A 72,089-nucleotide genomic window follows, 5' to 3' on the forward strand; every position below is an offset into this window, starting at 1 on the left:
TCTTCATTCATTTGGGAAAATTCCAGTCACCAAAAGACGTTTATTCTAATGAGTTGTCATGAAGTGTTAAGCGATATAGAGATCTGTGCATTGCCAAAATTTGCCTTTCTTCATCCATGACTCTCCCTCCTTCCAGAGCTGGTCCTGATGGGGATAAGAGCTCTTCCTTCTAGTGCAATTGTTCTTCATCTTGTTTTGGTGAGTATAAAAACAAACCAAAATTTGCCCTTCTTCCTCCATGACTCTCCCTCCTTCCAGAGCTGGTGCTGATGGGGATAAGAGCTCTTTCTTCTAGTGCTGTTGTTCTTCATCTTGTTTTGGTGAGTATAAAAACAAACTAAACAAAAAATACACTCCCCCAAGAAAAAAATGTGCATGTCAAAAAATCTATACCTTGGCCATAAAAATCTCAAATTTCCACTCTAAAGTTCTTTTGCATAAAATTTACTTCTACCTTTCCTTTCATGCTCTGAAAAATAAATTGTATGACCAACCATCTCCATTGCCCATGTGAAAAATTAGACTTTCGATTAAGATCCCGGTGAAAGTGAACTATATTCCTTGTGATTAATTCCTGGAATTGGCTTGAATTTTACCCATATCATTCTCACCCTTGGTTCTTTAAACTCACTCAACAATATTTATAAAAATCCTAGGATGTATAAAGCACTGGGAAGAGGCAGGGAACGCCTGTTGTGGGGTGGGGGGAGGGGGGAGGGATAGCATTAGGAGATATACCTAATGGTAAATGACGAGTTAATGGGTGCAGCACACCAACATGGCACATGTATACATATGTAACTAACCTGCATGTTGTGCACATGTACTCTAAAACTTAAAGAATAATAAAAAAAAAGAGAGAAAGGCGAATCTTGCAGACAACTATTGAGATAAATCCAAGAGCACAAAAGAAACACTTACCTGGGATGAAGTTGCCTCCACACTCCTCCCTCTCCTTAACCCTCACAGCACCTCCACCACTCTATGCCTTGGACCAACTAGACTAGTCTAATTGTTTGCTTGTACCTCCTCATCCCGGTCATCACATGAGACCCATGACTCCAAGATCATTCCTCTTCCCCTGGATATTAACCTTCATATGTCTCCAGAGGCTGCCTTGTCTGATCCCATCCCAAACCCCCCATCTCCTGACATCTTTTCTTTCACCTAGATGAAACTCTAGGCAAATTATCAACCCTAACCCTTAGACTCAGCATCTTCTCTGAAAGTCTCCATCACCTTCTAAACTTCACTGAAACCTGGCTCTCCCTGAGTACAGGGATTCCCTTCCAGACCTCTTGAGCAGTGGCTGTTTAGTCCTCCACTCCCTGTGTGCTATGGGGTCTGGGGCTGGAATGAGTGACTCTCCTGTTTACCATTTCTAGAACACTTTTCCTCTCTTCCCCATCAAAAATCCCAGCATTGAATCATCCTGTGCTTTGCCTATTTGGCCTTCTTGCTGTGGTCACCTCCCGTGCCTCTCCCAGAAGAGTTCAGCTGCTGACTACTGACACTCTTTCCCAATACTTTCCTATTCTGCCACACTTCCCATCCTTCCAACAATCTGGCCTCTCCATTCTTTCTTCAAAAGATCTTCCCCTTAGCCCCACCTTGGCCACTTATTCCCATGGTCATACATTATTTTTATCTGAATTTCAATAATCCCACACATCATCACTATCTTTTAACTTTTCAACCCACACTGCCTATAAACACAAATCTTGGGTTATGGACTGAATGTTTGAAAATTTATGTCATTTTCTTCAATTTTTATTTTAAGTTCAGGGGTACACTGCATGATGTGCAGTTTTGTCACATAGATAAATGTGTGACATGGTGGTTTGCTGCACAGATCATTCCATCACCTGCGTATTAAGCCCAGAGGCCATTAGCTTTTCTTCCTGATGCTCTCCTTCCCCCTACACCCACTCTGACTAGCGCCAGTGTGTGTTGTTCCCCCTCATGTGTCCATGTCTTCTCATGATTTAACTCCCACTTACAAAGGAGAACGTGCGGTGTTTGGTTTTCTGTTCCTGCTTTTGTTTGCTGCGGAGAATGGCTTCCAATCCCATCCATGTTCCTGCAAACATGATCTTGTTCTGCTTTATGGTGGCATAGTATCCCATGGTGTATATGTAGCACACCAAAATTCATATCTTGAAGCCCTAACCCCTAATGTGAGGATGTTTGGAGGTGTTGCCTTTGGGAAGTGATTAGGTTTAGATGAGGTTATGAGGGTGGGGCCCCATGGTGGGGCTAGTGTCCTGAAAAGAAGAGAAATAAAGGGCAGAGCATGCTCTCTCTCTCTCTCTCTCTCTCTCTCTCTATCCACCCCCATCCCTCTCTCTTTCTGCCATATGAGGACACAGCAAGAAAGTGACCAGGAAGAGGGCTTTCACCAGGAACTCAATCTTCTAGCACCCTGATTTTAGACTTCCCAACTTCCAGAACCATGAGAAGTATATTAGTCAGGACTCTCTAAAGGGACAGAACTAATAGGATAGATGTATATATGAAGGGGAGTTTATTAGGAGAATTGACTCACACAATCACAAGGTGAAATCTCACAATAGGCTGTCTGCAAGCTGAGGAGCAAGGAAGCCAGTTCCAGTCCCAAAACCTCAAAAGTAGGGAAGCCGACAGTGTAGCCTTCCATTTGTGGCTGAAGTCCCGAGAGGCCCTGGCAAATCACTGGTGTAAATCCAAGAGTCCAAAAGCATAAGAACTCAGTGTCTGATGTTCAAGGGTAGGAAGCATCCAACACAGGAGAAAGATAAAAACTGGAAGATCCAGCAAGTCTGCTCATTCCACTTTCTTCTGCCTTCTTTATTCTAGGCACCCTGGCAGCTGCTCAGATGGTGCCCAATCAGATTCAGGGTGGGTCTGCCTCTCCCAATCCACTGACTCAAATGTTAATCTCCTTTGACAATACCCTCACCAGCACATCCAGGAACAATACTTTGCATCCTTCAATCCAATCAAGTTGACACTCCATATTAACCATCACAAGAGGTAAACTTCTGTTGTTTAAGCCTCCTAGTTAATGGCATTTTGTTATAGCAGCCCAAGCCAACTGAGAAACTGAACAATTCTTTAAACCCACCCAGACCTACAATCTATTGATCAACCACCTTTTTAACTTTTGCTCGTCCAAAACATCTTCTTCTTCCCTTATCCAGCTCACATCAAACATTCAATTACCATAATTACTCATCTGCATGCAACTTCATCTCCCTCACTTGTCTCTTGCTCGTTTCACCAATTTCCTCCTTCCATTCTTTCTTGGACCCATTTCCATCATGTTTTTGCCTCCACAACTTTATAGAAACTGTCTTTCTTCAGGTCACCATTCATCATCATCATCACCATCATCATCATCATCATCATCATCACCATCATCATCTTAAATCTAATGGTCATTACCTGCCATGACTTATCAGCAGATTTCACAGGACTGATCCTCGCTTTTTCCTCCAAACACTTTGTTCTCTCGGCTTCCAGGATGCCTAATCTGCTTTGTTGTCCTCATATCTCTCTCAGTCTCCTTTGCTGGCTTTTCCAATATCCAGTCTCAAAGATTGGAGCTCCCCAGAGCTTATTTGTTGGATTTCTTCTATTTTCATTCTACACTCACTCCCTAGTTGATCTCATTTGCCCTCATAGTTTTAAGTGCCCTCTATCTGCTGAGTGTTCTCCAGCTCTCTCTTTATATCTCCAGCTCCAACTTTTCCCCATGCCCACATCTCCAATTAGCTTCTTGATTTTTCCCAGGACACTTAGTAGACATATCAAAACGTACTTGCTCAAAATGAGCTTCTAATATTTTGCCAAAATCAGCTCCTCCTTCAGCCTTCCCCCAATCTGTTAGTAGCTCCATTCTTCCAGTACACAAGTCAAAAACAGGTAGCTGTATTAGACAGCTTTTTTTCCTTCACATCCCCTGTCCAATCTGTCTGAAACTCGTTTTTGTTCTACCTTCAACTTATATCCAGAGTTTGACCATTAATCATATCTTGCCACGTACCTAGTTCATGCCACCATAATTTCTAGCCTGGTTTACTTCAGTAGCCTCCTATTTGATCTGATTTCATCCACCCTTTCTCCAAGGAAATCGATTTTCAGTACAGTATCAAGAGTAGTCTTATTAAAGCTGCAGCAGACCAGGTCTTCCATTTACTCAGAACCCTCAAATGTCTTCACATCTAATCAGAGTAACAACAAAATTCTTATCACCCACAAATTCATACCTTGTCTGGCTCCCTATTACCTCTCTCACTTTTTCTTCAACTCTTCTCTTCCTTACTTGCTCACTTCAGCTATGAGGGCCCCTGGATGTTCCTTAGACATACTTGGCACTGTCCTATCTCAAGGACTTTGTGCTTGCTTTTCCACCTGCTAGAAAGCCTCTTATCCTAAGTATCTTCCTGGACAGTTCCCTCACTTCCTTTCTTCAAAGTCACATCTCAGGGAGGTCTTTCCTGGCCATCTTCTGGAAGTTTCAATGATGCTCCATATTTGCCTGTGTGCCACCCCAGATTGGGGCACTTGCCTTGCTTTGCATTGGAGCAACCCTGATAATAGCTAGGCCATTACCACAGCCATGGATCCAGGTTACCATCATTGCCATAGATTGAGGAACCCCCTGTAGCTCCCAGTCGCTCCTGTTGCTCGTGGTTACTGAGCATCAATGTCTTGCCTCTTGCCTTCCCCATGTATCTCTCCCTGAGACTTTCTTGCAGCCACTAAGTCAGAGACCAAAGGACCTAGCCAGTATCCCTGCAGACACAACCTGAAGCCATCAGTTCACCTCCTCTGCTCTCCATCTCCTCCCTAACACTCTGCTCAGTGACACAGCTGCTTTACATCCCTCTCAGAAGAGGTCCATCCACAAACCAACCAACAGTGGTGACTTTGATAAAATGCCTTCTTATCTTTGCTTCCCTTTAGTATCAATATTATATTCCAAAAGTACCACTCTTAATATGTCGCTCTCCTGGTTTAAAACCCTCCCACAGTTCCCCTTTGCCTGCAGAATAAACCAGCATGTCCTTAAAGTGCCATTGAAATTTGGCAATAATCTCCAGTCTTTTCTTTTACTTGCCCTATATTCCAGCCAAAATAAACCAGTCACTATTCCTACACCATATCCATAAGTTTTCTAGCAGTGTTTCTTGTTTCATAATTTTATATCTTCCAGAAGAATCCTAAGACCCTCATTTCTTCTGATAAAATATTTCTATACTTTTCTGATCCAGATCAAATGCTCCTTCTTTTATGAAGACTTCCTTGATTCTCATTTCCCTGTGTGATAACTTGTAATGTGTTTCCCAGTATTATCAGTTACCCACTCATTTAAATGTCTCTCTTAAATTCTAAGCTCCTTGAGGGTAAAGGCAGTATGATCTATCTCTACCACCTTTGCAGTACAAAGTTAAATTAGATGAACACATTATATTTGCTCAGAAATGTTAGCTCTAATCAAACAGCAGAGCAAGCTATCTGGTAACACAACACTCAGAGAGGCTGCGGTGTTCTACAGTTTGTGAGGCTCACGAATACTGCACAGAATCAGAAAAGAGCAAGAGGCCTGGGGTCAGGTTGATTGAGTTCTGATGCTGCTATTTAACACCTCTGTGGTTTGCAGCAAATATTTTTTCCACAAGTCTCTGGTCCTTCCTAGGTTCTGCATAAAAATAACAGTGTCTACCACAAATGATTGTGTTGAGAATTGTGTACCATTTAAAATATCTGGCCCAGGACCCAAAACCTCATGTCCTGAGTTTGCATTCTAAACCTCCAAGGCCCGGGCCTCCCTGTGTTATTTCTGATGCAGCAGCCTTAGGTCTCACAGTCACAAGGACTATGACACTTGTAAGCTATTGGAAATGAAGTGTACCCTGCTGGTGAGACTATGGGCTGTGTCTCTTCTCCACGTCCTTAAGAGCCTCAGGCCAAAGGACTTACCAGCTATATCAAATGATGGCTTGGGCATGAAAAGCCCTTCTCATCTCTCCTCATTTAGTTCTACATAGAAATGTTATGGCCTAATATACTTGAAGCCGGAAAGAGAAGATGTGCCTTTTTAAACAATCAACTTAGCAGAGAGTGTGGAAAACAAAACCTCAAAGGAACTTCACAGTGTTTTTCATATTTATTTCCCTCACAATGGCTAAACAGTATTACAGAATTGTGCAGAATTTCTGAGACACAAAAAGAAACAGAATAATCCTAGCTCAGAGCATGAAGTAGGATGAAAAGGGGAAGGAATTATTTCCTTGTCTATAAAAAAAATCACATTAGAACTTCTTGTGCTTCCAGTAATAATGTTAACATGCCGATATAAATGCATCCTGTCTTCAAGCTTGAGATTTTGTGTCATAGTAATAGAGGTTTAAACTGTGTTTATAATTATATGAAATTGCATGGCTGGTAGTGGAAAAGAACTCAGGCAGACTTCATCAACAACACAGAAGAGGTGAAAACTCAGAAACAATGTATTAGAAATAAATACAATCCCTTGTAAAATATAGCATTTCACACATAGAATCATAAACCCAGCCCACTGATAACATTAGCTATTAATGCCATGGCAAAGGAATTAATTTCGTTTTGAGTAAAAACATCACTTCTGTGACTAAACTTCAAAGATGTCATTTTAAATGAAGAGAACACTGTATTGAAGTAACTCAAGCTGACACTAAAATTTATTTCTCAAAACAAACATTTTACTGGAAGCCCATACATTTCCAAAATTACTTTGCTTTGTAAGAAAAGCGGCTGACCTTGAGATTATGCTACATTCACTCAAAAAACCTGAAGTCGTTGCCCGTGAATAATGTTTAAGTAGAGAGGGAAACCTAAACACGTCTTTTTATTATATTACACTTACACATACACATATATATGTACTTGCATATACAAATATATTTTTACATAGGTGTATGTGTAGGTATATTTACACCTAAGACTCCCTCAACCATTGACTGATACCACACAATTTATGTTCTATTTATCTTAGAACATCAGCATTTGGTTCAGTACCTTGAATGTAGTAAGTGACCCATAAATTTGTTCTGTTGACCTGCAATCTTTACAGGTTGAGTTGCCTCTAGGGATTTAACAGATTCCAATATGTCAAATGTCTTAATGAAATAAGGTCAGAAATTTAGAAAGCTGACCATACCAAGTAGACAAGTATTCTATTATTACATTTCTCAAAAGAACAAAATCTTATCAGAGAGGTGGGTAAAAAGAGATTCTTTTTTTTTATTTATTATTATTATACTTTAAGTTTTAGGGTACATGTGCACAATGTGCAGGTTAGTTACATATGTATACATGTGCCATTCTGGTGCGCTGCACCCACTAACTCGTCATCTAGCATTAGGTATATCTCCCAATGCTATCCCTCCCCCCTCCCCCCACCCCACAACAGTCCCCAGCATAAGCATGGTTCTCATCTACCAATTCTTCATCGAATGAAGACCAGCAACCAGAAAGTATGATTTTTGTTCTCTGAAGATAATCTAGATTAATTGTTGAGGAAACAAAGAGACAGAAGCCACATACTGAGGCCTTTGGTCAGTGTGCTGAGACCTGGAACAGGGAATCCAGGGGGACAGCAACAGCAGTGATCCCTCCACTGACTGGCAGAAGAGGACTCCCAGGTGTAGTCACATTAGTGAATGGTTATGCAAGCAAAATATTAATTCATGGTTCCATTTTTGCATATCTACTATGTTCCCTATGGAATGTATTTGTAAACAAAATAGGCAAAAATCTGATATTAGACTCTCTTGGGGAGAGATAGACAATGACATGTAAACAATAAATAATTATATAGTGAGTTTGGAGGTGGTGGTTTCTATGGCAAATAGAGCTGGGAAAGTAGAACCAGAAGGGCAGAGGGTGATTGCAAATGTCAATAGTGTGGCCAAGTCAATCTGCAGAAGGCAACCCATGGGACAAGCACATAAAAGTTCTAGGGATGAACACATCTAGAGATGAACTTAAGCCCTAAAGGAAAACTATTAACTAGAAGAGAGATGACCATTTGTATCTAGACATACAAGTATAGGTGGAGGAAATAAACAGGAATAGAAGAAATAGAGAAGAAAATAGAGAGTACTGTAATAGTGAGGCTCAGAGCTGGGTCTTCCTAAACAAAGAGCTTTCTTGGGTTGAACGTCATAAAGCGGGTGGTTAAATAGTTTTGTATTTCCCCTAATCAAGCTCCCAAGACAGAGGACAAGGCACTGCAGGGGCCACCTGGAACTTTCCTTTGTCTTATACTTGTACTATTAATTGAACGCTTTGAAAAGTATTGCTGGGCTGACTAATGAATATTTCAGGAAGCCCAGATATATCTGTGCATTACAGTAATTAAAAGAGGAGGAATAAAACACATATTCATCAGAAAATTAATATTGCTGAAGGCTGATTCTTCTGAAGAAATGCCAGGTGACCTTGGGGCCTAAGAGTTTCAGGCCCCTGGGCTTCAGTGGATTTTTTATACATTTTCATCTGTGTCCTTGGGAGCAAGCAGGAGTACACCACCTCATTCAGCCCTGCCTCGGTCAGCGTTCTCCAGCACTGCTCTATCAGCATTCTCCAGCACTGCTCTATCAGCATTCAGACTTTCATTCTGTGCCGAACGTTGTAACATTCAATGACAGTGCATGGTGATCCCTAGCAGTTACTGTTTTTAACTGTCAGTGTTGTCACCACAGAGAAGGCAAGAAGATGAAGACAGCGTCTGAGAGGACCTGGAATCTAAATCTTGTTTGTGAGGCTCACTTAAGACTACCTACAAAATCACAAGGGCTGACAGATAAAATGAAGGAAGGGTATATGCTGAGGTTGCTCTTAATTTTTGACTAGCCACTTTCAGGAGCTAAGGGACAGATATGCAAATAGTATCAGACAGCTGACTCACATATAATGCATTTGAGGAAGGAATGAATTTTCAGAGCTCATCTCTAAGTGGAAAGTTAAGACACAGATCCATTCTTGATGTATCACAGTCCAATGAGAGAGTTAAGAGTTGACATGCACATATGAGTACAAAAATGATTATAAAGCTACGAAGAACACAACACGATGTGTACAGAGAACATCTTCAGATCATAAATGGAGAAAGCTGTAACCTGATGAAGGACAAGGGAGATAAAATAATCCCGATTCAGAAGATGGTCTTTACAGGGCTTCAAGAATAACTAGTTCAGAAGATGGTCTTTAAAGGGCTTGAAGAATAACTAGTTCACAAGGCAAATAGAGGAGAAAATTCCAGACGTGTGTGTGTGTGTTTGTGTGCACGTGTGCGCGTGTGTGTTTAGAATGAAGTGGGAAGGTTGCAAGCACAAAGACCAGAAAATATATGACTAGAGAAAAGTTAAAGGGTTTGGTAAAATCATTTTCTATGCTTAATCTTGTTTCATATGTATTATATAAAGGGTTTTGCATATATAGGTGTTTACAATTTATTTTTAAACCATTAAAATATTTTCATGAATGTTTAAAGACATTTCATTCAAGTGTTAATAACATGTTTCTCCAAAGTGAGTAAACTTGCAGAATTTGGGACAATGTTTAGCACTGAAGATTTCTATCTCAGAGAGCCCTAGCTAGTTATAGAATGAACTCTGCTCCAGTCTATCTTGTCTCCCACTTAGTCTGGTTGATAAAGGCAAGACATCAATCAGGAAAGAGCATAACTATCTAGCGCTTTAGGGAGAAATATGGACACTTTAGCAAGAACATGAAACTGTTATGGAATAATTTGAGTTTAGATGAACATAGATCAAAAACATAACTTCTTGAAAAATGTCATTGTCATAGAAATCAGACCTTACACTGGAGGGATGTAGTTTCCTTAAAAGTTTCGAACTTGATTCCTTTTAACAAACACTAAAATGTTAAACGTACCCTTAAAAGCCATGATATTTAAATGCACAAAATCTAAATGTTCAATAAAAACAAATTTTAGTTACATAAATACATGCGTGACATATCCAACTGCTCTGTCAACATTCTCTTTCTCTGTAAATGGTACCAACATTCATCCCGTTAATCAAGGTGACCTCCAACAGTGCTGAATCCTAGCTCTTCCTCCTATAACCCTCTTTCCTCCAGCAAAAATCTTTCCTCCTTTCCATTCCTTTTCATAGCTCATCCCCAAATAAGCAAAGTATGTGGCTGATATGGAAGACAGGTGGCTAAAAGCTGTGTTTCTGGATAGTGTAGATGTGGACTTCAATCTTGGTCTGCTACTCACCTGCCATACGACCTTGAAAATGACTAATTCACCCTTCTGAGTCTTTTTTTTTTTTTTTCTTGAAATGCGGTTTCACTCTGTCACCCAGGCTGGAGTGCAGTGGCACAATCTCAGCTCACTGCAACCTTGCCTCCCAGGTTCAAGTGATCCTCCCACCTCAGCCTCCCAAGTATCTGGGATTACAGGCATGCACCACCACACCTGGCTAATTTTTGTATTTGTAGTAGAAACCAGGTTTCATCATGTTGGCCAGGCTGATCTCGAACTCCTGACCTCAAGTAATATGCCCGCCTTGGCCTCCCAATGTTCTGGCATTTCAGGTGTGAGCCACAACGCTGGGCCACCCTTCTGAGTCTAAATGTGCTCATCTGAACTGGAGATAAAAATAAAACTTACTTCATACTTTTGTGATAATTAACTAAAATAACATACATAATGCATTTGGCAACGAAGTATTCAATAAAATTTAAATATTATTATTGAACTTATTATTACTACTAGATAATGGGCTAGCAGGGAGTCACAAACAGCACATGTGAACTCATGTGAAAAAAATATTAAATAGGCTGCTCCATAATTGCATTGTAATATCTAAAAGCTACAGCAAAAATACATATTTATGTTTTCCTGCCTTCTGTATGAATCAAATGTTTTGACACCTAAAAACAATTGACTTTTTAGGTTTGGGCAAGCAATTGAACACTACGTGACTGTCCAGACAATGCATGCCACTTTGCTTCATGTTTCACTGAACTTTCATTGACATTTGTTTTAACACGGACCAAAGATGTATGAAGAAGGATAGAAGCAGACCCAGTTGGGAAGGCTGGGCATGAGTTCATAATGTGATATTTGCATGACACGGCATTACTTGTCCCTCACTTCTTGTCTGGAAAAAAAAAAAACACCACAAAATGTAAACTACCAATGCATTCTTCTACTCCCAAAAAACCTATGCCTCCATCAGAGTTATCTCTCTAAAATGCAGAAAGAAATTTAATCCCCAATTGCAGATACATTCCCTGCCTCTGTAGAATTTAGCACAGCAACCAAGGCCATTCACCAGCCAATACTATGCCAGGCTAATCTACTGCTGTTTCTAATCGCAAATCCAAGACTCCAACCACCCCTTACTAATCAGAGCTCCCAATCGAGTGTGTCATACAATCTCATATCATGGCTTATGCTTCTCAATCTATTGAAAATACCCAAAAAGACTGTTTCTTGACCTAGGAAAATCCACACCATCTTTCTCCTCCTCTGTACCATATCAAGTTGTATTGGATTTTGTCACCTCTCTATGGGTCTGGCTAACAGAGTATTAGGGTGAAAAGTAGAAGCAAAATATTTCTTGCTTCCAGGCTTTGTGGTGCAGACCAAAGGGAAAATACCAAAATGTGGTGCCTGAGAATGAGAATGAAATTTAAATTTGGGGAGTCCAATCTGCTTTTTCCTATACCAATAGTTATAAATTACCAAATACAACTACATAAATAAGATACAGAAGGGAAAAGATGAGGGGAGGTACTGGTGGGAGTCACAGAGCTAAAAATACAAAACAGATACAGGCAATAGGAGGCCGTCTGATTGTCCTGGGATAGTATTGAGATAGAAATGGGGATGTGCCCCCCAGATTCCCCTTCAAGGAAGAATCTTTGTCTACCTATCAGCAGATAGGTAGCTTCTGACTACCAGCTCCTTCAGTCTTCCTCTCAGCCGCAAAGAGCTTCCTTGTCTAAGGGACTTTGGAATCATCTTTGACTCCTATCTATTGTAGTCCACACTCAATTGGCTGGCAAATACAGTTGGCTCTGCCTTTAAGCTTCTCATCATCACCTCTACCATTGCGATCTTAGTCTCAGTCAGTGGCTGTCACTGGGAATGGTTTTGCCTCCTAAGGGATATTTGGCAATGTCTGAAGATACTTTTTTCTTTTCATAAGTGCTGCAATGCTATTGGCATCTATTTGGCTCTCTACTCATTGATGAAGCCAATGATGCTGCTAAACATTCTACCATAAACAGGATGGCCTCCTACAAGAAAAATGATCTGGGATCAAAACTCAACAGTGCTGAGACTGAGAAATGCTAATCTGAGCCACCATCGCCTCTTACCTGGGTGACGTCAGTACCTTCCTCTAGACTCCTCTGTTACCTTTTTCAGCCAGGGTTATCTTTCAAAAATATTAACTGGTTCACAGCACCCTACTCTCAATTCTTTAAGGTTCCTCATCACATTAAGAATAAAATTTAGAACTCTTGCCTTGCCCCCAAGGCCTGTTTGAGTTGGCCTCTGACTACTGCTCTGACCCATCTTTCTACTTCTCCTTCTATTCTCCCTGGATCACTATTTCCACGTCTCATTGGCCTTTGGGCGTTCCTCCAAAATGGTAGGCCCTCCTGGCTCAAGATGTGCATTCTCCCTTCATGTTTTTTCTGGGCCACTTTCTTCAGCTGTATGTTCAAGTGGCCCCTTTTCAGAGAGGCCTGCCATGACCACTGTATCTAAATTGCATCCTTCCCTTCATTGCCCATCACCCTTGTCCTGCTGTACTTTTCTTCACAGCACATATCATAATTCTAGATTGTATTTGTTTATCATTTATCTGCCACACTAGAGAGCAAAGAACCTGGTCTTCTTTGGTCTCCACTATATCCCCAACACCTCAAACAATTCTGGCACATAATAGGTCCTGAATAAATATTTGTTAAATGAATGAATGTATGAAGCTACTCACAACAGCTTTCTAAACATTTGTGTGGGTGAGTGGCTTAGTTTCAAGAGTAGCAGGGAGGGCATGGTGGACTGTTAGAATATAAGTTTCCCCCATAGACTCCTAGATCATTTCCGATATGGCATTAAACTATTTGTTCATTTATATTTCTTTCTACCATTAAATAATATAACATATTACCCACAACTGGGAACAATTCTGTATTTTCCTATTAGTTCTTATATTCCAGGTAATGAACTTGAGCTTATTTCCTGATCAGAATTATGGTTAAAGCATGACTGCCAGGCATCTCCTAGTGTTGTGAATATATAATGCCATGTTCTCCATCTGTAATCTCCTTAAAGCTTCTTCAGCCTTTGCTGTCATTCCTAAATCTTTCTATCACCATGAACTTTGTTGCTTCAATTCCAGAACATGTAGAGTTTCAAACAAAAAACTCACACCAGAAAAAAGTTAAATGAGCAAGGAAAATTTTATTCAAGCTACTGCAATAGAGGAGATAAACTAACTGAACTCAACTTTACTGAAACACTAGGCAGGAGTGGTTTTAAGTACTGGGGCGAGCAAGTGGAAAAGTACTAGAGGACATTAGGGGTGAGATTAATTGATGGACATGTTGAGGACATTGAGTTATTTCTGAATTTACAAATGTCTTTTTCTTTGTGATTAAACCATCTGCATTTGTTAATTGACTTCCATCAAAATTAGACTCCTATCCTCCCACAAAGAATGGAGATGGCACAGGGCACCATCTTCTTTGATGTTTACACTTCAGAGATGGTTTCCAGGCCCTTAAGAAAGATATTTTCTTGGCTATAAAACTGGCAAAAGTCTGGAAATCGATTTACATATCAAAAGGACAGAGAAAGTATTTATAATTGTATTTTTTCTAAAATTAATGCTCTAAGAAAAAGGGAAATCAGGGCCTATGGTCAAGAAGAAACCTGTCTAAAGTTTAGCCAACCCGAAAGGAACATTAAGTCTGCAGGGGTCAAGATTGCATTATTAGAACCGCTGCAGATGCATTCATTTTAGTCATTACAGTTGTTGACTAGAAGTCTCCATTATTGAATTCCTATCCCCATTTCCATGAAATCAATCATCTATTATAACATGTGTGTGCTTATGTGTTGTGTGTGTCTTTATAAAGGACCTTTGGGGACTTAGAAAGGGTTCTTGTTGTTTTCCCTGCTTACAATAAACTCAATGTTTGTGTCCTTGCAAAATTAATATGTTGAAACATTAATCACAATGTGATGTTATTAGAGATAGGGCCTTTGGACAGTACTTAGATTGTGAGAATGGAGTCATCATTAATGGTTATCAGTATCCTTAGAATAAGAGGCCAGAAATCTAGGTAGCTCTCTTTCAGCCATATGGGGATACAATGAGAAGTCAGCAAGCTTGCAACCTGGAAGGAGGCCCTCACCAGAAAATGACCATGCTGGCACCTTGATCTTGGGCTTCCCAAACTACAGAACTGTGAGAATTAAGTGTTTGTTGTTTATGCCATTTAGTGTATGATATTTTGTTATGACAGCCTGAGCTGGCTAAGACATTGCTATGGGCTCTATTTATAAGCAAGATTATCTCCCACATTAACTTCAATATAATCATTGATATTATCCTTAATTTTTTCAACAAGTGAGGTTCTATAGAGGACTTCCAGACCTGGCCTGGCAATTGCCAAAAGCAGAAATTTCAAGGACAGCAAGAAACCCTCACTAGATTCCCTCATCTTTGTGGCCTCCCTAGAAAATGTGCTGGGGCTATGTCTGAGCATGTTGATTGTAAATTCTCAATGGAATTTCAGAAAATTACCCTGGAGCTTCATAGGTCTTGCAGCTCATAAGACTACATTCAAACAGCTTTCTCAAATTAAAAAGTCACTATCAATTCTGTGATTCAAGTAATTGAGTGCCTGAGGAAAGAAAGCCGCTGCAATGGAGAAGGAATCAGACCTTCAAGCTGCTGTCTTGCTTTGGCTCAGCGGATGCTCCAAAGTTGAGATAATAGTGATGTATGCCCCCATGCTTCTCCAGAGCACTGAGCAAGAGTATGATCCTTGAGTTTGAGAATAGAGCCTTGAGTTTGAGAATAGAGCCTCTTGGGTTCACAGGGCACAGAACTGAGTCAGCTAAGACTTCCATTGTTGACCTCATTTTCTACCCGCTCAGCAGAAAAAGTAATATATTCTGTTCTTCCAAATTAATCTTCTAAGTCACTTAAAAAAATAAATCTCATGCAAGTGGATCTTCCATGTAATAACAAAATTAATTGGATAAGGTTGTTGGAGAGGGAGGCCTTCAAGATCATGAGAAAGAAATGAAAGGCAGTATGAAAGAAGCAGAAAAATATGTATATATTAAAATATATATATATATATATAACCTCAGCTCATATTCAATGGTGATTAACACAGAGAAAGAGAGCACTTTGTACACATTAGCTTATTAATTTTCACTATAATGTTTTTTTCATTACCACTGTAGTAGATTGGAATATTACCCCAATTCTTCACTATCTGATTATAAATTACAGAGACAACCACCGCCCCCCGCCAACAATTTCCACCTGCCCACATGTAAATAAAGCTCGGTGTTCAAAACACGTTCTTAAAATGTTGAGAGCTGGAAACTGAATTAAACATTTATGTTTCTGCCTGCTTATGGAAAATTCGTATTTCCATTTTACGATGTTTTCTGGAATTGGACTTTCTCAAAGCTTTCTTTTACAAAATGGAGAAAAATGCACACAATCTGAGATGATCTCATGCCACTAAGAAATGAGCTGTTTAACAATAATGTGAAGGATTTCACTGAATATAGAATTCCAATAAGACTTATATTTATATTTCTCCTCTTTATGAAAATAGTAACAAGCCAGTAGCTTGTCAATAAAATTAAGTATACAAATGCTCTATTTTCTTGCTAGTTCTCTTCCCCAATAGTAACAGTATAGCACTTACACATCAATTGTCCCATAACCTTAAATGAAGCAATAGCTATAGTCAGCAAGGTCAGAACTGACATACATCAGGTGGAGCTTTGAGGGTAAAGATTTCACCTCACCTAAAAACTATTACTTCAGATAATATGTACTGACTATTGTAAAGTACCAGCTATTATACTAAGCATGGAGCATTATGTAATTTATGCAAAGCTATATAAGTCTGCCTGGGCTACTTAAGTTAGTTTCTATTCTAAGTCATAAACTTTACATTAAATGGTATATACCTTTTAAAGAAAGAGTACATTTATATGATTCAAAAATTAAAACTTATATATATATATATATATATACACACAGACATATAGTGTCCTTCCAACCCTTGTCCAAATCCACCCAATTTTCACCACCATCTTGTATCATGACAGATGATTAAAATTTGTCATCTTTTGTGTATCATACCAAAGTTCTTTTTGCATATCTCTATTTATTTTAGTTTAATAAATAATTCTCAGCCTAAAAAGCTTGTGTAAAAGAGAATAAAGCAATATTTCAATAAAAGCAAAAACTAGTTTGATGATAAAATACTTTTTACTGAAATGTATACATTTTTCTATATCATCTTTTCTTAATACAGCTGAAGTTTTATAATTCTCATATTTCACTACTTCATTTTTAGCTAGGGGTTCAATCAAGAAACGTGCCCATTTGTCTCAAACAGGTTTGGCAAATAATTGTGAATTAAACCTAAAGGGGAATCTGATTTCTAAATAGCAAGCATAAATAGAAATGAATTTGCAATGTTATTCTCAAATTTAGTGTTGATGTTTCACAAGTATGCTAATTAATTAGAGGATCAGACCTTATCAGACCTGAAAGGCCCTTTGAGAATTCATGTCAAAATAGAGTTCTAACTTTCTCTGTTACATTAGTAACTGAGATTGCCACTGCAAAGGAAGGAAAGAGATTACTGGTAATTATTATCCAAACTGAAATAAGAAGCAGAATTGCCAAAAATGAAAGTAGGACAAGTTCATACCTTACTGTCAGGAAAATTTTATTGGACCTTGATTTGATGTCCTATATTTGTTTTAACTTCATCTTTCAAATAATATTATCTCTGACTTCCAAAGAGTGACAATGTAGATAAATGCTTGAAAGGCTAAAATTAGTAAAAAAGTCTCATAACAACTTGTCAAGATTAAAATATGTGTCATAAGAACATTGTTGTGTTTCTTAATTAGTGATCATTTTAGTTGAATGTTGCTGTAATAACCTTGTATAACAAAGCACACCCAAATCCAGTGGCTTGTAACAACAAACTTTCATTTTTCTCCCTCATACTTTTGCAGGTTGGTTATGATGGCTCAACTGAGGCTATGGGTCAGCTGGACTTGGCTCTAGGCTACATATGGACTTCAAATCTGTGTCATTCATCTCTACCTTGTCATTGAGCAAACCCAGAGCATGTTCTTCTCACAGGGAATGGCAAAAGCACAAGAAAGCAAGGCAAAATAACATCAGTATATTTAAGCCTGCAGTTTGTGTCTCACCTCACGCAATGATAAAACTCACATGGCCACACCCAATATGGAGCATATGCTGTGCCTACAGTGGGAGGGTACTTCAAATCTCTGTGGAAAAAGTGAATAATTTATACAAGATAGTGAAGAATTGGGGCAATATTCCAATCTACTACAATGGTAAAGAAAATAAGCATGATAGTTTCAGAGGTTAGAGTCTTTGGCAAAACTTTGGCATATCTTGACTGACTAGCTGTAGAAAAATACCAAGAATTGTGTATAGAAAGCCAAAGCCAGATAATAGGTTAAATGCTAGCTTTAGTCTGCAGTTATATTTATACATTTATTCAGGCATTGGTTCTTCTAAAAAATATCAAATGGTTCCTGATTGCTCTTCCAAAAACTACCAAATGCTGTGTAATTTTCAAACGCATTATCTAAATGTGACAATGGAGACACATTTGTGAGAAACAATGAGGCCGTGTCCCAATAGATGTCACACCTAGTAGTGAAAGACACTTAGAATGTGTAAGTAAAAATGCTTTGAATGTTAGAAAACAGAATTATCTATTGTTATGCAAGCATTAAATACAAGACCTTAATGTAGTCTATACAGTGTCATCACCAGATTTGATGTTTGTAAATATCACTCCGTCTTGTGTTGTAGTGAATAAATTAAAGGTAGTCACAGATCAGGAATGGATAGGGTAGACAAATTAAGAAATCACAGGAGTAGCTTAAGAGAATAATATTAATAGCTTGGACTAGGATGGTTGCAGGCAAGAAAAAGAATGAAAAGTTTAGGAAATAGATCCAACATATTTGATATTGGATTAATGAATGTGGAGGTGAGAGAGTCAGGGAAGTCAAAGGTAGCGCCAAGGCTCTCACTTAGGTATTGAAACAGATGACATGCTTTGCTTGGATGTGAACAGTGGAGGAAAAATAGATAAGGAAGATTATAAGTATTGTGTAAGACGTAAATGTGAAGTGTACATTTGGGATATACAATTGAAGGTATAGAGTACACATTTGAAAATGTGGTCTGAAGTTCAGAAGAGATCTCCGGTCTAGAGACGTAAATGTAAAAGTTATATGCATAAAAATGGTAATTGAAGACATAGGAGTAATGAGATTGCCTAAATATGGATTTAAAAGAAAAAAAAAGGAGCCTTAAAATAAATGCTGAGGAACACCAATATTCAATGGTCTGGCAGAGGAGGTTGAACCTGAAAAGTCATTTTAGGAGGAGATAACAGAGAAACACATTTGGGAAAATACAAGTGACAAAGCCAAGGAGGAAAAATTGTTTCTAGAAGGAGGAAGTGGTCAGAATTATATAGTGCTGCTGAGAAGGAAATATGTCAGGTGAGAAGCACCCACTGGATTTCATGACCTGGAAGTAATTGGTGACCTATACAGCAGCTTTAGATGAGATGAGGCATAGAAAGTAGTGTAATATAATAGAAATGAGAAGATGGTGGGGAGAGTACATAGCAAGTGTAGAAATTCATTTTGTGGATGAAATCAAATATAGACCCAGAGGCCATGTGGAGTTTAGAGAAGACACTGAGCATGTTTAAATTATGATGGGACTGAGGCAGTAATGAGGCAGACTTTGCAGATAAGAAGACAACGTGCATAATCAATAAAGCGGAGCACTTGTAAGGCTCAGGAATGAGATCCAGGGTGCAAGTGGAGATAATGGTCTGAGTAGAAAGGAAGATCATGACCTCCATTGAATTAGGAGAAACAGATTGATGTAGGTAGAAGCAGGTTTGTACATTTTGTTGTCAGAAGTAGACATATTTCTCTTCTAAGACTAATATTATATTTATTTCATAGTAGATCAGGTCAGTTCCTGGGGATGAAGAATGACCACTAATAATTACAGTTACTACTTGCTGAGGATATACCATGTGCCAGCCATTGTTTAATAGAGGCCAGGAGGGGCCACTTAATCACTAGAAGACAGAAGTATTCAATTACCATAATTGTCAGCAAAATCTGAGCACAGGTCAAGGGGACTTACTAAAAGTAACACTATGCCTGCCGAGAGGCAAAAAATAAATGGGCAGCCATTCAGAAAAAATAGACAAAACTGGGGGAACATTGAGCGATGTCAGTGAGGATAGTGGAGTACAAAGCTCTGAAAATATTTTATTTATTAAAAGAAATGAGAATATTGGCAAAAAAATGCAAATTAAATTTTTCACGACTCTGACAATTAATTAAAGACTTTCAACAATCCAGAGAGCACTTCTTTGAAAAAATTACTGAATCTTGCTAAGAGAAGTAAGTCCTGGTATTTTAACTTACCCTATTCCTATTCCCATCTCCCCAGTTCTGTGGGAGCCTCGAAAACCAGCAATTTCACAATCACAATGAAAACCAGAAGACTAGCAACCACTGGAAGGGTTCAATGTGTTTGACTCTCTTCTCTCCTCTCCTCTTAAACCCCAGTTTCCAGGAAAATGTCATTATTTGATCTCTCTGGAAGTTCCCTGGGAAACTCCATTTGCAGAGCTTGTCTTTATTTGACCTGACTCAGAGTTTACCTGATGCAAACAGCCTTTTTTCTCATGAGTGTTTGTAAAAAAAAAAAAGAAAGAAAGAAAGAAAGAAAGAAAGAAAGAAAGAAAGAAAGAAAGAAAACAGTACAATTGTTTAACATCATTGTTGACTGTGGCAGTGATAACAATGGGGCAAAAAATAAGCTGACCCAAAGAAATTTTAAAAGAACAGCTTGTGAATTAGGGGTCCATAGAAGACTTTGAAAAGCTTCAACATATTTCAGGGAATCTGAAAGGCCATGCACTGGCATAGGGCTATGTGTATGCTCAGGAAACCTCAGAAAAGGCTGTAAATTATCATCCCCGGCTGATTTTAAGGCTCTTTGCAAGAAGGAAGTTAAGGCTAAGAGTTGTAAACTGACTGACTGAGACGTGCCAGCACACACAGAGAAACCCTCAGCAAGGCTCAGAGACATTGATTCCAGGAATTTGGGTAAATCATCATTAGCTGACCACTAAGCTAACCAAGCAGAGGCTTTATTGGCCACACATCACCAAGAAAGCAGACTTTAAAAAAAATAAATTCAGGCTGGGTGCGGTGCCTCACGCCTGTAATCCCAGCACTTTGGGAGGCTGAGGCAGGTGGATCACGAGGTCAGGAGATAGAGACAATCCTGGCTAAAATGGTGAAACCCTGTCCCTACTAAAAATGCAGAAAATTAGCCGGGCGTGGTGCCAGAGCTTGCAGTGAGCCGAGATCGCACTGCTGCACTCCAGCCTGGGCGACAGAGCGAGACTCTGTCTCAAAAAAATAAATAAATAAATTCAGAAAAGTGACCAAACAAAGCAACAACCGTAGAATAATAGCAGCAAACAGCAGCAATAGTAAACTCTGAAGTGACTAACAAAGCAATGGCAACAGAATAGCAGCCAACAACAGCAATAAACCCTGAAGGAGCAGGGAGAATCTGATTTCCAGAGCTGCTACTTTATATATTTTAAATGTCCAGATTTAGCCAAAAATTTAAGGTACATACAATGAAACAAGAAAACTATTGCCCATACGTAGGGGGGAAAAAAAAGCAGTCAATGGAAACTTCTTGAGTAAATTTAGACTTTCGATTTACTAGACAAACATTTAAAATCAGCTTTTTACAAATTATTTTTATTTTACTTTAAGTTCTGGGATACGCGTGCAGAACGTGCAGGTTTGCTACATAGGTATACATGTGCCATAGTGATTTGCTGCACCTATCAACCCATCATCTAGGTTTTAAGACACGCACGCATTAGGTATTTGTCCTAATGCTCTCCTTCCTCTTGCCCCCAGCCCCCAACAGGCCCCGGTGTGTGATGTTCCCCTGTCTGTATCCATGTGTTCTCATTGTTCAACTCCCACTTATGACTTAGAACATGCAGTGTTTGGTTTTCTGTTCCTGTGTTAGTTTGCTGAGGAAGATGGTTTCCAGTTTCATCCATGTCCCTGCAAAGGACATGAACTCACTCTTTTTTATGGCTGCATAGTATGCCATGGTGTATATGTGCCACATTTTCTTTATCCAGTCTATCATTGATGGGCATTTGTGTTGGTTCCAAGTCTTTGCTACTGTAAATAGTGCTTCAATAAACATACATGTGTATGTGTCTTTGTAGTAGAATGATTTATAATCCTTGGGGCATATACCAAGAATGGGATTGCTGGGTCAAATGGTATTTCTGTAAAACCAGCTATTTTTAATATGCTAAAAAAACAACAAAAAAAAACATGTCTTAAAAACAGTGAAAGAAACATATGAGAATAATGTATTGACAGATAATATCAGTAGAAATATAAATTATTAAAATATAGAAATTATGAAGTTGAAAAGTACAATAACATGTTAAAATTTTGCTAGAGAAGCCCAATAACTGAATAGAGCTGCCAGAAGAAAGAATCAGCAAACTTGAAGAAGAATGCTCAATTGAGATTACCCAGCTTGACAAACAGAAAGAAAAAGAAAAATAGAGCCTCAGAGACCTATGAGGTGCCATCAGCATACCAACCTACATAAAATGGGAGTCCAAGATTGAGAGTTGAGAGAAAAGGGGGCTGAAACAAAATTTCAAAAAATGATGACCAAAAACTCCCCAAATTTGATGAAAAGTAGTATTCTACACATTCAAGAAACATAATGAACTCCAAATAATATAAACTCAAAGATATTCACACTAGACATGTCATAATCAAAATGTCAGAAAACAAAGATAAAATCTTGAAAGCAGCAAAGAGAAGCAATTCATCATATGAAAGGGATCCTCAATAAGATTAAAATCGGTTTCTCTTCAGGAGTCATGGAGGAGAGCATACAGTGGGAAGCCATATCCTATGAGCTAGAAAATAGACTGTCAACAAAGAATTCTGTAATCAGAAAAAAATCCTCAAAACTAAAGGAGAAATTAAGACATTCCCAGATAAACAATTCCTTGCCCACTTCCCAAAACTGAATCAGTTTAGACTCAGAAACTGTTGCTTAAAAAGGTGGTCAGGTCCCCAGGAAGAAGGTCCCTGCAGCATCACAGCATGTGTAAAATGTAATGATTCCCCTACTCCTTCCACAAAGAGGCCTATAACCATTTACCTAGATAACTGCACTGAGGAAAGAGAAACAGTCAGATACTTTGAGAGCTACTAGACACACGCTCTATGTTGGTAGTACCTGGATTCTTAAAAGCATTGTCATAGCTCCCCTATTAGAGTATGGTGATGTAGGGGCCATGCTATAAGACCTTATGAAAATTTTGGCTTACAGTGTATTTAGAGTCTATGAACTCACTCTGTGGTTATTTCCCCAGTTTCCTCATGTATAATTGAGACTGACATATGTATTGGTCCATTCTCACACTGCTATAAAGATACTACCCAAGACTGGGTAATTTATAAGCAAAAGAGGTTTAACTGACTCACAGTTCTGCATGGCTGGGGAAGCCTCAGGAAACTTACAATCATGGTGGAAGGCAAAGGGGAAGCAGGCACTTTCTTCACGAGGCAGCAGGAGACAGAGAGCCTGCAAGGGAAACTGCCACTTTAAAACCCATCAGATCTCATGAGAACTCCCTCACTATCACGAGAACAGCATGGTGGAAACCACCCCCATGATCCAATCACCTCCCATCATGTCCCTCCCTTGACATGTGGGGATTACAATTCAAGATGAGATTTGGGTGGGGACACAGAGCCAAGCAATATCAACATACTTGGATGCTGAAGTAACCCACACATTGGATTTTTGGTCTCTGAAATCAAACCTCTCACACTGGGGCCAGTTCATCAGAGGCCTTTGAAACTGAACGGTCCAGAAGAAGCTGGTCTGATATGGCACTGGAATTCCTATTGCAGGTGTCACTAAAGTATCATCTCAGAGGCAAAACTATACAAGGAGTGGGTGCCATCCTCTAAGATGCAGTATCATATTGAATCAGAGCCCTCTATCTGGTGTCACATTCCCCATATGAAAAATGCATGTGTCCAGGAACCAAAGGATGAAAGCAGGAATGATCTCACTTCCCAATAATCCACTGGGGATTTTGTGCTCCCCATCTCTGCAACACTGGACTCTCTATGGTTAGAGATCCTAGACCCATTGGGGGTTGGGATGTGCCCATTTGCTGGAGGACACAGGAAGGGTCCTATTGAATTAAAATTAGTGGCTATTGCCAGGGAACTTAGACTTCTTGTGTCCAAGGACTAACATGAAAGACAGACAGTCTCTTTCAGAGACAAATGACCTTGAAAGGTGGAAAGAGCTATAACTTCTATCACGCAGTGGAGCAAAGAGGAATATGTGTGTGAAACTCAAGTGATTCCATTTGGGCGCCCTTTTGTAATCTTGCCCGATTGTGACTGTAAGTAAATATATACAAAAACCCAAGCATGAGAAAGTGACACTTACTAGAAGTTCAGGTCTGTCAGAAATAAGGATTTGTATCATATCACCATGACAGCCACTGAAATCAGCAGAGGAGCAAATGGAAGGCAATGGGAATTTAGAAATAAATTTAGTAAAGGAGGGAAGAAGTGAGTACCAGTTTTAACCCTCAGACCAACTGCGGGAAACAAGACAACGTATCTCTTGTCAAGATGAGACTCCTTCACAGGCAGTCATTGTACCAAAGCTCCTCGTTGAGCTGGCTGAGACTTCCTGAGAGCTGCATTACAGTCTGAGGCTCTTCCTACCCAATCTTCCTTCATTCTCACCCTCCTCTTACAGATATAATACCTGCATCACAACCTAAAGCCTTTCTCGGTTCACTCTCCTATTTATTTTCCCCACATTCAACGTCTGGCATTTCTAACCTACCTTGGCATCTACTTCCCAGAAAACCCAACTCTCTCACCATAAAAGGGTGTAGAGAGCCACAGGGCATTATCACAGATGGTCAGTTGAGTCATGTAGACAGGGTAAAGAGACTGAAACAGGAAGATCACTAAGCCCATTTTTACTAAATATAAAGAAAATTCCTATAAAACTTTTTTAATGTTTGTCTTCATTCTTTAGTCTTCAAGAGAATATCAAAGTTTAAATCTGGGTATGGGAAAATTTTTTATTAAATTATATTATGCCTCTTTCCCCTTAAGGGAAATTTAAAAACTGCAGTAGTTTAGGTTTAGACATTGGAGAATTACTGGTCTCAATTATACAAGAAATTTGAGGCAATGTTATGTTTGTTAGTAGAACCTAGCCACATGAATGTCATAATTCCTGTCAATTAAGATAAAGTCGTTGAGCCAATAATAACCAGATCCTCTTCTGACTGGGTCTTAGGAGGAAATGTCAAAGTGGAATAATCACTTCCTCTGGTTTAACAGTCTTCAGTGAAGACCACTCAGGATCAAGCCTGCTTCTAATGGATATAGCAGAGAGGTGGTAGATGACAGTACAGTGAGTGATAGAGGGCCAGGGAAGGTCTCCAGCTAGACACTCCATTTGCTTATTCAGATAATACTCTGGATCCTAATTTAAACCTAATGACTTTCCTGTATGAATAATTCAAGCAACAAAAACAGAAAAATCTCTGCAGCCATGGTGCCAGGGTCTGTTAATATCACATCCATCTCCAGCCACAACCATTTTAAGAGAAGATTCCTACATCATGCAAATAACCTACAGTAGCCCAGGAGTAGAAGAAGGAGACAAAAGCTCAGGTCAAATAGCTAAATCAGTCCCACTCAGCCTCTGTGAAATGAAGAGTGGGGGGAGTAAAACCAAAAACTGCTGGGCCACATATGAATGGGTAACTATTGTCCTTCATATCTTTTCCTTCTCTATCCACAATGCTCCCAAATATTCCTTTTTCTTTTCAAAAAATAAATAAGTAGTTGGTTATGAAACTGTAGATACACTGGGGTGAATTTAGGTAAGCCTAACTTAAAAAGCTATTGTTTAAATGATACTATTCCACTAATTGAATGAAGCTTGAACTCTATCAGATTAAGTTAGTTGTGTGGCATAGAAGATGAAAAATAGGACTTTAGTGGCAAATAAATTTACTGTTACATGCATTACAAAGTCATTTCTTTGTCAAGCTGCCTGTCACCTTTAAGAGTCATTCAAAAAACATCTGTGTAGTAATTGTCACTTAATCTTAGCCTTGGGAAATGTGTAAGGTTTGAATGGGTGGATAGAAAGATTGACATTTCATATGAAAAGAAGAATATTTCACATGAAAAGGCAAATTTGCAGAGTCAGGAAGCTATTAATCAGTGGATAATTGCATAGAGATGAGGAATGATTGATAAGACAGAATATTTTAGATGGAAACAGATTTTTTATTTTTTAAATGTTGAGATTTTTAACAAATATCCTATTTATTTTTTTTATTCCTCACAACTAAGGTAAGCCATATCATCTCCATTCTGCAGATAAGAAAACTAGGATTTCAAGAGACTATCTAGTTCAAGATCACACTACTAGAAGGTTGACAGGCTAGAGATAAAAGTTCAGGTCAAACAGCTAAATCATCCCCACTTAGCCTCCATGAAATAAAGAGTAGTGGGGAGGGGAATGATACCAGAAAATCCTGGGCCACTTAAGAGAGATTTTTTCATTGCTGGATGAAGATAGTGAAATTTATCCTGCAGGCAAAAGAGCTGCAGCACACTTTTGTGTTTCAGACATGATGTTGAAAGTGGATTGTTATTCTAGTGGAAAGTAGGGTGATTAGTTGGGGATGAAATGGTGGTCCAAAGGTGGGAGGACTTTGCGAGAACTCCAGTGCCCACTGCTTGTCTCCTTGGCTCAGCCTGCTCTCTTTATCTTTGTGGGGCTAATGGAAGTGCCCTAAAAGATGAAGTTCACAGATGCATTTTAATTCTTCACAACTACCATTTTTCTTCTTCAATTAAGCAAAGGATAACTTGTGACTATACTTTTTGTCTTATTTCCTCACTCCCTTTACATTTAGAGCCTTTCTAGAGCAAGGTATTTTGCACAAATTTCTAAATAGTAGTTTGTAGGCTAGCAACTTCAAAGTCTTATAGGATCTCCAAAAGGGGTGCTAACTGTTATTTGTCCCCTGAGCATTGGAACATTCTTTCGTAAGCTTGCACATTTGTGCATAAGAGAACCCAAAGAACATACCCATGCTCATAGCAGCAGTATTCATAATAGCCAAAAGGTAGAAGTAACACAAATGTCCATCAGTAGATGAAATGAAGAAAATGTGGTATATACCTAATGGAATATTATTCAAACTTAAAAGGGAAGGAAATCCTGCCTCATGCTACAACATGGATGAACCTTGAGAACATTATACTAAATAAAATAAGCCAGTTAGACAGACATATACTATGTGATTTCACTTATATGAGTTATCTAAAGCAGTCAAATTAACAGAAGAAAAAAGAATGGCAGTTGCTGGGGCTGTGGGGAGGGGAAATGGGGAATTGTTGTTCAGTTGGCATAGAGTTTTAGTTCTGCAAGATGAAAAAGTTATAGCAATCTGTTGCACAACAATATGAATTTACTTACCACCACTGAACTGTACAATTTAAAATGGTTAAGATGGTAAATGTTATGCTTAGTGCTTTTACCATAATTAAAAATAAAAAATATTAAAATAGAAAAACATACTTATTCACAACAGTATATCCTTGAATAAAACATTTGATGATTAAACATCATGCCAAGTAGGATAATAAAAAGTACTTATTGAGCACAAAAATAAAAATAAGAACCCAAAAGAGCTGTTGATAGAGCAGAGCTTTGCACTTCCCTTGGGTCCAGAAGATACCTAATGACAACCACAGGTGTGAAGAAGGCAAAGACTGAAACCCAGGGTTCCAGGGAGAGGTTAACATTCATTGAGTTTACATCAAGCGAGGCTCCGCACTTTTTTTTGCTTTATTGCTTTTTTCCTCTCCCTAGACCCTGGGCCTAAACGCAGACATGATGGATGCTCTTGTCATATTGTGTGCTGATAACTGTCAGCCTTCCCCTCCCATTCTCACTATAATTTCCTTTAGGAGGTTTGACTTGCTACTGGCTGAGTTCGGAGAAAGCCATTCTTGTCAGGCTTAGGAGAAAAGAGAGAGAAGAAATATGGATTTGTGAGTCCAGTTTAAATGAAGAGGTAGCACTTTCCCTGGAAATATTAAATTGGAGGCCATGATTCAGGCTTTTGGGTTTCACTCTAGTTATTCAGCTTTCACTTAAAAAAACAGGACTTGGAAGAAAAATATAATCTCAATATTTATCAAAAACATTCAGGGAAAATCATCCCAGTGCTCCCTTGAGAATTAATAAGAAATAACAATTAATAACATACATTTTATTTCACAGATGCCAAGTATTTCGGGTGCCCAAGATCTTAGGAATTGTTCATTGTATGCATGGCCCTTTGAGGAGGACTATGTGAGCTATGTGGCCTGTTTGGCCAATCAGGAAGCAACAGGGAATGTCATAGAGGGGATAATTGATGGGATTAAATATAATGCCACGTGTTGGAGGCAGATCAATCCATCTCGTTGATAAATGAAGGGCCACCCTGACAGCCAGTATCTAACTGACACAATAGGGAAGACAAACGTGAATTTGTTTCTAATCTTAAGGTATTCTGAAAGCAACTAATTGAATGGTATTCAACATCAGTGCTTACAATTTGATGTACAGATGCTACTATAGACATGTCTGAGAAAAGTTAACAAATATAGAAGCTAAGTAAATGGTCACCCCAATTCAATAATAATATGATTTGGCTACGGACCCACCCAAATCTCAATTTGAATTCCTGCGTGTTGTGGGAGAGACCTGGTGGGAGATAATTGAATCATGGGGGCAAGTCTTTCCCATGCTGTTCTCATAATAGTGAATAAGTCTCATGAGGTCTGATGGTTTTATAAAGAGGAGTTTCCCTGCACAAGCTCTCCCTGTTTGCTGGCCACCATCCACGTAAAAAGTGACTTGCTCCTCCTTGCCTTCCACCATAATTGTGAGGCCTCCCCAGCCATGTGGAACTGTAAGCCCAATTAAACCTCTTCTTTTGTAAATTGCCCAGTCTCTGGTATGTCTTTATCAGCCCCATAAAAATGAACTCATGCAGTAAATTGGTACCAGTAGAGTGGGACATTGCTGAAAAGATGCCTGAAAATGTGGAAGTGACTTTGGTACTAGGTAAGAAGCAGAGGCTGGAACAGTTTGGAGGGTTCAGAGGAAAACAGGAAAATGTGGGAAAGTTTGGAACTTACTAGAGACTTGTTGAATGGCTTTGACCAGAAGCCTGATGGCATATGGACAGTAAGGTCCAGGCTGAGGTGGTCTCAGATGGAGATGAGGAACTTGTTGAGAACTGGAGCAAAGGTGACTCTTGTGATGTTATAGCAAAGAGACTGGTGGCATTTTACCCCTTCCCTAGAGATTTGTGGAACTTTGAACTTGAGAGTGATGATTTAGGGTATCTGGTGGAAGAAATTTCTAAGCAGCAAAGCATTCAAGATGTGACTTGGGTTCTATTAAAGGTATTCAGTTTTAAAACAGAAGCAGAGCATAAAAGCTTTGAAAAATTTCAAGCCCACTGCAGAAATTTGCATAAGTAACAAGGAACCTAAAGCTAATCTCCAAGACAATGGGGAAAATGTCTCCAGGGCATGTCAGAGGTCTTCACATCAGCCCCTCCCATCACAGGCCCAGAGGCCTAGGAGAAAATGGTTTTGTGGGCTGGGGCCCAGGGTCCCCATGCTGCGCGCAGCCTAGGGACTTGGTGCTCTGCCTCCCAACTGCTCTAGCCATGGCTGAAAGGTGCCAACATAACGCTCAGGCCATGGCTTCAGAGAGTGCAAGCCCCAAGGCTTGGCAGCTTCCACGTGGTGTTGAGCTTGCAACTGCACAGAAGTCAAGAATTGGGGTTTGGGAACCTCCATCTAGGTTTCAGAAGATGTATGGAAACACCTGGATGCCCAGACAGAATTTTGCTGTAGAGGCAGGGCACTAATGGAGAATCTCTGCTAGGGCATTTTTGTGGAAGGGAAATGTGGGGTTGAAGCCCCCACCCAGAGTCCCTACTAGGGAACCACCTAGTGGAGCTGTGAGAAGAAGGCCACCAACCTCCAGATCCCAGAATGGTAGATCCACCGACAGCTTGCATTGTGTGCCTGCAAAAGCCACAGAAACTCAATGCCAGCCCATGAAAGCAGCCAGGAGGTAGGTGGTACCCTGCAAAGCCAAAGGGGCAGAGGTGTCCAAGACCATGAGAACCCACCTCTTGCATCAGCATGACCTGGATGTGAGACATGGAGTCAAAGGAGATAATTCTGGAGCTTTAAGATTTGACTGCCCTGCTGGATTTTGGACTTGCATGGGGCCTGTACCCACTTCGTTTTGGCCAATTTCTCCCATTTGGAATGGCTGTATTACCCAATGCCTGTACCCCTGTTGTGTCTAGGAAGTAACTAACTTGCTTTTGATTTTACAGGCTCATAGGTGGAAGGGACTTGCCTTGTCTCAGATGAGACACTGGACTGTGGACTTTTGAGTTAATGCTGAAATGAGTTAAGACCATGGAAGACCGTTGGGAAAGCATGATTGGTTTTTAAATGTGAGGACATGAGATTTGGGAGGGGCCAGGGTGGAATGATATGGTCTGGCTGTGTCCCCACCCAAATCTCATCTTGAATTCCCATGTGTTGTGGGAGGAACCTGGTGGGATGTAATTGAATCACGGGGGGCAAGTCTTTCCCATGCTGTTCTCATGATAGTGAATAAGTCTCATGAGATCTGATGGTTTTATAAAGAGGAGTTCCCCTACTCTCCCTTTGCCTGCCACCATCCATGTAAGATGTGACTTGCTCTCTCCCTCTGCCTGCCACCATCCATGTAAGATGTGACTGGCTCTTCCTTGCCTTCCACCATGATTGTGAGGCCTCATTAGCCATGTGAAACTGTAAGTCCAATTAAACCTCTTTCTCTTGTAAATTGCCCAGTCTCAGGTATGTCCTTATCGGCAGCATGAAAACAGACTAATACAAATAATATCAGAGGAGCCCCCGATTTAAAACCTCAGCATATCTTGTCAGCTTCCCATTAACCAAGGCAGAATATGTTGATCTTTTTCAAGGGGTAATTCCAAAAAGTTCAGAGACTTAGCACAGGGAAGCTCCACTGGGAGCCATCTCAATCCCTTTGGAGGAATAAAACTAGGCTGCAAACCTCAACCAAAGGAAAAAATCCCATGAGATAACCTTTTATTTTTTTCAGACCTTCAGTTTCCTAAAATTTTATAGATTTTAATTCAGTGTGGACATAAAACATTAATATCAAATTTAATTTCTTGGAAAATAAAAGTTTGCTTTCGTTTCTTTTTTTCCCTGGTATATAGCTACACAAGTCAAAGTTAAAGACGCTATAGAAAACCTAGGCAGCAATTTTATTACAGCTGGCTTTTGAAAGTTCACAAAAGGCTGCAATCATAAATGTCATTTTCATTAGAATAATGTGAAAGGTTACATGCCGCACAGAATAAGACAAGGCTCGGCTGGCCGTGGTTTACCATCTTTGAGTTTCCTGGTATACAAATGATCCCTCGGGCATTACAGCCACAACACCTCACAGGCAAACCAAAGTGAATACATATAAAAGAAAACTCCACTGGAAAGAATGCATGAGGTCCTGGCAGTGAAAATTCTATAGAAGTTAAACATTTTCTCATTTAACATACCCCCTCAAAAAAAAAAAAACAAAACAAACACACAAAAAAAAACTTACCCAATGCTCAGCATTATCCCCGGGAATGCACTTCTAAATCTGCACTGTTTGGAGCTAAATGATAAAGGAACAGCAAGAGCTCTCTTTCAGAACACATAAGCTTATTTAAGACCACAGAAAAGACCATCTCCGGAAGGAAAAGGAAGTGTGTGTCTGTGTGTGTGTGTATATGCATGTGCACATGTGCACACACACATGCATAGTCAGGTGTGTCTTGTGCATTTATGAGTATTCCTGAACAATTTTAACTTCTAAAATGTCACAAGAGTTTGGCTTCTTGTTTATCATTTAAAAAAACCAACTAGATACATTGAACCAGGATGCCAGGATGAAATTTAACTTTCCATGGCAGTACCAAAGTAAGTGGACAATGCTGCGGGCTGCTGGTCACCAGTATCTGCATGCCCCCTCTTCATCTTCACTTGGGTCTCTGCTCAAATCCATCACCTCCTCAGAAGCTCACCTACGACTCTCTGATGAGGGAGCACACACTTTCCCTGGCCAGGTTAATTTGATGAGTCAACCTGGCTCGGCTACAGTGCCCAATTGTTTGGTCAAATACTAATGACGATGTTGGTGGGAATGTATCCTGTAGATGTGATTAACATCTATAGAGGACTTTAGATAAAGATTACCCTTGATAATGTGTGTGGGACTTATGAAATCAGTTGAAGTTCTTAAGAGCAAAAACTGAGGTTTTCCCAAGAAGGAATTTTGCCTCAAGACTGCAACATAGAAGTAGTGCATTACATCAGCACCACGTGGGAAAGAAAAAAAAATAAAAAGGAGTAGTAGTACTTAGGTTTCCAACCCACCTAGTCTACCCTACAGATCATGGACTTGGCAGCCCTCAAAATAACAACCACATGAATCACTTCCTTACAATGTCCGTCTCTCCCTCTCTCCTTCTCTCGATATACATATATACTTTACTGGTGCTGTTTCTCTGGGGAATACTGACTGATACAGCCTGCTATTCTGTAAGTTTTCCATCTGACCACAGATCTGTCTGTAAGGCAAGGTCACTATATTGAATTGACCTAATCCAATTTGGCCCATCAAGAATGGTCAGATACATTTGATAAATATCACTTGTCTCCAGCAATTAAAGTTACATGGAAGTTTTAAGCCTTCTCTTCTACTACCTGGTTACCAGGGAGTTGTTACAATGAAAATGTGTTTTAGATGAAATAAATATTTTTAAAGCAAACTTTAAACAAAATAAACAGATTTTAGCCTATGTATAGACATACATTCTATTGGTTCTGTTTTTCTGCAGAAGTCTTACTGATACATCCCCTTTCTCTAATTCATCATTCTTCCTAACAATTGTCAGCACCAGCTAAAATACATATGTGGATGTTTATATTTTACTAGTACCTAGGACAGTGTCTGGGACCTAGAAGTCATCCAACTTATACACATTTATGGGATGCATGGAGGAGATGCTGACTTTCCCCAGTCACTGAAATGCTTTACATGAATTAACTCATTCAACCCTTCCTTCCAGCTAGCTCCTTATGAGGCTGATGTCACGTTTTGCTTCCATTTTTCAGGTGCTGAAACTTGCTTGTAGCGAGGTAGAGGGACCCCCCCAAAAGTCACATAGCTAGCACAGGCGAAGGTGGCCATTAAACCAGGAAGCTGGTCCCTGGAGCCCAGGCTCTCAAACACCACATTCTAAATCCCCTTGTGGGAGTTTTCAGCTTCAACAGGATATTGTTAGAGAGACAATCTTTTTTTTTTTAAGTTAAAACCACTAATCACATGTATTAATAAGGTTAAAATATTCTGTTAATTCTGTGATCTTGGGAATCTCACATGATTTGGAGGCACTCTGTTAGACTAAAAATGAGAAATTTTTAATTTAAAGGTGAAAAGAGGAAAAGGGAGATGAAAAAAAGGAACATTCAATATCATCAGATGTTAAATAGACTTCAGTAAAAGTAGTTTCCAAAAAATTAAAATAGAGCAAATTGGCTCACTGCAAAGATTCTAAAAGTAAACAGAGCTGAAAGATCATGGGAGATGTTTGAAAATGAAATATTTCTATCTTCACAAATTATCCTAGTGAGGAAGAAACCAATAAATAAGGTAGCAAAATCTAACAAGAAGGAGGCAGAGGCACAGGGTGATTCTCTAGCAAGCCCCAGAATATGACGCATGATAGAAATAGCGGCCACAATTAAAACATTTTCCCTCTGGCCACACCTTCCACCGGGTCGCAGCTTCTGGTTCTGAGTCTCCAAGCCTGGTTAAAAACTGACCCAGAGTTTCTGGAACTCTGTCCCCACCTAGAGGCCTAACAGTAAATAAGAATGAAGGAATTGTAAAATGCAGAGCCGCAGTGCCCAGGGTGTGGCAAGCTCAGTAAACATAGCTATAATCATCACTGATAAAACAGCCTTTAATTATTCTGTAAGCACTTATGAAAGGAAGGGAGCATGCCTAGGAGCCAATAGCAAGTATGTCAGCCACGGAGCTTTCTCTTGGGATACTGAGTCTTGATGTCAGCAACATTTTTGACAAAAATTGCATGGATAGGTTTGTGGTCATCATTAAAAAAAAAAAAAAAAGTATGCTGGGTTGTATGGTTAGTTAGCCTGATAGCTGAATAAGCAATGGTGTCAAAACATTGTGGATCTCACATAATACCTGACAATGAGTTTCCATGGTACTGGCTGGCAAGCGACAGATACTGCAAGGCTGGCATAGGTCTGCCCATACCTGATTGGAAGGCAGGTATCTTTATCATTAATAGCTTCTCACTCTAAATGTTTTTCCCCCTCTCTTTACTCTCCTTCTAGGCTTATGTCTAAACTTATTTTGCTACTGGGATAAAGGGGAGAGGAGTCAGCCTCTGTAACAGAGGCAAAGTTACATGTCCAAACTACATACACGTCTGACAAAGGCCAGCTGCAGAGACCAGAGGGGCCAGAGCTGGTATTTGCAGATGGCAGCGTGGCCTCAGGCCCCCAAGTGAGCACTGCCTATAAAACTGTCTGACCTTGGAGGTGTACAGGGTTGGTGTGGTATGGTCAACTCCTCACCCCCAGCAAGGGGTCTACCCCAAAGTCTTTGTGTGGAATTCCTTTGTCTTTGGGGAGATTCTTTGGGGGCTGCCTAGAAATCAAGACCTTCCCTAGCTACATATGTTGCCACAGAAAAGTCGGATTTCCTGTCCCACCAACCTAATCCCCACAGGAAATGGGTCGGACTTAAGGTTCTGGAGATGGCCATGATCTTCTCCCAACCAGCTCTGCCATGTTTCTATCTTCTATAAGACTTCCCTGGTGCCGTTGGAGCTTGTCTACAGGTACTGCCACGGAACAACCACCAGATGAAATTAAGTCTCAGGCCCCAAGTTCAGAAACACCACAATCTTTAGGGGAAATATGTCGAGTGGCCCTTTATCCAGTGGTAAGAGAAAGAGCCACTGCTCTCTGAAGACCCTCAAAAACATTCTGTTCCTAAAGACCCCTCATTTCCCTTCCAAATCTCTGTGAAGTCATCTCCTTAGAGTGTAGGGGGGAGACACAGTGAGGCTGTCAGGTCCTTCCGTAGTTCTGGCTCAGGTTGTTAAGGTCTCCGTTGAGCCCGGACATTCACAGTCAGTGCAAGACTGGAAAGCAGCATTTAATGTGTCAAGTTATTGCTACAGAAAACACTGTATACGACCACATTACACCTGCTTAATACAAGTAAACAGTGGGATGTGGCTGCCATTAGCTACATGCTATAAAGATAGTGAACTGTTTATTGTCACCCAGGCCCTCTGCTCCCTGGCCCACCTAAAGCACTGTGCTGGGCAGACCAAAATGCCTTCTCCTTGAAAAAGAGTTTGAGAAAGCAGAGACCCGTTCTGGATTGAGTGCTGTCAGGAAGGAAGGGGGAGGCAATTCAGAGCTCTGATCTGTCATTTTTCCCTAGGAGTAGGGAGGATTTAAGAGCCCACTGCTGTTAAATCACATAGCACAAGCCCAAGTCCTATACTCTGCCTCTCCTAACTGCCTCTTACTTAGAGGCCCCATGTTTCCTCTGATGCTTATTTTCCCACATTGTCACAAGTTTAATAAACCTAACTTTGACTCTAGTGAATTTATGGCAATCTTTGGCTAATGCAAATGGAAAACCAGACACTGTTGATTGCAATGTATTGTTTGAAGAAGTTCCCTTGTCTTCTCAAATTTCACTGTGCATATAAATCAAATTGCGGTCTTGTTAAAATGCATACTCAGATTCAACAGGATGACGGGGGTGGGGCCTGAGAGCTTGCATCTCAAGCATGCTCCAGGTGATGCCCTTGCTCCTGGCCTGAGGCACACACTGAGTAGCAAGGATCTGGTACACTGGATCTCAAACCAGATATTTTTTTAAATCACCTGGAGAGCTGCAAAAAAATTACTGAAACTTGGATCTCACTCCCAGAGATTCTGATGTAATTGCCACCATCAAGGCAGATGATTCCAATATGCAGCAAAATCTGGGAAATATTTTCTACTATCTTATCATAGAGTGTGGAAGGCATTGAGGAGCTAAAATAGCAATTGCAAAGAAAACTGTACAGATAAACCAGGGCACGAGAAGGAAGAGAGAAAAGATGGAGAATTTAGAAGCATTTTGCATTTCTGGGATCGCAGAAGTAAGAAATTTGAGCCAGGAATAGTGGGATGCTAAGTAAGGTTATAGGTCTGGCTAGAGTGTGCTTAGTGCATGCTGTGTTACGCTGGTAATAGGGCTCTTACCCTGTGATAATGATGATAATGTGCAATCTACATGTAAATTAAATAAACAGTAATAAAAGACAAGAGTTCTGGGAGTATGGTCAGCTCCACCATGAAGAAAGGTCAGGTAGGACAATAGAGGTTTTGAGCCACGGAGAAGAATGAAGACACAAAGAGGAAAAATATAAATTATGCATAAAAGAGCTAAGCAGCCTATGTTCTTCTAGGGCTTCTGGGTCCTGCTGACCTATAGCTTCTCTCACTGCCCTAGGTCAAATCAATATATGTAATAAATTATGCATTTACTTCCCTCACCTTTCTACTCTTCAATTATCACTTCTGGAAAGTGAAAGGCATATGCCTTCCCTACAATGCCCAGAATAAATCTGCTCCTTGACTTACTGACTCAAGCATCACCATGGTCCAGGGCATTGGGTTTATCCAGAAGAGGGATCAGAATCATAAGTCAAGAGAACCGCCAAGAAATATGGTGATGAATCCTCTCTGCCATGCACCTACACCTGCTCATGTGAGAGCCCAGCGGCTGTGGAATTTTCACCACCAGTAGTTTCCATGAAGGATGGCTGTCTTTGCTTTGAGATGCCTCTGCAGAAGCTACCAAGGTGAACTTATCACTCTCCAAGGAGTCTTGTGTTTGAACAATGCCATCCCAAGCATACTCCCCAATTTCAGTAAAGATCTATACTCTGCTGAACCAGATAAATGAACTGCTGTAAATACGAGGAGAACATTTTTATGTTTAATATCAGATTCCAATAGGTAAGGATGGTAGCCTTCAGCCTATTGCCTTCTATGAGTTTTAAATGTGACCCTAGCCAGTCCTAAAGATGTGCCTTTTCCTCAAGCAAAGTAACATGTCTGAATGAGAATAGTCCCTCCTTAGAACATCAAAAGCCCTCCCTTGCTCTCACAGTGGAGCAGGATGCAGCTAAATAATTTATGAATACCTCAGCTATATAAAGGAAATTAAAGATGACATTTTTATTCTTTAACATTCTTCTATTCTCCAATGCTCATTTTCTCTACTGATTATGTATAAAATCCTGAGGATAATTCCCACAGCACACAGAGCTCTGATCATGACTACTAAGATCAAGAATTATTTGTCTTTGTGATCATACCTGCAGGAATTGGCCAGGATGACAAGACCAGCCTCACTCGGGGAGTGGGCACAGATAGTGTCTGTCTGGGGGCTCAGATTCTAGAGCACCCAGGCTACCCAGCTCCTTTTGGTTGATCTCTTAAATTTCACTCTTGAGTGATTGTCCCTTGATCACATTTGAGAGCTCACATTTGTGCCGTGTTTAATTGTGAATTAAACATCTGAGCCTGCGTTCTTATTGCAGCTCAGGAAAAGCTGAAAGAAAGCTGAGCAGATGAAGACAGTCAGGGGAGTGGAAGAATGACTTCCCTTCTCTCTCAAAGACCCAGTTCAAGCTTCTCCCATTGCTCTGTGCACCTCTCACCTCCTTTCTCCCTTGTCCCCCGACTCCCTTGCCTAGCCAGACAGGAAGGAAGCTGAAGGCCAGCAGGGACCCCAGGCTCCCGGAGAGGAATAGCGCCCAAGAGGATCACCTGGGGGAGGTCACAATTTGAACGGATGCGTGGATGCTCCCAGCTTTTGCAAAAGACAGTGCTTCAAAGTACACTGATTTGCTCTTTCTTCCTCACATTAATCTTGATGCTTGATGTTGCTAAAAAGAGGAAAAGCCTTCAGAGTCTAATCAGAAGTGAGAGCTTCGGCAGCTTCTACTCCTCAACACATACTCCCGCCTGGGTCCTCTCCCACCTTTCTGTTCTCACCTTGTTCACAAAGCACGCCTTTCCAGAAGAGAACCAATAAAAATAGCAGCAGTTGTAAAACAATGTTTTATGTGTTGTTTCAGGTAAATATCTGTCTCACAGTAGGGAAAGCATTTCCAAGCATAGAAATAAAGAAAAGAGAACATAAAGTAAAAGTTTGATGGGTTCGATCACATAAAAATTTAAAATGTTTATGCAACAAAAGCTTCCAAAAGCAAAATCTCAAAAACACAAACTAGAAGGAAATTGGGACACCATAAATAACAGACAATGGGCCATTATTCCTAATACATAAAATGCTCTTACACAGTAGAAAGAGATGAATATGCCACTAGGAAAATTGGCAAAATGGGAAAGGCTGATGCACAAGATAAAAAAATACATACGGACAATAAAAATATTTCTTCAAGTTCAACTTATGGTCAAATCAAAGGACTTTAAATGCTGGGCCCATTTTTAACACATCATATAAGCAATTGTTTTACAATAATACTCATTATTAGTGAGGTTATAAGACAGTGGATATTTATATGTCACTAGTGAGAATGTTACCTGTTACATCCTTTTTAATAGGTAATTTACCAATATTCATCAAAATTCTTAAAAATTTTCTATAATGTTTGACTTACTAACTCTAATTCTATGAATTTACTGTGAGGAAACAGTCAAAGATATAAACAATTATTTATTAATAAAGATGTTAAACACAGGGTCAGTTATAAAGAAGAGAGAGAAACAACTTATATGTATGACAGCCTAAATCTTAAACATAAGTGGTATGTAATATCCAGAACAAGAAATATTGGTCATTCACTAAAATCTATATTTTAAAATGATATTTGATGACATGGATAAATATTCACATTTTAAAAAAATGACTGAAAAGTTATAACAGTATGGTCTATAAACCTGTTTCTATTTATTTGTGAATGTGTGTAGGAGTATGTGTATCCCTTGAAGCAGGGACACATACACAGTGGGGATCCAGGAGTAATGTGACCACTCAAGACTAAAGTTTCTCGGGGAGCTTTATTTTTCTGTATTCCTCCAATCTATGATTAATATATAAATATCTTCAGAAAAAAATAAAATTTTTAGAAATTGTACATGTTTTAATTGATCAAAATGTCATTATCCATTATACTCTGCAACAGAATATCCAATCTACTTTTTAATTGCATTCCTATCAAAATGCCCATCAAAGGAGCTGTGGCCCTGGAAGAAAAGAATATTTCTACATGACAAACCCCGCAAACACTGTGCCCTCCGCATTTGATCATACTAACAGACAACTCTTCTAATAATGTTTGAATCCGTTACCAGCCCACAGAAAACAGGCAATCCCCAAACTCCAAATTAAGGTCTTAGACACTTTAGGCTGCTGTAACAAATTACCATAGACTGGGTGGCTTAAACAACACTGACTTATTTCTCACAGTTCTGGGGGCTGGGAAGTTCAAGATCAAGGTGAAGGCAGATTCAGTTTCCACATGGCCATCTTCTCATTGTATGGCCAAGAGCAAGAAGCAGCTCTGGAGTTTCTTAGGTGCTTCAGAGAGCACCTACATGAGGGCTCCACCCTCATGACCTAATTACCTCCCAAATACCTCACTTCCTAATACCATCACGTGCGGGAAAATGCAAACATTCCATCTATAACAGGGTTAATAAACAACCATTATAAAGATCTCATATATTTTGGAACAGTGCCTATTTCAAAGTATGCTATAAATATAAAGCTTTTGGGGCCAAGCATTGTGGTTCATGCCTGTACATCCCAGCACTTTAGGAGGCTGAGGTGGGCAGATCGCTTGAGCCCAGAAGTTTAAGACCAGCCTGGGCAACATGGCCAAACCCTGTCTCTACAAAAAATACAAAACCTAGCTAGCTGGCACATGCTTGTAGCCCCAGCTACTTGGGAGGTTGAAGTGGGAGAATCACTTAAGCCCAGGAGGACTAGGCTGCAGTGTGTTGTGATCTTGCCACTCTAGCCTGGGTGACAGGGCAAGACCATGTCTCAAAAAAAAAAAAAAAAAAAAGCAAACATATATATATGTATATGGCAAAAAGTTTGTAAAAATTGCAAGACTTAAAAACCACATTGAATTCTATGGAATGAAATTACTCAATGTAATTGAATTTTTATGTCATTGTATTTCTTCACCTTTATCTAGAATTTTTCTCCTAGAATTGTCGGATTTAGAGTGGTTTGGAGATTTGGTCCTCAGTGGGATGGGAAAGTACACTGTGAGGAGAGTTCTGTACACATGGCATCCCTAAGCAGCCTATGACCAAGCTCAAATATGGCATTTTTGTATGTCCTAATCCAACTGAAAAATAGGCATTATAAAATATTTCTCCATCTGGTGATGGCACATTTTCCACATGGAATTCTCCATCAAATGTTATAAGACATAAGCTCCCAATTGATCTAATTTGGTCTACATTTTCTGCTCATCTTTTGTTCTTTTGAGAAATGGCAGTGCCTTTACAGTTTGTCTTTTATGGTAAGCTGCATCTTTTCCAAAGTGCAGTGATGCGTGGTTCCCAAGATGTGTTAATCCTGGTGAGATTTACCCTTCTCCCCTAGAGATTTCACTAAGCACCAACCCGCTCCTGGTGTTTATCATTTTAATGAGGCACCTTAAAGAGCATCTCCTCAAAACAGACTTTCAGGTAGTCTCCTAAAAAAGCTAATGTGAATTCACCGATCCTTCAATATTTAAAAATATTTCACTAGGAAGGATTTCTTGAGCCATCTCTAAAGCAAATGTAAGAGCTCTGATTTCTGTCTCACCTTGGCAATAACAGGGTTAATTTAGTCAAGTCACAATCTCTCTAAGACTTGATTACTTTTTCTGAAAAATAGAGAGAGGTATGCATGTGTGTGTCATGTGTGTGTTATGTGTTCATCATATGGAATACAGCCTAGAAGGATGCACACCAAAATGTTAACAGTGGTCACCTCTGAGCAAAGAGATGATGGGTGGTATTTTTAATACGCTTTTCACAAATACATGAAATTTGCAAGGAACTAAATAGTAGTAAAAAAAAACAAACTCTAGTTTTACTTGATCTACCCTAGATCATAGCCTATTAAAATTATTGCTGAATATTAAATATATTTATAAATAAAAACAAAAATATTGATTTTTTGAGATGCTTTTAAAGGTCTAAGGTTTAGTAAAATAATAGTTTTCATACAGTTTTATAATCTAGGAACAATACAATATTATAACTAGGATTATGAACTAGTTCCCCTATGTAAAAGTAAGAGTTCTGAATTAAGAAGTAAAAACATGTAGGCTGGGCTGAGATTTTAAAAACTATAATTATTCACATTGTTCAGAAAAGACAAAGAAAACATCTTCTTTTTTTTCTTTTTAATATCTTTTGTATAAATTTACAGAATGTCATCTTAAAGTAAAAGCTGGGAAAAGAAAATTTATGTACTCCTTGGGATTTTTCAGATTCGAGGGGATTTGATAAATTCTACCCCTCTTTCTCGGCAAGTTATAACTAACTCAATTTAAAACTAAGATAAAATAGTAAAGCAAATAGAGAATCAAACTAGTTCCAATATTGCTGCTAAACCTGATATTGGAGAATGCAGCATATGTCTGGTACAAGCAATTTTCTGATGCTGAATCCCCCAGTTGGACTGACTGACACCCTGTCATTGCTGTAGTACTGGACCATGCAGCACTGAACCACAGGGACAGGCCTCACTGCTAAGCTAACTCATGACAGCAACTAATGGAGAACATTTGCAATAGACTGAAGGTTTGTGTACCACCAAAAATCCATACATTAAAATTCTACCCCCCAATATGATGGAGGAAGGGCCTTTGGGAGGAGGTGCCTTTGAGAGGTGATCATCTCAAAATAACAGAGCTCTCATGAATAAAATGAGTTATCTTATAAAAGAGGCCCCTTTCTGCCATGTGAGGGCACACTGAGAAGACACTCTATGAGCCAGAAAGTGGACCCTCACCAGACACTGAATCTACCAGTACCTTGATCCTGCACTTCTATCCTCCAGAGCTGTGAGGAATAAATCCCTGTTATTTAGAAGACACCCAGTCTATGGTATTTTGTTGTAGCAGCCCAAATGAACTAAGACAACAATTGATATCAGTGAATAGAACAACTCCCAAGAGGAAGGGGAGATAAAGCCACAGACATAAATAAATTCCCTTCTTGTACTAAATTGTCCATTAGGTACACTTGCAGAAGGAATGAGTTAGGGGGTGAAGACCTGTCAGTCAAGAATATTGCATGGGCAATCATTCAGCAAGGATTAATAAGTGTCTCCTGCCAATCAAAGCAGGCATCTTTGTTCAGTACCTTGACACCACTGGTGATTAAAATATTCCACATCCATGAATTTATTTTTGACCTTAAATTTTCTTTAATTCAGAAATATTTCTTTTTTATTTATTTTTTAACTGACAAGTAAAAATTGTATATATTTATGGTATACAACATGTGATATATATCTACATTGTGGAATAGCTAAATCAAGCTATTTAACATGTACATTTCTCTCATATGCTTATTTTTTGTGGTGAGGACGCCTAAAATCTAATAGCTTAACAATTTTTAAATATATAATACACTGTTATCTTTAGTTGTCATGATGTACAATGGAGCTCTTAAGTTATTCCCTCTGTCTAACTGAAATTTTTTGTCTTTTGGCAAGCATTGCCCCAGTGCCTCTAGCCCAAGCCTTGGGTAACTGCAATTTTACTCCCTATTTCTATAAGTCAGAATCTTTTACATTCCACATATAAGTGAGATAATGAGGTCTCTGTCGTTCTGTGCCTGGCCATTTGCTATGGTTTGAATGCGCCCTCCAAAACTCATTTGGAAACTTAATGCCCAATGTGGCAGTATTGAGAGATAGGGCCTTTAAGAGGAGAGTGGATCATAAGGGTTCTGCCCTCATGAATGGATTAATTCATTCATGTTTTAAGAGATTAATGGGTTAATGGATTAACAGGTTATCATTCAAGGAGAACTGGTGGCCTTGTAAGAGAAAGAAAAGAGACCTGAGTGTTAGTGCGCTCAGCCCCGTTACCATGTGATCCCCCATACGGGCTTGGGACTCTTCAGAGAGTCTCCATCAGCAAGAAGGCTCTCACTAGAGGTGACTCCTCAACATTGGACTTCTCAGCCTCCACAATTTTAAGAAATACATTTATTTTCTTTATAAATTACCCAGTTTCAGGTATTCTGTTATAAGCAACAAAAAATGGACCAAGACAGTATTTCTCTTAACATAATATCCTCCAGGTTTATCTATTTTATAATACATGACAGGATTTTGTTTTGTTTTGCTTTGTTTTACTTCTTCCTAACTTTCAGTTTCAGTTTGGGGATACGTGTGCAGGTTTGTTACATGAGTAGATTCCATGTCACACGGGTTTGGTGTACAGATTATTTTTTCACCCCAGTAATAAACATAGTACCCCCAACAGGTAGTTTTTCAATCATCCTCCTCCTCCCATTCTCCACCCTCAAGTAGGCGCCAGGGCTTATTGTTCCCTTCATTGTGTCTATGTGTACTCAATTTTTAGCTCTCACTTGTAAGTTAGGACATGTACTATTTGGTTTTCTGTTCCTGTATTAATTCACTTAGGATAATGGCCTGTAGTTCCATATGTGGTGCTGCAAATCACATGATCTTATTCTTTTTATGGCTGCATAGTATTCCATGGTGTATATGTACCATATTTTCTCTATCGAGTCCACCATTGATGGGCATGTATGCTGATTCCATGTCTTTGATACTGTGAATAGTGCTGCAATGAACATATGCAAGCATGTGTCTTTACGGTAGAATAACTTATGTTCCTTTGGGTATATACCCAGTAGCAAGATTGCTGACTTGAATGAATTGCTGTTGTAAGTTATTTGAGATATCTCCAAATTGCTTTCCACAGTGACTGAACTTATTTACATTCCCACCATCAGTGTATAAGCATTCCCTTTTCTCTGCAACCTCACCATCATCTGTTATTTTTTGACTTTTTTCTTTTTTTCTTTCTTTCTTTTTTTTTTTTTTTTGAGATGGAGTTTCACTCTTGTTGCCAAGGCTTGAGTGCAGTGGCACAATCTTGGCTCACTGTCACGGATTCAAGCAATTTTCCTGCCTCAGCCTCCTGAGTAGCTGGGACTACAGGCACCTGCCACCACGCCTAGCTAATTTTTTTGTATTTTTAGTTGAGACGGGGTTTTGCCATGTTGGGCAGGCTGATCTCAAACTCTTGACCTCAGGTGATTCACCCACCTCAGCCTCCCAAAGTGCTGCGATTACAGGTGTGAGCCACCACGCCCAGCCATTTTTTGACTTTTTAATAACAGCCATTCTGACTGGTGTGAGATGTTATCTCATTGTAGATTTGATTTGCATTTCATTAATGATTAGTGATTTTGAGCATTTTTCCATAAGCTTGTTGGTTGTGTATATCTTCTTTTGAGAAATGTCCAAGTTCTTTGCCCATTTTTTAATGGGGTTATTTGTTGCTTGTTAATTTTTTTAAATTCCTTATAGATTCCAGATATTAGACCTTTCTCAGATGCATAGTTTACAAATATTTTCTCCCATTCTGTAGGTTGTCTCTTTACTCCATTGACAATTGTTTTTGCTGTGCAGAAGAAGTTTTTAATGGGAGCTATAATCAACAAGGTCCCATTTGTCAATTTTTGCTTTAGTTGCAATTTCTCTTGGAGTATTTATCATGAAATCTTTGCCAGGACCTATGTCCAGAATGGTACTTTCTAGATTTTCTTCTAGGGTTTTCATAATTTTAACTTTTACATTTAAGTATTTAATTCATCTTGGGTTGATTTTTTTATATGGTGTAAGGAAGGGTCAAGTTTCAATCTTCTGCATACGGCTAGGCAGTTATCCCAACATGATTTACTGAATAAGGAGTCCTTTCCCACTGCTTGTTTTTGTCAACTTTGTTGGAGATCAGATGGCTGTAGGAGTGCAGCTTTATTTCTTGGTTGTCTCACCTATTCCGTCGGTCTATGTGTCTGTTTCTGTACCAGTATCATGCTGTTTTGCTTCCTATAGCCTTATAGTACAGTTTGAAGTCAAGTAGTATGATGCCTCTGGCTTTGATCTTTCTGCTTAGGACAGCACTAAACTTTTAGGCTCTTTCTTGCTTCCATATAGATTTTAGAACAGTTTTTTTTTCCAATTCTGTGAAAAATGTCATTGGTAGTTTGATAGGAATAGCACTGAATTTGTTCATTACTTTGGACAGTATGGCCATTTTAATTATATCAATTCTTCCTATCCATGAGTATGAAATGTTTTTCCATTTGTTTGTGTAATCTGTGACTTCTTTCAGCAGTGTTTTGTAATTATCGTTGTAGAGGTCTTTCTTCTCCCTGTTTAGCTGTATTTCTAGTTATTGTATTCTTTTTGTGGCTATTATGAATGAGATTGCATTCATGATTTGGCTCTCAGCTTGGATGTTGTTGATGTATAAAAATGCTGATTTTTGTGCATTGATTTTGTATTCTGAAAGTTTTCTAAAGTTGTTTATCAGATCTAGGAGCTTTTGGGCAGAGACTATGGGGTTTTCTAGTTACAGAATAATATCATTTGTGAAGAGAGACAGTTTTCCTCTCGTTTTTCTACTTCCTCCAGGTGTAATCTTAGATTGTTAATTTGAGATGTTTCTGATTTTTTGATGTTGGCGCTTAGTGCTATAAACTTCCATCTTAACACTGCTTTAATTGCGCCCCAGAGATTCTAGTATGTTATATGTTTGTTTTCAATAGTTTCCAAGAATTTCTTGACTTCTGCCTTAATTTCATTGTTTAACCAAAAGTCATTCGGAGCAGGTTGTTTAATTTCTATGTAATTGTATGGTTTTGAGACATCTTCTTGGTATTGATATCTATTTTTACCGCACTGTAGTCTGAGAGTGTGGCTGTTATAATTTTAGTTTTGTGAATTCATGGAGAATTGATTGAGGGCCGAACATATGTTTTATGTTAGAGTATGTGCCATGTGCAAATGAGAGGAATGTATATTCTGTTGGGTGTAGTGTCCTGTATCTCCATGTCTATTAGGTCCATTTGGTCAAGTGTTGAGTTTAGGTCATGAATATCTTTGTTAGCTTTGTGCCTCAATGATTTATCCAATATCTTCTGTGGGGTGTTGAAGTTTCCCACTATTATTGTATGGTAATCTAAGTCTCTTTGTAGGTACGTAAGAAATTGTCTTATGAATCTCAGTGCTCCAGTGTTGGGTGCATATATATATTTAGGATAGTTAAGTCTTCTTGTTGAATTGAACCCTTTATCTTTATGTAACGCACTTCTTTGTCCTTTTGTATCATTGTTGGTGTAAGGTCTGTTTTGTCTGAAATAAAGATAGCAACTTCTGCTTTTTTTTGTTTTTAATTTGTTTAATAGATTTTTCTCATCCTTTTACTTTGAGCCTATGTGTGTCATTACATTTGAGATGGGTCTGTTGTACAGAGCATACAGTTGTGTTTTGCTTTTTTATCAAACTTATTATTTTGTGCCTCTTAAAGTGGGGCATTTAGCCCATGTACATTCAAGATTAATATTGATATGTGTGGATTTGGTCCTGTCCTTGCATTGTTAGCTCATTGGTACATAGACTTGATTATGTAGAGTTTTACAATGTCTATGGTCTATGTACTTAAGTGTGTTTTTGTGATGGCTGTTAACAGTCTTTAGTTTCCGGCCAGGCATGGTGGCTCACGCCTGTAATCCCAGCACTTTGCGGGGCCAAGACAGGTGGATCACGAGGTCAGGAGATCAAGACCATCCTGGCTAACATGGTGAAACCCTGTCTGTACTAAAAATACAAAAAATTAGCCAGGCATGGTGGCAGGCGCCTGTAGTCCCAGCTACTCGGAAGGCTGAGGCAGGAGAATGGCGTGAACCTGGGAGGCGGAGCTTGCAGCGAGCCAAGATCGTGCCATTGCACTCCTGCCTGGGGACAGAGTGAGACTCCATCTCAAAAAAAGTTTCTATGTCTGGCACTCCTTTAAGGACCTCATGTAAGGCAGGTCTGGTGGTAACAAATTCTCTTAGCATTTGCTTCTCTGAAAATAATGTTATTTCTCCTTCCCTTATGAAACTCAGTTTGGCCGGATATAAAATTCTCAGTTGGCATTCCTTTTCTTTAAAAATGCTGAATATAGGCCACCAATCTCTTTTGGTATGTAGAGTTTCTGTCGAAAGGTCTGCTATTAGCATAATGGGCTTATCTTTGTAGGTGACCTGCCCTTTCTCTCTATCTGTCTTTAATATTTTTCTTTCACATTGACTTTGGAGAATCTGATGACTACGTGTATTGGGGATGGTCATCTTGGATAGTATCTCACAGGAGTTCTCTGAATTTCCTGAATTTGAATGTTCACCTCTCTAGCAAGGTTAGGGAAATTTTCATGATGATATTCTCAAATATGTTTTCAAGGTTGCTCACTCTCTCTCTTTCAGAGATGCCAATGAATCGTAGGTTTGGGTATCTTTACATAATCCCATATTTATTGTAGGTTTTCTTCATTCTGTTTTATTCTTTCTTCTTTATTTTTGTCTGACCGAGTTGATTTGAAGAACCAATCTTCGAGCTCTGAAGTTCTTTCCTTAGCTTGGTCTATTCTACTGTTAATATTTGAGACAGTACGAGGAAAGACTTCTAGTAACTTTTTCATCTCTATCAGATTAGGCTGGTTCTTTACTACTGTTAATACTTGAGACAGTATGAAGAAAGAATTCTCATAACTTTTTCATCTCTATCAGATCAGGCTGGTTCTTTCTCAAAATGGCTATTTTGTCTTTCAGCCCTCGTATAGTTTTACTGGATTCCTTAGATTCTTTGGATTCAGTTTCAACTTTCTCCTGGATCTTGATGATCATTGTCATCCAGGTTCTGAATTCTTGTTTCTGTTATTTCAGCCATTTCAACCTGGTTAAAAACCATTGCTGGAGAGCTAGTGTAGTTGTTTGGAAGTAAAAAGACATTCTGACTTTTTAAGTTGCCGGAGTTCTTATACTGGTTCTTTCTCATCTGTGTGGACTGATGTTTCATTAATCTTTGTAGTTGCTGTTCTTTGGATGGAGCTTTTCACTTTTATATTCTTTGACACCCTTCAGAGTTTGACTGTGGCATAATTTGGGTTCAGTCAACTGGTTTCACTCTGGATAATTTCAGGGAGCCAAGTCTCATCTCAGCACTCCTGGGCTGTATGCTCTAACCCTGAAGGGTTGGGACTAGGCCCATGGATTTGTCCTTTGGCCCCTCAAGGTTAACCACCTATTGTGCTGGTGGGGCTGAGGTGTTCCCAGTCCTCTGGTAACAACAATCCAATGGGAGATGCCAGCAAAAGCGCTTCATCAGGGCAGTAAAGTTCAAGCATACATGCTTGTGCTGGCAGCAGCTGGGAGGCATTAGTTCCATGCACATGTTTGCAGGCTGGCAAAGCAGTGAGGAGAGGCTGTGGGTAACACTGTGCTGGTGGGGATCCATCTGCAGAAGCACTCCAACAGTTAGATGGGTTTTGCCAGTGAAGGAGCTATCGTAGTGCCCAGTTGGACATCGGAGCTGTGTTGCAAGTGGGCGGGGCCAGGCAGGGACCCCAGGAGAGGCTGGCAGACAGAGGATGCTCAGATCAGACTGGTCTTGTCCCTTGGGAAAGACAGCCCTGCTTTGTGCAGGTCTGACAGTCAAGAAAAGCCAAAGCCACATGGCTTTGGAACATGGTGAGCCTTAGGGAATGCGTGTCTTTGGCTGTGCCCCCCTACAGCTATTCACATGCCAGACCCTCTGGGCTCTATACAGGCTGGAGTCCTGTCTCTGCCAGCTCTCCTTGCAGATCTCGCCACTAGCTTAAATCTCTGTGGAGTCACGAGGTCTCTTGCAGCTAGGATTCTGGGGGTCTATGGCAAGAGTGGGCCACTCCATGACCATTCCGCCCACTCCTTCCCCTGGAGTTACTCAGGGCCAGGAACAAGTTCTGGTGCTCAGCAACCTTATGCAGGGTTCCCAGACTCCACTTCCTTCAGTCCAGGATCTGCATCCTCCATCTGTCCACTCTCAATGTCTTCCTCCTGAAGACGTGCTTGGAGTGCACAGGTCTTTTTGACAGTCTGGTCTCAGTGAGAGAAACTCTTCCCTGATGAATCAGGTCAGCCATCTTGGTCCCAACCCCACGATTTCTATCTTAAGGCTGATTAGTATTCCATTTTGAATATACACCACATTTTCTGTATCAATTTATCTGCTGATGGACACTTAGATTGATTCTGTATCTTGGCTATTGTGAATAAATATGGGAGTGCAGATACCTTTTTAACATACTGATTTTATATGATTTGGGTGCATACCCAGTAGTAAGATTGCTGGACCATATGGTAGTTCTATTTTTATTTTGTTAAGAAAATTTCATACTGTTTTTCATAATGGTTATATTAATTTACCTTCCCACCAACTTGTGCAAAAGTGACTTTTTCTCCACATCTTTGTCAACATTTGTCTTTCCTTTTTTAGATAGTAATCATTCTAACAGGTGTCACTGTCAGTTGGTATATTATTGCAGTTTTATTTGCATTTCTCTGATGACTAATGATTTTGAGCAGTTTTTCATATACCTGTCAGACATTTGCATGTCTTCTTTGAAAAATAGCTATTTAGGCCTTTTGCCCGTTTTTTAATTGTGTTACTTTGTATCAGTCTGTTTTCATGCTGCTGATAAAGACATACCCAAGACTGGGAAGACAAAGAGGTTTCATTGGACTTACAGCTCCACATGGCTGGGGAAGTCTCAGAATCATGGTGGGAGGGGAAAGGCACTTTTTAAATCGCATTGCGGCAGCAAGAGAAAATAAGGAAGAAGTAAAAGCAGAAACCCCTGATAAACCCATCAGATCTCAGAAGACTTATTCACTATCATGAGAATAGCACGAGCAAGACTGGCCCCCCTGGTTTAATTACCTGCCCTTGGGTACCTCCCACAACACATGGGAATTTTGGTACAATTCAAGTTGAGATTTGAATGGGGACACAGCCAAACCATATCATTCTGCCCCTGCGGATTTTGAGTTGTTTGAGTTCCTCATATATTTTAGATATTAACTCTTTATCAGATGTATGTCTTGCAAATATATTCTTCCATTCCATGGGTTGTCTTTGCAAGCTGTTGTTTTCTCTGCTGTGCAGAAGCTTTTTAGTTTAATGCAATCCTATTTGCCTATTTTCACTTTTGTTGCCTATGCTTTTGGGGTCTTAGCCAAGAAATCATTGCCCAAACCAATGTCCTGGAACTCTCTCCGTATGTTTTCCTCTAGTGATTTTACAGTATTGGGTCTTATATTTAAGTCTTCAATCTACTTTGGGTTGATTTTTTACATAGAGTGAAATAATGGTTTAATCTCATTCTTCTGCATGTGGATATCCAGTTTTCCCAGCATAATTTAATAAACTGTTTTTTCTACCATTGTGTGTTTGTTGCCTATGCTTTTGGGGTCTTAGCCAAGAAATCATTGCCCAAACCAATGTCCTGGAACTCTCTCCGTATGTTTTCCTCTAGTGATTTTACAGTATTGGGTCTTATATTTAAGTCTTCAATCTACTTTGGGTTGATTTTTTACATAGAGTGAAATAATGGTTTAATCTCATTCTTCTGCATGTGGATATCCAGTTTTCCCAGCATAATTTAATAAACTGTTTTTTCTACCATTGTGTGTTCTTGGTAACTTTGTCAAAGATCAATTGATTGTAAATGTGTGGACCTTTTTCTGAGCTCTCCATTCTCTACCCCATTGGACTGTGTGTCTGTTTTTATGCCAGTGTTTTAATTACTATAGCTATGTAGTAGATGTTGAAATCAGGTAGTATGATTCCTCTGGCTTTGTACTTTTTGTTCATGATGGCTTTGGTCATTCAGGGTCTTATGTGGTTTCATACAAATTTTAGAATTATTGTTTCTATTTCTGAAAAATGTCATTGGAATTTTCATAGAAATTGCATTGCATCTGTGGATTGCTTTGGGTAGTATAAGTGTTTTAACAATACTAATTCTTCCAATCCATGAACACAAGATATCTTTCCATTTATTTATGTCCTCTTTAACTTTTTTCATTAGTATTTCATAGTTTTCAGTATACAATTTTTCAACTCCTTGCTTAAATTTATTTGTAAGTTGATTGTTGGTTTTTGTTGTTGTTTTGTAGCTACTGTGAAGGGTATTGTTTCCTTTATTTCCTTTATGGATAATTCATTGTTTGTGTAGAGAAATATGAAAAATTTTTATGTTGGTTTTGAATCCTGCAACTTTACTGCATTCATTTATTAGTTGTAATAGTTCCCTGTGGAGTCTTTATGGTTTTCTATTTATAAGAGTATGTCATTTGCAAACAGAAAAACAACTTACTTTCTTCTTTCCAATTTAGATGCCTTTTATTTCCTTCTTTTACCTAATTGCTTCAGCTAGGGCTTCCAGTATTATGTTAAATAGAAGTGGTAAAAGTGGACATCCTTATCTTGTTTTTGATCTTAAAGGAAAAGCTTTCAACTTTTTACTGTTGAGTACGATGTTAGCTACAGGCTTGTCATATATGGCCTATTATCGTGCTGAGCTAAATTCCTTCCATACCTAATTTCTTAAGAGTTTTTAGCATGAAAGATCTTGTGTTTTGTCAAATGCCTTTTCTGCCTCTGTGAGATGATTACATGGTTTTGTCCTTAATTTTGTTAATGTGGTGTATCACATTTATTGATTTGCATATGTTGAACTTGTCCTTGCATCCCAGGAATGAATTTCACTTGATCATTTTAAATGATCTTTTTAAGGTGTTGTTGAGCTCACTTTGCTAGTATTTTGTAAATAACTTTTGTATCTATATTCATTAGGAATATCAGCCTGCAATTTTTGTTTCTTTTGCTGTCTTTGCCTGGCTTTGGTATCAGGATAATGTTGTCCTCTTGAAACAAGTTTGGAAGTATTTCCTTCTCTTCAGTTTTTTGGAAGAGTTTGAGAAGAATTGCTTTCTTTAAGTATTTGGGATAATTCAGCAGTGAACCTATCAAGCCCTGGGCTTTTTCTTTGACGGAAGACCTTCTATTATTTTATTATTTTATTTTATTTTATTTTATTTTATTTTATTTTATTTTTTTGAGACGGAGTCTCGCTCTGTCGCCCAGGTTGGAGTGCAGTGGCGCGATCTCGGCTCACTGCAAGCTCCGCCTCCTGGGTTCGCGCCATTCCTGCCTCAGCCTCCGAGTAGCTGGGACTACAGGCGCCCACCATGGCGCCTGGCTAATTTTTTTGGAAGACCTTCTATTATTAATTCTGTCTCCTTACTCATTATTAGTCTGTTCAGATGTCTATTTATTTATGATTTAGTCTTGTTAAGTAGCATGTGTCTAAAAAGGTATCTCTATTCCTTCTAGGTTATACAATGTATTGGTGTATAACTGTTCATAGTAGCCTCGTGATCTTTTGTGCTTCCGTGGTATCAGTTATAATGTTTCCTCTTTTATTTCTGATTTTATTTATTTGAGTCTTCCCTTTCTTCTTAATCTAGCTGAGGATTTGTTCATTGTGTTTATCTCTCAAAAAAAACCAGCTTTTACTTGTGTTGATCTTTTCTATTGATTTTCTAGTCTCTATTACATTTATTTCTGCTCCAATCTTTATTATGTCCTTCTATTAATTTTGGACTTAGTTTGTTATTCCTCTTCTAGTTCATTGAGATATAGTACTAGATTGTTTATTTGGTATTTTTCTTCTGTTTTGATGTAGGCGTTCATTGCTATAAGCTTCCCTCCTAGAACCGCTTTTGCTGGGTCCCATAAGTTTTGTTATGTTGTGTTTCCATTTTCATTTATCTAAAGATACTTTTAATCTACCTTTGATTTTTGTCTTTGACTTGTTAAAATAAAGATAATAAGTCTGATGGAATGGACTCTTTGTGGTCATAAGATAACAAATTGTAAATAAGACCTAAGGCTATGCCAAGCAAAGGTTGTTACAAACCCTTACATTTAAAGAATAAACTGTGTTCTAACTGCCATAAGACTTTTTCTTTTTCTCTAGCAGCTAAGCAAGCAATGGCCTCAAGATAAACAGTACAAAATAATTGCCACTCATTGATCACCAGATACGACTGACCAATCCCATTCAATTTCACAAGTTATAACTACAGCCTTGATTGGACAAGAAACTGATTTTAGTAACTTTCTCCTGCAAAAACACCACAGAAAGTTTTGGCCAGCAGCCAAAGTCTGCACATAGACTTTTCTTATGTCCTGCAAAAGACCTCCTGAGGTAAAAGCCAAATTCCACCTATTTTATTGTTAAAACTCCACCCCAAAGTGAACATGGCTTTTATGTATGTTTCCTAAATGTTTTCTCACTATGCAAATATTTGCTCACCTTTATAAATATTCCTAAACTCCCCACTCCTAGCTGACTATGTGTACTAAGCAAATCTTGCAAGGCATAAAGTTCAGATTTTCCCCCATTTTTGGTGGAGCATATACTCTTGGTTTCTCCCAGGTCAAGTTATCCAGATTTGTGAATCATATTTTATTGAAAAATAAAGTTTCTCTTTGCCTCCTCTGTAGATCTCATGATATTTTTGATAACAGGCCCGTTGATTCTTTGAGAACCTGTTGTTTAATTTCTACATATTTATGTATTTTCTGAAATTTCTTTTATTACTGATCTCTAGGTTTATACCATTGTGTTCAGAAAAAGATATCTGATATTATTTACATCTTCTTAAATTTGTTACTTGTTTTGTGACCTTACATATGATCTGTCATGGATTTTTCATTTAGCTGAATCTTATTTATTAACCAAATAAATAGTCGTGAGAAAGTTCTAAAATATGGTTTACCCTTTCCTGCTTTCTTAAATGGAGTTAGCAAGCATAATGGTAAATTATTCTTTTCTGCATCCACCCCTTGTCAGTATCCGCCACCACACTCAAGTTCCTGTGTACTCTAGCCAAATGGCTGTCTTAACTCTAGAGGATTTACCTAATGCTATGATTTTAATGTCCCCTCTAAATCTCATGTTGAAATTTAATTGCCATTGTTACAGTACTAGGCAGTGGAGCCTTTAAGAGGTGATTAGGCCATGAGGGCTCCCCCCGCCCACGCGTAGTTTTAATTCCTCTAAAAGGGAGGCTTTGGGGAGTAGATTCTCTTTTGCCCTCATGCACTGTATTGGTCTGTTCTAACATTGCTATGAAGAAACACCCCAAACTGGATAAATTATAAAGTAAAGAGGTTTAATTGACTCACAGTTCAGCATGACTGGGAGGCCTCAGGAAACTTACAATCATGATGGAAGGCAAAAAAGAAGCAGGCACATTCTTCATAGGGCAGCAGGACAGAGTGAGTGTGAGCAGAGGAAATGTCAGACGCTTATAAAATCATCAGATCTTGTGAGACTAACTCATTATCAGGAGAACAGCATGGGGGAAGCTGCCCCCGTGATTCAATTACCTCCACCTGGTCCTACCATTGACACATGGGGATTATGGGAATTATAATTCAAGGTGAGATTTGGGTGGGGACACAGAGCCAAACCGTATCCCGCACCCTTGCCCTTTGGCCACGTTAGGACACAGCAAGCAGGTGCCAAGCAGGTGACAGCACCGTGTCCTTGCACTTTTCATCCCCCAAAACTATGAGCCAAATAAATCTCTATTGTCTATAAATTACCTAGTTTGTGGTATTCTGTTATATCAGCAGACTAGGAGAACAGACTAAGAGAAAACTAGTACTGAGTGTTGGGATTATTACAGTAACAGACACCTGAAAATGTGGAAAGACCTTTGGAACAGAGGCTGGAAGAGTTTGCAGGAGCAGACTAGAAAAAGCCTACATTGTTATAAATGGAGCATTAAGGGTGATTCAGATAAGGGCTCAGAAGAGGAGAGAGGTGTAGGAAGAGTCTGAACTTCTTAGAGATTACTTAAGTGGCATGGTCAGAATTTTGGTAGCAATATGTACAGAAAAGGCCATTCTGATGAGGAAGAAGATATTGAAAGCTGAAATAAAGGCCATCCTCATTATACAATTGCACAAAAACCTGGGTGAATTGTGTCCATGCCCAAGGACTTCGTGAAATGCAGAACTTAAGAGTGATGAATTAGGATTTCTGGTAGAAGAAATATGTATGCAGCAAAGTACAGTGGCTACTTTTATCCACATACAATAAAATGTGACTAGAAGGAAATGGCTTAAAGACGGAACAAAACAATTTGGAAAATCCACAGCCTGGCTATTTAAAGAGTGAAAAAGCACATTTAGGAGAGCAAACTAAGGGTGTGGTCAAGCCACCATTTGCCAAAGAGACTAGTATTGATAGAAGGCAGACAGGTGCTATTCATTAAGACAATAAAAGGAAGACCTCTAAGTCGTTTCAAAGATCTTCAAGGCTATACCTCCCATCACAGGCCCAGAGCTCTAGCAGGGCAGGCTGGTTTTGGGAGAAGAATCCAGGATACCCTCCATGGACTCACCGCCCAGGGCCACTTCAAGGCTGCTTCCAACATTTCAGTGCACATTCTTCAGCTACTCTAGCCATGGCCCAAGTATGCACATGTGTGGCTTGACCCACCACTTGGAAGGTATAAGCAGTAAGACTTGGAAGCATCTATGTGGTGCTAATTCTACAGACGCACAGAATGCAAGAGCTGTAGGGGCATGGCTGTCTCCATCTAGATTGCAAAGGACATTGTAGACAGCCTGGGGGTTTAGGCAGAGACTTGTGGCAGAGATAGAGCCACTGCAGAGAGCCCCTGCTAGAGCAATGCCAAGCAGAAATACAGGGTCAGAGTCAACACAGAGAGTCCCCACTAGGGCACTGCCTAGTGGAGTTGTGGGAATAAGGCTACCTCAGAGACTCCAGAGCTGTTAGGCTAGCAGCATATAGTGCCAGCCTGGAAGAGATGCAGGCACGAGACACAAACCTGTGAGAGCTGCTGGGTGGGAGGAGTCCAGCAAAGCCACAGGGACAGGGCTGCTGAAGTCCTTGGGGGCGGACCCCCACCAGCTATGCCCAGGATGTGAGACATGGAGTCACAGACATTATTTTAGAGCCTTAAAATGTAATGTTGGTCACCCCATTGGGTTTTGGACTTAACTGGGACCAGTTATCCCTCTTTTCTTGCCTCCTTTTCCTTTTTGGATTGATAATGTCTATCCTATGCCTATCCCATCATTGTATTTTGCAAGTAGATAACTTGTTTTGATTTCATAAGCTTACAGCTGGAGGAAATTTGCCTCAGGATGAATCATGCCTTGAGTCTCATCTGTATCTTATTTAGACAAGACTTTGGGCTTTTTTTTTTTTTTTCTGAGATGGAGTTTCGCTCTCGTTGCCCATGCTGGAGTGCAATGGCGCCATCTCTGCTCACTGCAACCTCTGCCTCCCAGATTCAAGTGATTCTCCTGCTTCAGCCTCTGGAGTAGCTGGGACTACAGGCACGTGCCACCACGCCAGGCTATTTTGTTTGTATTTTTAGTAGAGACAAGGTTTCACCATGTTGGCCAGGCTGGTCTTGAATGCCTGACCTCAAGTGATCCACCCACCTCGGCCTCCCAAAGTGCTGGGATTGCAGGTGTGAGCCACAGCGCCCAGCCTGACTTTGGGCTTCTGAGTTGGTGCTTAAATAAGTTAAGACTTTGTGGGCTATTGGGATAGGATGAATGTATTTTGTATGTGAGAAGAACATGAGTTTTAAGAGTCCAAGGGAAAAATGCTATAGTTTTAATGCCCCTTCTAAAATTCATGTTGATATTAATTGCCATTGTGACAGTAGTAAGAGATGAAGCCTTTACAAGGTGATTAGGCCATGGGGGCTCTGTCTACGTGTGTGGGTTTAATGCCTTTAAATGGGTACTCTCTTGCTCTTGAGTGCACTCTCTTGTCCTTCTGCCATATATTAATGCAGGAAGAAGGCCCTCACAAGATGCTGAGCAGATGATGGGATCCTGTTCTTGGATTTTCCAGCCTGCAGAACTGTGAGCCAAATAAATTTCTATTGTTTATAAATGACCCAGTCTATGGTATTCTGTTATAGCCGCAGAAAATAGACTGAGGAACCTACCATAGTGGCATGGACTGGCCAATGCAGAAACTTACAATTCATCTTTACATAGAGCTCAGAGACTTAGGTGGAACAAGATTTCTAAAGCCTGTTCCATAGAGCTTATTCTAATCTGATCTTAGTCTTCTAGCTTCTGCTTCCTTTGTGGAAGATAAACCCAGCACAAAATTGGGTCCCTATCTAATCTTGCCAACTAAAATTAGAGCAAAAACTAAGAGAAGACACCTCTCCCAAGCCCACTCACTGGGAAGAAAATTTTCCAATAAACTTGCCTCCTCCAAGACTGTTAGATTCATATCATTTAACTGCTCTAGTCAGGAATCTCATACTCATGGACCTAGAAAAAAAATGGGGAGCTTCCTGTATTTCCTTGATAGTGAAATTATTCTTTCTCCTAATTTTTGTGTCTATTGTAGCTCCATTCTTTCCTTTGTTACCTACCAGGATCCCTCCCTTCTGTGGGAGTGGGAGAAAGAGGAGAAGTTATAGAGCCGAGGGCTTGCTGTTATTTTAAGACCACTGTTATAACCATCAATTACTGCAATGGGTTAAGCCAGACAAACCTGGATTCAAATTCTTGCTCCACAAGTGATGTAAGGATTTGACCCAGATCATGATAGTTCATTTCTTTAAGACTTTGTTTCCTCTTACACAAAATGGCAAATAATGCCTCCATCATAGCACATTAAATGACTTAGCATGGTACCTGGCACAAAAGTAGCTCCCTTCTTCTCTCCCTGTTTCTTTTAATGGGTATTGAAATAAACAGGCTGACTGCTCCCACACACGATATCCTCAGCAGTACTCAGCTTTTAAATTCTTGCCTCCTCTTTTGTTGCCAGCTGATACTTCTTGCTGCCTGTCTCTTCAGCTTCTAAACAGCGGCTACACTTTTTAGAGCATTTTTTGACTGCTGGCTAAGGGTGCCTCAGCCCTCCTCTCTTGGCGTAGAGTGCAGAGGCTTTGTTACAGATTATCAGTTTGTAGTGGATGTTTGTCATATCTGTTGCTGTCCAGCACCTTTTGAACACTTTTCCTGTATTTCATTAACCACCCTCTACCCCTGAGGCCAGTTACTAAGCTAGTGTCTTAACACAAACCAATCCTTCTATATTGTTTTGTGATGCTGGACTAGGAGTCTGTAAACCAGCATCTGCTTTGTTGGCTGCTTCCTATTGGATTATTTCAAAGGGAATCTAGAAAGAGACTGCAAGCTTTGAGGAATAAAAAGAGACACTGTCCTTCTCTGTGACTTCTGCTCCTATCAGCATCACTCAAGCAAATCTCCTTCACCCTGGCAGTGGCACTTCATTCTGGTAGTAGCAGTTGGTTCCAGTTTGCAATTTTTCCATTTGCACAATTAGTCCCATTGGTCCCCAGCAGAGTCAGTACCAACCAGCCGGGTAGCTCTCCCTTCTCAGGACTCTTGAGTCCCAGCCCAATGGCACCACTCATCTAAGCATCTAAATTTTAGTAACTCCAACTTCTTCCTTTTATTCCCAAGCCCCAGGGATGCTGTCTGTTTCTTGCAGGTGCTACTCTATATACTACTCTATATTTGGTGGGGGGGGGTTGCCTTTTCAGTTTCCTAGTCAACAATTCCGTATTAATGCAATTATTTGCATTAAAATCTCTCTTTAAAAATTGGTCTGAGTATTCAACCCTGACAAGATCCTGACTAAAAATCCCTATTACTAGTCCCACCACTCTGAACTCACTTGCCTAGTGACCATGATGACTAAGGCACAGGCCTTTGCCAGAGTGCCCAACTGGTACTAGTTTGTCTGGGACATCCCTGGTTTTAGCACCAAAAGTCCCAAACCAGACAGTTGGTCAACCTTCCTGTGGCCCATGTGTCAACCATCAGATATATCTCACAATATTCAGAAGAGAGCCATCTGGGGATTTCATTCGTAATTTTTTTTTTTTTTGGTTTAGAATTAAGATATACAGAAAAAGTCTGTCATATCTTAGTGTTCAACAAATAAGCATATTGCTCTTGGAATTCTATAAGTATATTAAATCTGTGACATAGGGTCATTGAGAGTACAACTCATATACGGTATGTACTTTCTATCCCCAACATGATTATATTAGTCTTGCTTGGGGTGTATTTTGCCATAGAAAATACCACAGATGGGGTGTCTTAAACACCAGAAATTTATTTTCTCACAGTTCTGGAGACTGGAAGTCCAAGATCAAGGTGCTGGCAGGGTTGGTTTCCCGTGAGGCTTCTCCTCCTATCTTGCAGACAGCTGCCTTCTTGCTGTGTCTTCACATGGTGGAGAGAGAGAGACCTCTCCGGTGTCTCTTCCTCTTTTAAAGACACTAGTTCTATTGGTTAGGGAGCTACCCTTACCTACCCTATCCCTTTAAAGGTTTTATCTCTCAATAAGGCCCCACTGGGGATTAGGGCTCTATATATAAATTTTGAAGGGACACAATCTGGTTCCTAACAATGATCATAAATGAGTTGGGGGTATAAGTGTTGTCCAAAATCTGTGGAATCTGTTTTTAAATTAATAAAAATAAAATAACTAAGAGCAATTCTTAATTTCAAAATAGTTTATTTTTTATTAGCTTAAGCTTACTACACCTGTATTCCCTTGCCAATTGCATACCCAATAAATTTTTTCTTTAGAGATTCATATGGGATCCATTTCACTGACATATGAGTTGACATCATTTGTCTGAAAGAGTGATGCAGTTTTTGAAAGATTGAATATGAAGTGTTTCCCATATCCTTTCAGCAGGCGAGAAGTAAAATTTAATGGCCTGATGTAATTTACAATCCTCATACCATGTGTATGAAATGAACAGCATGGTTTGCCTAGTCTGGCTGTGAATACCTGTCTTGAACCATTTCTGAAATTACTGAAAAGTACCACTGTCTATTGTGGGAAATGCATTAGTATGATTAAGCTCTACTTTAGATGCCATTATGTAATATTTTGTCAATGGGAAGTGTCTCATTAATTAATTCTTTTTGGGTTTTCAAACAGGTGCTAAGGGATGCCATCACCAGGAGAAAGGAAAACAACTTAACCCAAGTAAACTGGGGATAATTCCCACCCCTGCCAGTTTCACAAAGCTTGAAATGAGAATGTGGACATGCTAAAAGCATTGGCACATTTAAATTGAAAAAAAAAATCTTGTGGTGTATATTTTGCAGGTAAAAAGTGTGACGAAATTGCATTTCTGGCAAAGCAGGAGAAAGAATGATGGCTTAATCTTATTAATCTTGTTTTTCTCAAAGTTTAGGCCTTTTTCCCCATTATGGTAAGTTTGCCATGACAATCCAAGACAATTGAGTCTCCCCAGGACAGAATGATTCATTAAGGTGAGGACACAGAATGAAGGTAATTATCACATCTAAATCACTGCCCCAGGGCCTTACCAAGTAGGAGATGTGACTTGCCAGTGTGTTACCAACAGAAAATTTTGACCACTATAAATGTCACCAATTTCATAGCTCTTGTCCCGGCAGGGACAATTGCAACTCAATGATCAGACATACAATATTATGAGTCAGTTAAACAATTTCCTTAGCTGAAGATTAGTAAAAAGTAGGCATTAAATATTAATTAAGATAAGAGAGGAGTAATGCAAAAAATCACATTCAGATTTTTAGTTAGCTCGGCTTCCCTGCCTTCTCTTAGTCACAGCACACCCAAAGGTCCATGCCTCTCTTAACATGGTTAACTACTATTCGACATTAAATTCTCAGTTAAGATTTTGCATTCTCTAAAAAGATGATTCTGGCAACCAAAATCTAAGGGCAGCATGGAGTTCCATAATCCCCTGTCCCATTCTTATTAAGGATCTTCCCATGCTATTTCACTACTGACTTCTCTGAATCACCCCAGTGGACTATAAGGTTATAAGGAAAAGAAATGTATTTTTCTTTCCTCATTCATTCATTCATTTATATATTCAGACAATCAACAAATATTTATTGAATACCTGCTACATGCCACCTACTCTTATAGAAACAGGGACATCGCAGTGACAAAATGGGAATGTCCCTGACTCGCAAAGATTGCATTCTAGTAGAAGAGTCAAATAATAAATTAATGCATGTGCAAAATAGTGTCAGGCAGTCACACTGTGGCTCCTAGCAACCTACAACAGAGGAGAGAGAATCAGGAGGGCATTATCTTATTTAGGGCGGGTGGTCAGGTAGGGCCATGCTGAGGAAGTGGGAGAGATGTATGCAATTACCTCAAGGATTTGCTTTCCAGGCAGAGTGAAAAGCAAGTGCAACAGTGCTAAGATAGAAGCGGGCTCTGCTGGTTGAAGACACAGCAAGAAGGCCAGTGTGGCAAAGCAAGAAGTGAGTAACTGTAGAAAATATGGGAGAGAGAAGGTCAGGAAACAGACTCCATGGGGCTTTAGAACCATAATAAAGATATGAGAATTTAAAACTCCGGAGGAGATAAGAAGCCTTGATGGTGTTTTACTGGCTGGGGATTAGGTTAAGAGTGGAAGAAAGGAGAGCCCTTAAGAAGCTACTGAAGGAGTTCAGGCAAGAGGGGATTATGTCTTGGAGTAGAGGCATAGAAGCAGCAACTGTGACAGGCAGTTAGATTTAGGATGTATTTTAAAGGTAGAGTCAATGGCGCTGCTGATAAATTGGTGAAGGAATGTTACAAAAAGCAAAAAATAAAGATGACTCCTTTGGGCTTGAGCAACTGGATGGGACAAAGATGCCATTTAGCCAGGTGAGAAATGCTAGGGAGGGAGCAGGTTTGCACAGGGAGGAGGGAATCAGAAATTCTGTCTTAGGAATGTTAGGTTTGAGAGTGGTATGAATAATATCCGAGTAGAGATATCAAGTAGGAAATTAGATATACACAGCTGGAGCCTGTGTTACACATTTATGGATTGCTGGAATTTAAAGGGTGTTAAAGCATAGGATTGAGATTACTTAGATTGGGGTCCATGAACTATGGCTTGCAGCCAAATCAGGGCACCTTCCTGTTTTTGTTCAAATGCTGTATTGGAACACAGCCACATGTATTCATTGAGACGTTGTCTGTGGATGCTTTTGTGCTACCCTGGCAGAGCTGAGTAATTGGTGACAGAGACTGTGCACCTAGCAAAAGCCTAAAATATTTACTGTGGTCATTTACAGAAAAAAAAAAATATGCCAACTCCTGACATAGAGATAAAGAAGAGAGGAGGTCTGAGGACTGGGCCATGGGATGATCCAACATCTCAGAAGTCAGGGAGAGAAGGAGGACACAGATAAAACAATACAGAAGGAGCAGGAGTGAGACAGCAGGAAAAGATTTTTTTTCACACTTGTACTCTTCAGTCCTAGAACAGAGGCCACACAGAGAAGATGCTCAACAAATATTGATGAGATGTCCAATTAAGGAATAAATAAGTAAATCAAGTATTAAAAAATTTAAGCAGCCAGGTGCAGTGGCTCACACCTGTAATCCAAGCACTTTCGGAGGCCAAGGTGGGTGGATCACGAGGTCAGGAGATCGAGACCATCCTGGCTAACACAGTGAAACCCCGTCTCTACTAAAAAAATTAGCTGGGCTTGGTCGTGGGCACCTGTAGTCCCAGCTACTCAGGAGGCTGAGGCAGGAGAATCACTTGAACCCGGGAGGTGGAGGTTGCAGTGAGCCAAGATCGTGCCACTGCACTCCAGCCTAGGTGACAGAGTGAGACTCTGTCTCAAAAAATAATAATAATAATTAATTAAAAAACAAAAATTAAGCAGCTGGAAATGTTTTGTATTCCAGTCTGCCAATATGGTAGTCTTCAATATGGTCCTTTAATATGATCCAGTCTTCAATATGATCCTTTGACAAAATATACTGAGGCTACCATGAGGTTTTCAGAGAGAAAAATGATATTTTTAAACTCATGTATTGGTAAGATGAAAACAGCAAACTCCAGACTCAACTTTTGATCTTCCAGATTTCCCTTTTCATCCCAAAAATAGCTTCTGTGTACTTATATTGCAGGATCCACAACAGAGAAGGAATGAATTAAAATGAAAGGGCACACATTCACGCTGCTCTTCACGGTCTACCGGTGCAGAAGATGGGCACTTCAAAAGCCAATTTGTGTAGTGTAATTTATTCTAGCTGCCCAGTGGAAGTAAGTCATACCCTTGGGCCCTCTCATAATGCAGGTTATTTTATTTTTTAAGTTGGATGAGCATTTCTCACATCATTCAGGTGCACTAGGTATCTAAGAGAAAAATCTCTCACCCTGGGGGTTATATGTACTCTGCTTCCCAGGACTCAGGCTTACTACCAGATGGACTATGCAGCAGTTGACCCCTTTCCCTGCATTCAGCTGAGAACCTTCCTGAACAAGAAGCCTTCATGAGAGAAAGGATGAACAGGAAAGCAGTTCCCAGTCAGGAACCCCTTTGATATTTTACAGGATATCTCTATCTCCAACATATTCCATAATGCCAAACTTTCTATAAGATGTTAAGGAAGTACATTCAATGTCAATGGTAATAAGCATGAGCCTGCACTGAGAACCTGCTTTGCTACATTGTCTTAGGAAATCCTCACAACAGACTTTGGAAGAAGAGTTATTTTCTTTCTATACAGAAGGTCACTTGAGCTCAGAGAGGCGTGGTAGACTTACTATTACCCAACTTGTAATGTGAAGAGCCAGATTGTTACCCCAAATCTTTGTGATTCTTTTTTCACATCACCCCATGCTTCTTCAAGGCACACTACTGAACTATAAATGGAATAGAAAATAAATAACGTTTCTCAGGACTGAGTTAAACCATTTCTTTGTCCACTCAAAGCATAGATCCATTTTCCTCCTGACTTGCTTGGGTGGAGATAAAGTCAGCCTCAAATCAAAAGATCTAATGCCAATAAATATTATTGTAATTAACGTAGGTAGTTTTTGAGACCCAGACAAGCTATCAATTCAGCTTGATTGGGTAAGATCATGTAGCAGCGCCTAATTTAGAAATCATGCATGGTTATACTGATAAGTTTTTATTTCTGCCGAACTTTATGCCAAGTAAATGCTATCTACCAAGAAACTTCAGGGTGCATTTCCTTAATCTTTACTAATTATTCTGTTGACTAAGTGAAAATTAAAATTCTTATCCAGAACAAGCACTTTCTAAGAACTATCTTGTGCCCTGAGGCATCTTTCATGTGAGGTAGCAGATGTCTCACCTGACAGTCTTTGGCAAAACTTTTCATCTTTAATCTGCAGGTTTAAATTCTGCCATGCTGTTTTTTAATCATCATTTAACTTCTGTTCTTACTGTTTCATTTATCCTGCAGTTCCGAGTGGAGCTGTGTGATTCTGGAAATAATATTCTCTAGTGTAAGTGTGCTCATTTTAAAAAGTAGAAAAAAATACTTTCTCACATACTTCAAACTTATAAACTATTCCAAGGTATCTACTTTCCCCTCAGCCCTGCAAAACACCATTTAATACATCTGTCTTTTAACACAATTCATTTTTCTCTATTTCTTATTTATTCATCAGTTCCCACTTAACAATGGTTAAAAGAAATGGGGTGATGGGTCTTTTCTCTCTACCATATTCTCTTAGATTTTTGTTAAATTCATTATACTTTTATAACACTTTATCAGGAATCTATTATATGCTTTGTACAAGGATAGATAATTTGGTGAATAAGAAATATATATTTTATATATCTGCATAAATACATACTCATATATAAAACAATAGATTATAATTTCAGATTGTAATAGAGATGCTCAACTACTTCTACAAACTTGGTTAAAAGACTGTTTACTTTTCTGAATAGTCATCCTCTTTGAAGTTATTAGCTGAGGGTAGAAGAGGCCACTTACTATCAATTCATATCCATACTGGTAGACAGATTATCGGGCCCACAAAGATGTCCACACCATAATTCCTGGAAACTGTCTATGCAGATGTGATTACCTAGAAGACCTTAGAGTGGGAAGATTATTGTGGGTTATCCTGGTGGACCAAATGCCTTCTCAAGAGTCCATATGAGAGGAAGGCAGGAGGGTCAGAGTCAAGGAAATGTGATGATGTGAGCTGAGTGGGGAAAAGGCAACAAAGCAAAAAGAGAGAGAGATTGGAAGATGTTGTGCTGCTAACTCTGAAGATGAGAGAATGAGCCACAAGCCAAGGAGTACTGGCTGCCTCTAGATACCAGAAAAGGCAAGGATTGGATTCTCCCCTGGAGTCATCAGAAGCATCACAGCCCTGCCAACCCTTTTTAGATTTCTAACCTATGGAACTCTATAATAAATTTGGTCGTTTTGAGCCACTAAAGTTGGTGGTAACTTTTATAGCAGCAATAGGAAACTAATGCATCTACCAAATCAATTCTGACAAAGAATAAAATGACAACTGTCATAGTCAGGTTGCCTTGACACTGGAGTTTGTGCAATCAAGACTTGTGCATAAGAGAGAACGAACCTTCACTGATGTCCATGGCTGTAGGCCAGTGCCTCATGATCCTTATGGTCATTGTGTTACACAGTAGTATCAACCTTTTGTGGTTTTGCAAGTCTCAGTCTGTCTCAGAAGGCAGAGCATATGTGTTTACCATAAAGGAGAAATCATTCTCAGTGTCAGTCATGTGAATAGAGGCACGTCTTCAAAGCTGTGAGTCCAAGAAAGGGAATTCAGCGCCTCCCCTTTGATCTGGACGCTGAGGTGACTAACCAGAGCAGAAGGGATCAAAGCAAGCTTTATCCTGTAGAATCATGCCAGGAACCAGCAAAACAGGACCTTGGAAGTCTGTGATTTTCCTCTGGAATCCAGGCTAGCATGCCTGGTCTACAATCCTAAGGGACTGACTATATTTTATAAATGCATTTATTTTCATCTCTTACTTGTTAGTAAACTAGGAAAAAAGTTCCATTTTTTGCGACTTTAAAAAATGCATTTTCTCAGGGAATCTGTAGGATATTTATGCAGGAATTGTAAAAGATATTTATATAAGGGGTCATCTTTCCACATCTGAGCCAGTATTTTATAGGAAAGGCCAGCGTGACTGCAGCAACAGCAATTAGAGAATAATCCCAAGTGATTTTCAGGGATCTAGTCTAGGACGGGGACTGGATGTTCTTTTCCACCAGCTCATTCTCTTTTTTCTGATAATCTTGAGGATGCCAGTCTTATTTTTATTGAGAAAAGCAGCATTTCAGGGCAGCATGATGAGTTTGGTGGGAAAGCAGGAGCACACTCACATGGATTGGAAAACTTAAGGGCAGCAGGGAGACAGGAGCCAAGTCTTAAAAGGTAAAAGGATCTGAATAGGTAAAAAGGAGGAAGGAGAATGCACTGGGCAGAGAGACGACTGTGAATGTAGGGAAGGCAGCAGGAATAAACCCCACTGTATCCCTAGAGCCCCAGGTGCTGACTGGAGCGGGAATTAAGGCAGGATCAGGTAGGACTGTAAACTATTACTAATGGGGTGTACAGCAGGAAGCCATTCTCTCTCCAGGAAGTGAAACAACATGATGACATTAGTGTGCTAGGAAGACAGGTGGCAGTAAAGAAAGACAGCATGATGGGAATATTGACCAATCATAAGAAAAGGCTGGTGTGCAAGGACCACCTATGCAAGCATGGTAGGCACAGGGATAGAGAGGAAGATGGGATGAGCCTGATAATACATGGAGGAAAACATGCCAAAGCTTAGAAGTACATTGGATATAAGAAAAATGGAAATAGATGAGGGTACCTTTGAAAAAATATGAAGAATTTAATAAGGCAGGTATATCAGTTTGTTAGGGCTGCTATGACAAAGTACTACAGACTGGTGGCTCAAACAACAGAAATATATCTTTTCACAATTCTGGAGGCTAGACGTCTGAGAGCAAGGTGTCAGCAAGGATGCTTCTCCTGAGGCCTCTCTCCTTGGCTTGTAGATGACCAACTCCTCCCTGTGTCTTCACATGGTCTTCCCTCTGTACCTGCTCTCCTCTTCTTAGAAGGACAGCAGTCATATTGGATTAGGGCCCCCTCTAATGACCTCATCTTAACTTAATGGCCACTTTAAAAACCCTATCTCCAAATACGGTCACACTCTGAGGTACTGAGGGTTAGGACTTCAACATACGAATTTTAGGGGACCCAACTCAGCCCCTATCAGTAAGGTAAATTGGGGAGAGGGAGCAAGAAGACAATAAGTTTAATTTTGAACAAGTTGAATTAAGGAGCTATCAAGCGAGCCTCCTACAATCTCCTGCTATAAAGGTTCCTAAGTAGCAAAATTACTTGCAGTCCCCAAAGGATGATTCATTTGTTTTAGGAACTGCCAAGGCAATAAAATGTTGGGAACTCTAGAAATCAATTTCCTATGGATCCTGAAGCCCAGAGAGACTCCTAATTTTCTGTAGCACTCTACGACGCTTTTATACCAAAATGTCTCACAGTGTGTTCCAAAGGTCATTAGCCCCATTAAATGCGGTGTAATCACAAGCTTTCTGTAGCCAAATAAATTTGAGAGGGCCTGCATACTATGGTATCCCACCTGGAGAACCACAATGCACATTGATAAAGGCAATTAGAAATCTTTCAGCAAATAAATGGCAGGGTTTGTTTTTGCTTAACCTGCGTTCTCAATCTGATTTGACCATAAACACTTTTGCTTAATATAGTCTCTTTCATGTCCTACAGAATAGAGTTTTGTGAAAAGCTGTTCTTAGACCTATCTTGAAACTCGAATTTTGGCCTCAATGTCCCCACATTAGGATTTTGAGTATAACATCATCAGGGCATGAGATAGCCCTCTGACACCTAGAAATAATGTATGCTGAAAGCACCAAGCTATGGAACCTGCGATAGGGAGAAGAAAGTAATGAGGGCAGCTGTTCTCTATTGCTCTAGGCAGAAAGAATAATGCCCCCCACCACATACACACACACACACACACACACACACACACACACACACACACAAACACACAAAGATCTCCACATCCTAATCCCTGGGACCTGTGACTAGGTTGTTGTATGGCAAGGGGAAATTAAGTTTGTAAATGAAATTAAGGTTACTAGTCATGTGACTTTAAAATAAACAGAAAACAGATTACATGGGATTATTCCAGCAGGCCCAGAGTAATTACCATTTTTCTTAAATGGGTGACAAGGCAGTAAAAATGGCAACACTAGAAGAACTCCACTGGCCATTGCTGGCTTTGAAAATGGAAGCAGGCCATGGGCCAGGACATGCAGATGGCATTTGATATGGTTAGGCTTTGCATTCCCACCCACATCTCATCTTGAATTATAATCCCTATAATCCCCAAGTCTCAAGGGAGAGACCAGGTGGAGGTAAATGAATCATGGGGCAGTGTTTCTCCCATGCTGTTCTCATGAAAGTGAGTCAGTTTTATAAGGGGCTCTTCCACCTTCACTACTTGCACTTCTCCTTCCTGCTACCTTGGGAAGAAGGTGCCTTGCTTCCCCTTCACCTTCCACCATAATTGTAAGTTTCCTGAGGCCTCCCCAGTCATGCTGAACTGCAAGTCAATTAAACCTCTTTCCTTTATAAATTACCCAGTCTTGGGCAGTACTTTGTAGTAGTGTGAAAATAAATTAATACAGTAAATTGGTACCACAGAGAGTTGGGTGCTGCTATAAAGATACCCAAAAATGTGAAAGTGACTTTGGAACTGGGTAACAGGCAGAGGTTGGAACAGTTTGGAGGGCTCAGAAGAAGACAAGAAGATGTGGGAAAGTTTGGAACTTCCCAGGCGCTCTCTTTACCAATGGGCTCAGGCTGTGAGGATGGAGCCTGGAGTTGCTGGAAGCTGTCTTGCCACTGGGAGGGGAGGAGCCAATGAGACCAGGACAGGATTCAGATAATATCCGAATAGTTGAGTCCTGGATCACACCACACCTGAAGCCAGAACCTATCCCTGAACTTTTCAGTTACATAAGCCAATTATTCCCTTTTTCATTTAAGCCAGTTTGAGTTGCATTTTTTTTTTATCCCTTGTACTTGAAAAAGAATCCTGATACACTGTTTTTGTCAGAGACAGTTTTCTGGGCACTTAGCTTCCCTACAAACTTGAAGGCTACCTTATTCTTTCTTCAAAAACTGGATGAGCAAAAATGGACAAGGGAACTTAGTTCTTCCAAGCAGTGAGCACTTATCACTGTTTAGACTTCAATTCTAGCTTCTCTTTGTTCCCAGTGACCAGTCCTTCTGGATTGAAACACTGGATGTCACAAACCTTTCAAGTTCTGCCTCAAAGCCATTTCCAGGCTTTTCCTGCCCATATCAGTCTTTCTCCTTTTCCCCCATCTGGAGGGGTCTTTGCACCAATCCACAGCCACTGGGGTTCACCTGAGGGTTCCAGCTCCCATTTGGGTGTTCACTATGTGTCTGGAACTGAGCCTCAGCCCATCAGATTCTCTCACCAACCCCATGGGAGAGACTTATTAAATGGCTTTGACCAAAGTGCTGATACTGATATGGACAGTGAAGTCCAGGCTGAGGTAGTCTCAGATGGAGATGAGGAGCTTGTTGGGAACTTGAGCAAAGATGACTCTTCCTATGCTTTAGCAGAGACTGGCAGCATTTTGCCCCTGCCCTAGTGATCTGTAGAACTTTGAACTTGTGAGAGATGATCTAGGACATTTGGAAGAAGAAATTTCTAAACAGCAAAGCATTCAAGAGATGACTTGAGTCCTCAAAAGCATTCAGTTTTATGCATTCCCAAAGAGATGGTTTGGAATTAGAACTTATGTTAAAAAAAGAAGCAGAGCATAAAATTTTGGAAAGTTTGCAGCCTAATGGTGCAATAGAAAAGAAAAACCCATTTTCTGAAGAGAAATTGAAGCTGGCTGCAGAAATTTGTATAAGTAATGAGGAGCCAGATGTCAATTGACAAGACAATGGGGAAAATGTGTCCAGGGCATGTCAGAAATCCTCACGGCAGCCCCCACTTCAAAGGCCCAGAGGCCTAGGAGGGAAAAATGGTCTTGTGGGCCAGGCCCAGGGCCTGGCTGCTTTGTGCAGTCTCAGGATTTCGTGTCCTATGTTCAAACCGTGGCCAAAAGGGGCCAATGTACAGTTAAGGTGTTGCTTCAGAGGGTGCAAGCTCTAAGCTGTGGCAGTCTCCATGTGATATTGGGCCAGCAGGTGCACTGAAGTCAAGAATTGAGGTTTGGGAACCTCTGCCTAGATTTCAGAAGATGTATGGAAAGGTCTAGATGTCCAGTTAGAAGTTTGCTGCAGGATTGGTGCCCTGATGGAAAACCTCTGCTAGGGCAGTGCAGAAGGAAAATGTGGGGTCAGAGCCCCCACACACAGTCCCCACTGCGGCACTGCCTAGTGGAGCTGTGAGAAGAGGGCCACTGTCCTCCAGATGCCAGAATGGTAGATCCACCAACAGCTTGCACCATGGGCCTGGAAAAACCATAGACACTCCACATCAGCCCATGAAAGCAGCCAGGAAAGCTTTACCTGCAAAGCCCCAGGGGTGGAGGTGCCCAAGGCTGTGGAAGCCCACCATCTGCATCAGTGTGACCCGGATGTGAGACATGGAATTAAAGGAGATCATTTTGGAGCTTTGAGACATGACTGCCCCGCTGGATTTCAGACTTGCATAGGGCCTGTAGCCCCTTCATTTTGGCCAATTTCTCTCATTTTGAACAGGTGTATTTACCCAATGCCTATACCTGCATTGTATCTAGGAAGTAACTAACTTGCTTTTCATTTTACGGTCTCATAGACAGTAGAGACTTGCTTGTCTCAGATGAGACTTTGGACTTGGACTTTTGAGTTAATGCTGGAATGAATTAAGATTTTGGGGGAGTGTTGGGAAGGCATGATTGGTTTTGAAATGTGAAAGAGACATGAGTTTTGGGAGGGGCCGGGGTGGAATGATATGGTTAGGCTTTATGTCCCAACCAAAATCTCATCTTGAATCATAAAACCCATAATCCCCATGTGTCAAGGGAAGGACCAGGTGAAAGTAATTGAATCATGGGGGCAGTTGTCCCCATGCTGTTCTTGTTTTAGTGAGTGAGTTCTCATGAGATCTGATGGTTTTATAAGGGGCTCTTCCCCCTTCACTCAGCATTCTCCTTCCTGCCACCTTGTGAAGAAGGTGCCTTGCCCCCCTTCAACCTCCCCCATGATTGTAAGTTTCCTGAGGGCTCCCCCATCATGCTGAACTGTGAGTCAATTAAACCTCTTTCCTTTATAAATTACCTAGTTTTGGGCAGTTCTTCATAGCAGCATGAAAATGGACTAATACAATGTCTAAAAGCTGGAAAAAGCAAAGAAAATAGATTCTCCCCTTGGGCCTCCAGAACGAATACAACTTTTCTGACACCTTGGTTTTAGCCCACTGAGATCATTTTAGAGTTCTCACTTCCAGAACTGTAAGAGAATAAATTCATATTGTCTTAAACCACGTTTTTTTTTCCAGAAATTTCTCATGGGAGTGAAAAAAAAAAACTAATACAGAACCTCACAGGATAATTTAGAAGGCTCTTATGAATTGTTGATTTCTAAAGGTAAGTTACGTCCTTGCTAGAGAAGTAACATAATAGCTAAACACAAGTGCTTAGTATTTATTTTGCATGCCAGTGATATTTATAATCTAGCTTTGATTATAGGAGAGCAAGAGCAATGCCATCCTAATTATCAGATCTTCTTCACAGATCAGAGAATAGTATATCTGTTATCTGGGGATGTTTTATTTATTGATCGGAGTTAATTTTTCAGAGCAAATCTGTGATTAAAACTAAGATGATAGAATATCACACATCAAAGATGTGGACTTTGTTTGATTCACTCAGACCAGGGCTCAGTCATACCTGCATTTGTTACTCACCATGCTGGGCTGAACGATAACAATTCATTCCACAAATATTGATTGTGCTGCACCCACCACCACTTCCCAGGCACTGTTCCAGGCACTGTGATGGAGACAAGCAAGGTTTCTGCTCTCATGTAGTTTACATTCCTGCAGAAGTGAACAGCCAACAAAGGAAGCAAATAACTAAATAATATTTGCCTCTCAGGCAAGGGGTGATGTATTCATTTCCTGGGGCTGTGTGGATTTAACAACAGAAATTTACTGTCTTATAGTTCTGGAAGCTAGAAGTCTAAAATCAAGGTGTTGGCAGGGTTGGTTCCTTCTGAGGGCTGTGAAACAGAATCTATTCTATGCCTCTCATGTAGCCTCTCATAGCTTTGGGTGCTTCTTGCC

This window comes from Pan troglodytes, chromosome 4, assembly GCF_028858775.2.
Source record: "Pan troglodytes isolate AG18354 chromosome 4, NHGRI_mPanTro3-v2.0_pri, whole genome shotgun sequence".
NCBI lineage: Eukaryota > Metazoa > Chordata > Mammalia > Primates > Hominidae > Pan > Pan troglodytes.